At 39.4% G+C, this 72,089-nt stretch overlaps 2 protein-coding genes across 3 annotated transcripts; one reads left to right on the top strand and one right to left on the bottom strand.

Annotated features, from left to right (window-relative positions):
• The first annotated feature begins 12,908 nt into the window (after positions 1-12,908).
• Positions 12,909-38,525, top strand: Ppt1 (palmitoyl-protein thioesterase 1). The gene is made up of 9 exons (XM_077803752.1): positions 12,909-13,032; positions 17,670-17,779; positions 17,966-18,093; positions 18,452-18,522; positions 20,966-21,068; positions 32,838-32,928; positions 33,896-33,994; positions 35,593-35,664; positions 37,157-38,525. Exons 1-9 carry the CDS (start codon positions 12,909-12,911, stop codon positions 37,277-37,279), a joined length of 921 nt encoding a protein of 306 aa, XP_077659878.1. The 3' UTR covers positions 37,280-38,525.
• A 95-nt stretch (positions 38,526-38,620) lies between these two features.
• On the bottom strand, positions 38,621-66,194 carry Cap1 (cyclase associated actin cytoskeleton regulatory protein 1). Of its 2 annotated transcripts, none has more exons than XM_026393389.2 (13): positions 66,093-66,194; positions 51,560-51,684; positions 50,857-50,957; positions 48,989-49,066; positions 47,293-47,436; positions 47,108-47,193; positions 44,895-45,000; positions 43,215-43,392; positions 41,229-41,410; positions 40,941-41,064; positions 40,708-40,790; positions 40,239-40,382; positions 38,621-39,783 (listed from the first exon to the last, which is right to left on the bottom strand). In XM_026393389.2, the coding sequence occupies exons 2-13, from the start codon at positions 51,669-51,671 to the stop codon at positions 39,700-39,702; spliced, it is 1,422 nt and encodes a 473-aa protein (XP_026249174.1). In that variant the 5' UTR covers positions 51,672-51,684; positions 66,093-66,194; the 3' UTR covers positions 38,621-39,699. The 2 variants fall into 2 exon arrangements, with proteins under 2 accessions (XP_026249174.1, XP_026249172.1); XM_026393387.2 differs by having other exon boundaries at positions 66,074-66,182.
• Positions 66,195-72,089: the final 5,895 nt, after the last annotated feature.

Genomic DNA, 72,089 nt, shown 5'->3' with positions numbered 1-72,089 from the left:
CAAAGGGAAAAAAGCTAGATCTTAAGATCTTGATGCACAGAACACTCCTTTTTGAGTTTCAAAGTTTTAATGATGTAGGAATATACTTCCATGACTAAGGGTCTAATCATACTGTTTATTATATCATATATATATATATATATATATATATATATATATATATATATAATTATAATATGGCAAATATTGGTTTTGAGTTTTTAATTTTAATCTATATGCAAGTCACAGAAATATAAATATTACAAATTTTTACAATTATTAAAATGAAAAGGAAAGGTACAATGAAGGAAAAATTTTTAATTTTTTTATCTTTCACTGTGGGGAGACACAAAGTTGGTAAATCAATAAATAACTATACTGATTAAAGAAATACAGAGAACTAAATAGCAGGACTTGTTAGACTTAATCAGAAATAATGGAGAAAAAAGAGGCATTATCTTCTCTTTCATGAGCTTAAATTCTAAGCAGTGTGTGTGTGTATGCACTTTGTAACACTTTTTTAAAGTTTTTTTTTATTTTTTAGTTTTTTTAGGTGGACACCATATCTTTATTTTATTTTTATGTGGCGCCAAGGATCAAACCCAGTGCCTCACGCATGCCAGGCGAGCACGCTACCACTTGAGCCACATCCCAAGCCCGCACACTATAACATTTTTCAGCTTTAGAAGTTGTCTTAATGGAACATAAAAATGTTTATTTTCCATTTGGCAAGAAAATAGATAAAAGCATTTTCTTAAAAGTCTTTAGTATTGAGGTATGTCTAATATAACTTTTGAAATTTTTTGGTGCTGGAGATTGAACATAGGACCTCACATATGCTAAGCATGTATTCTACTATTGAGCCACATTCCAGCCCAAGCCCAGCTTTTAATGTCACTTTTTCATCCCTCAATAGTAAAAATGAAAAAAACTTGGTATTGCTTTTATCCATTGCTGCCACAGGTAATGGTATCACAGCTTTTTTTTTTTTTTTAATTGTTGTATTCTGCTACTTTTCCTATCCCCTACTATCCCCCCTCCCCTCCCCTCCCATCTTCTCTCTCTACCCCATCTATTGTAATTCATTTCTCTCCTTGTTAATTTTCCCATTCCCCTCACAACCTCTTATATGTAATATTGTATAGCAATGAGGGTCTCCCTTCATTTCCATGCAATTTCCCTTTTCTCTCCCTTTCCCTCCCATCTCATGTCTCTGTTTAATGTTAATCTTTTCTTCCTGCTCTTCCTCCCTGCTCTGTTCATAGTTGCTCTCATTATATCAAAGAAGACATTTGGTATTTGTTTTTTAGGGATTGACTAGCTTCACTAAGCATAATCTGCTCTAGTGCCATCCATTTCCCTGCAAATTCTATGATTTTGTCATTTTTTATTGCTGCATAGTACTCCATTGTGTATAGATGCCACATTTTTTTTTTATCCATTCATCTATTGAAGGGCATCTGGGTTGGTTCCACAGTCTAGCTATTGTGAATTGTGCTGCTATGAACATCGATGTGGCAGCATCCCTGTAGCATGCTCTTTTAAGGTCTTCAGGGAATAGTCCGAGAAGGGCAATAGCAGGGTCAAATGGTGGTTCCATTCCCAGCTTTCCCAGGAATCTCCATACTGCTTTCCAAATTGGCCGCACCAGTTTGCAGTCCCACCAGCAATGTACAAGAGTACTCTTTTCTCCACATCCTCGCCAGCACTTGTTGTTGTTTGACTTCATAGTGGCTGCCAATCTTACTGGAGTGAGATGGTATCTTAGGGTGGTTTTGATTTGCATTTCTCTGACTGCTAGAGATGGTGAGCATTTTTTCATGTACTTGTTGATTGATTGTATATCCTCCTCTGAGAAGTGTCTGTTCAGGTCCTTGGCCCATTTGTTGATTGGGTTATTTGCTATCTTATTGTTTAATTTTTTGAGTTCTTTGTATACTCTGGATATTAGGGCTCTATCTGAAGTGTGAGGAGTAAAAATTTGTTCCCAGGATGTAGGCTCCCTATTTACCTCTCTTATTGTTTCTCTTGCTGAGAAAAAACTTTTTAGTTTAAGTAAGTCCCATTTGTTGATTCTTGTTATTAACTCTTGTGCTATGGGTGTCCTATTAAGGAATTTGGAGCCCGACCCCACAATATGTAAATCATAGCCAACTTTTTCTTCTATCAGGCAAAGAGTCTCTGATTTGATATCAGGCTCCTTGATCCATTTTGAGTTAACTTTTGTGCATGGCGAGAGAAAGGGATTCAGTTTCATTTTGTTGCATATGGATTTCCAGTTTTCCCAACACCATTTGTTGAAGATGCTATCCTTCCTCCATTGCATGCTTTTAGCCCCTTTATCAAATATAAGATAGTTGTAACTTTGTGGATTAGTCTCTGTGTCCTCTATTCTATACCATTGGTCCACCCGCCTGTTTTGGTACCAGTACCATGCTGTTTTTGTTACTATTGCTCTGTAATATAGTTTGAAATCTGGTATCGCTATACCGTCTGATTCACACTTCCTGCTTAGAATTGCTTTTGCTATTCTGGGTCTTTTATTTTTCCATATGAATTTCATGATTGCTTTATCTATTTCTTCAAGAAATGCCTTTGGGATTTTGATTGGCATTGCATTAAACCTATAGAGAACTTTTGGTAATATCGCCATTTTGATAATGTTAGTTCGGCCTATCCATGAACAGGGTATATTTTTCCATCTTCTAAGGTCTTCTTCTACTTCTCTCTTTAGGGTTCTGTAGTTTTCATTGTATAAATCTTTCACCTCTTTTGTTAGGTTGATTCCCAAGTATTTTATTTTTTTTGAGGATATTGTGAATGGAGTGTTTTTCCTCATTTCCGTTTCAGAAGTTTTGTCGCTGATATACAGAAATGCCTTTGATTTGTGCGTGTTGATTTTATATCCTGCCACTTTGCTGAATTCATTTATTAGTTCTAGTAGTTTCTTTGTAGATCCTTTTGGGTCTTCTAGGTATAGAATCATGTCATCTGCAAATAGTGATAATTTAAGTTCTTCTTTTCCTATTGTTATGCCTCGGTAAAGACAGAGGGTGAGGGGAAAGATAATCATGGAGAAACAAACTAAATTTTTTAAAAAAAGGATAAATAATCAAACATGGATGGAAGTACAAACCATATATCAATAGTAACTCTGAATGTTAATGGCTTAAACTCTCCAATAAAGCGACATAGGCTGGTATCATGGATTAAAAAAACAAATCCAACAATATGCTGCCTCCAGGAGACACATCTGATTGGAAAAGACATACACAGGCTGAAGGTGAAAGGATGGGAAAAAATATACCACGCACACGGTCCTCGTAAGCAAGCAGGGGTGGCCATCCTCATATCGAATAAAATCGACTTCAAGACTAAGTTAATCGGGGCTGGGGATGTGGCTCAAGCGGTAGCGCGCTCGCCTGGCATGTGTGCGGCCCGGGTTCGATCCTCAGCACCACATACCAACAAAGATGTTGTGTCCGCCGAGAACTAAAAAATAAATATTAAAAAATTCTCTCTCTCTCTCTCTCTCCTCTCTCACTCTCTCTTTTAAAAAAAAAAAAAAAAAAAAAAAGACTAAGTTAATCAAAAGGGATAAAGAAGGACACTATATACTGTTAAAAGGAACCATTCACCAACAAGACATAACAATTATCAATATTTATGCACCAAATAATGGCGCTGCGATATTCATAAAACAAATTCTCCTAAAGTTCAGGAATCAAATAGACGAAAACACAATAATTATGGGTGACTTCAACACACCTCTCTCACCATTGGACAGATCCTCCAAACAAAAGTTGAATAAAGAAACTATAGAACTCAATACCACAATCAATAACCTAGACTTAACTGACATATATAGAATATATCAACCATCATCAAATGGATATACTTTTTTCTCAGCAGCACATGGATCCTTCTCAAAAATAGACCATATATTATGCCATAGGGCAACCCTCAGTAAATATAAAGGGGTGGAGATAATACCATGCATTTTATCTGATCATAATGGAATGAAACTGGAAATCAATGATAAAAGAAAGAAGGAAAAATCCTGCATCACATGGAAAATGAACAATATGTTACTGAATGATCAATGGGTTACAGAAGACATAAAGGAGGAAATCAAAAAATTCTTAGAGATAAATGAAAATACAGACACAACATATCGGAATCTATGGGACACAATGAAAGCAGTTTTAAGAGGAAAATTCATCGCCTGGTGGTCATTCCTCAAAAAAAGAAAAAACCAACAAATAAATGAGCTCACACTTCATCTCAAAGCCCTAGAAAAGGAAGAGCAAAACAACAGCAAATGTAGCAGAAGGCAAGAAATAATTAAAATCAGAGCGGAAATCAATGAAATTGAAACAAAAGAAACTACTGAAAAAATTAACAAAACTAAAAGTTGGTTCTTCGAAAAAATAAATAAGATCGACAGACCTTTAGCCATGCTAACGAAGAGAAGAAGAGAGAAAACTCAAATTACTAACATACGGGATGAAAAAGGCAATATCACAACAGATGCTACAGAAATACAGAAGACAATTAGAAATTATTTTGAAAACCTATATTCCAATAAAATAGAAGATAGTGAAGACATCGATAAATTTCTTAAGTCATATGATTTGCCCAGACTGAGTCAGGAGGATACACACAATTTGAACAGACCAATATCAATGGATGAAATTGAAGAAGCCATCAAAAGACTACCAACCAAGAAAAGCCCAGGACCAGATGGGTATACAGCGGAGTTTTACAAAACCTTTAAAGAAGAATTAATACCAATACTTTTCAAGTTATTTCAGGAAATAGAAAAAGAGGGAGCTCTTCCAAATTCATTCTATGAGGCCAACATCACCCTGATTCCGAAACCAGACAAAGACACCTCAAAGAAAGAAAACTACAGACCAATATCTCTAATGAACCTAGATGCAAAAATCCTCAATAAAATTCTGGCAAATCGAATACAAAAACACATCAAAAAAATTGTGCACCATGATCAAGTAGGATTCATTCCTGGGATGCAAGGATGGTTCAATATACGTAAATCAATAAATATTATTCACCACATCAATAGACTTAAAGATAAGAACCATATGATTGTCTCGATAGACGCAGAGAAAGCATTCGACAAAGTACAGCACCCCTTTATGTTCAAAACATTAGAAAAACTAGGGATAACAGGAACTTACCTTGACATTGTAAAAGCTATCTATGCTAAGCCTCAGGCTAGCATCATTCTGAATGGACAAAAGTTAAAGGCATTCCCTCTAAAATCTGGAACAAGACAGGGATGCCCTCTATCACCACTTCTATTCAATATAGTTCTCGAAACACTGGCCAGAGCAATCACAGCTTTTTTTTTCACGACTCAAATGATTAAATAGATTGTTTCTCAATCCAAGAGTATTTATTGTATTAAGTCAGTTGGTGAAATTTCATCTCATTTTATCGAAAGGCCTACAATAAGTTTGTTTTTAAGTATGTTTTTAATAGCAAGCAACTTTATTAAAATTTTCTAATCTATACAGTGTTTTCATTTCTTGCATGCAAAAATAGAAATCTGAAAAAAAAAGAAATCTAAAACTTCTGAGCACTCATATACTTCTTTATGTTCCCATTGTTCCCTGCAGTGTAGAGTCTATTCAAGGAATATCTGATATGTACCTTATTAACTTTCAGTACTCTTTGAAGTTACGTTGAAATTCAGGCTTTGCAAGTTCTTACTTCCCATACTATTTTAGTAAGCTTCGGAGGCTGCTTATTAAAAAAAAAAAAAAATCAGGAATTGACTCAAATTCAGAAAACTTTGTTTGTCTCCCATAAAATAGTTCCTCCTGAAACCAAATCCAGAGGAAGTAAGAATTCTCTACTTCTCTATTGCATACTTTAACTCCCTGATTAAAAAAAAATGTCGGGGGGCTGGGGATGTGGCTCAAGCGGTAGCGTGCTCGCTTGGCATGCGTGCGGCCCGGGTTCGATCCTCAGCACCACATACCAACAAAGATGTTGTGTCCGCCGAGAACTAAAAAAATAAATATTAAAAAAAAAAAAAAAAAAAAATGTCGGGAGGCTCTGGGGAAGTCACTGCAAGAGATGGGCTACAGGTTGAGCTATGCTGCATTTGTTTAAGCAGAATAAAGATGTCCAGCCTGTTCCAGATGGTAGAAATGATTTGGGCAAAGAAGCAGAAGCAGGGATTTCGGGGAATACCCTTATAGATTAGCTCTGTCAAATGTGGGAGTGAAGGGAGGTAGAAGTGGGAAGACAGTTTGTTTATTTATTTATTTTTCTTTTTGTACTGGGAATCACTGAGCCACATCCCAACCCCAGCCCCCACCCCCTTTAAAAAAATTTTTTTTGAGAGAGTCTCATAAAATTGCTTAGGGCCTCATTAAGTTGCTGAGGTTGGCCTTAAACTTGCCATCCTCCTACCTCAGCTTCCCAAATCAATGTAATTATAGGCGTGTGCCATGTAGCTGGCTTGTCCTATTAATTGGCTGAATTTAACTTTGAAGTATTTTTTTCAAGAAGAGTGCTTTTTCTAGGGGCTCTTTTATATTTGTGGAATTCTGCCTAGCATCCTTATTTACAAATGACATCTTGACTTTTTTGTTTGTTTGTTTGTTTTTTGGTACTGGGGATTGAACCCAGAGGTACTAAACCACTGAGTCATGTCCCCAGTCCTTTTTTTTTTTTTTTTTTTTTTTAGTTATACATGGAAACAATATCTTTATTTGTCTATTTATTTTCATGTGGTGCTAGGGATTGAACCCAGGTCTCACACATGAGTGGAGAGCACTCTACCACTGAGCCACAACCCCAGCCCCCACCTCCCTTTTATTTTTTATTTTAAGACAGGGTCTTGCTAAGTTGCTGAGCCTGGCTTTGAACTTGTGGTCTCTCTGCCTATTCCTCCCAAGCCACAGGGATTATAGGTGTGCACCATTGTGCCCAATTTCACAATTTTAACATACTCAGAGCACACTTTTGTTCTTTCAGGATCCTGTGGCCCACGCTCCATTGTCTTCTGTCTCTGGAAACTGCTACTGAGAAGTTTGAAAACAGTGCATTCTGTCCCCTCACCCCCACTTTGGATGCCTGTAATTCAATAAATTAATAAAAACGTGTTTCAGGGTTGAATATTCTGTATCAAAATGTCTTCTGTTTTGACCTTTAAAGTTACAGAGTAATTCTTCAAGTTAGAGAAAACTTCTGTTTTTACATTTTGGATCACTTCTTCTGTTCCATTGAACTGGGATACCAATAGCATGTCTTCCATATCTATTAGTTTCTCTTCAATTGTTTTTAATATTTTTTGTGTTTTACTATCTGCTTTTATTGAGATTATTTCAAGCCTTTCCCCACCATCAGTAATTACATTACCAGTCATGTCTACTCTGTTTCTTGTTGGGTTTAGTGTCTTTATTAGAATATTCAATGAAGGAGATGTTTGCTTTCTCAGATATATACATTCCCTACCCACTTACTTCAGTTGATTTATTATTTCTCTCTTTTTATGGGTCTTGCACATGCTAGGCAAGCATGCTACTAATGAGCCATGTCTCTAATCCTATTATTTATTTTTTGAGTTCTGATTCTGTTGTTCTCGTTGTCTTATTAGGTTGTTCTAGAACTTAAAGCACTTGAAGTGATTTTTTTTTCTATGTACCTGCCTTTTGAATTGCTCTCAACTTTATCTGAAACTGGTGTATCTTTCCTATTGAACTGTAGTTGGAGGTTGTTATTTTATGCTATCATAGTTTTTCTATGATTTATAAGCTTGTCCAAAGGACGGGAGGGGTCAGAGCTCAAGAGAGATAGTGGATAGTTTTTTTAAAGAATTCTGAAGTTCTGCGAGTACTTCTGAGGTTTTGCTGTGTCTGCTCCAGAATTCATTCTACCGGTGGTTGGTGTATCCCATTCCTATGGGGAGTACAGCTCCAATTCTTGAACCTCCTCCAATTCAGTATGATTTCCTGGTGCTTTCAGTGCCACCTTCAAGAGTTAATCTATGTCATGGTGTCCACTCACTTTTTTCTCCCCAGTAGATATTTTTACTTCTCCAAAGAGATGAAATAAGAAAACTGCTTAGTTTTCTTCTTTGTTGTAATGTAGTACATATGTGTATGCTAATTTTCAGGATATAGTGAACCCAACTGCTCCAGATTTGATGGAATGGGAGAAGGACTGGAAGCCTTGACATGCACCAGTCCAGAATCTTCTATTCCCTTCCTTGACTGCCACTTGTTGACATTTAAGACATGGAGCTGTTACCCTTTGTTTTTTGTGGATAAAAGTTGAACTTTTTTTTTTTTTTTTAAAGAATTTATTTATTTATTTTAGTTCTCGGCGGACACAACATCTTTGTTGGTATGTGGTGCTGAGGATCGAACCCGGGCCGCACGCATGCCAAGCGAGCGCGCTACCACTTGAGCCACATCCCCAGCCCAAAAGTTGAACTTTTTAAACTTTCTTAGATATTGGTGGAGAGAGTCTGTAAGACAGCTTTATTCCATTTTCTTTCTTTACTCTCAGTGAAATAGAGCATAATGTATTAATACAGATAAATCCCTCAAAATAATGTTGAACAAAAACATTTCAGAGCAATTATAGTAATATCCCATTAATATGAGACTGAAAAAATACATAAAATACCACACATTTTTACAGACACACACATGCATGCATTTGTAATGATTGTATGGAAACTTTTATCAGAATAATAAACACTAAATTTAGGAGATAACTGTGGGGAAGTAGGGAGGCGAAGGTATACAACGGGCTGCACCTGTATCCGAAATGATAATTTCCTAAGAAAAACAAATTTTTTTGTTGTTGTTGTTTACAAAAAGTAATTTGAAAAAGAAGGAAAAAAAGGGAAAAAAAGACAAAAAGTACCCTTAGACAAATATGAATCAAAAGTTAGTATTAAAAATTAATATTGGGGTTGGGATTGTGGCTCAGGGGTAGAGCTCTTGCCTAGCATGTGTGAGGCACTGGGTTCAATCCTCAGCACCACATACAAATAAATAAATAAAATAAAGGTATTGTGGAAAAAACACAAAAGTGTTCAACAATTAAAAAAATAATAATGTCAAATAAATACCCCAAAGTATATTAAGTAATAAGTTTAGGGAAAATGACAAACAAATAACTCCTTAGTAAGATGTAAGGCTTCATAATGCACAAGCACCTTAAAAATAAGTCCCCAAACTTATGGGGGGGAAACAATCTGATACAAGTACAAGAAAAATCCATTATTATAATAAATATTAACATCACTACCTGAAACTCAAAAATGAAATGGACAAATAACTATGTAGAAGAGATTTCTTATTGATGCCTACAGCATAATAAACAAATAGCTGATCTAAGGGACATGAAAACCTGAACCTCTCACATACACAGACTTTTCAAACACACATGGAACATGTATGAAAACTGACCAAATACTCAGCTACAAAATGAGTCTCAATTTACTCCATTTCTTAACCTAGAAGTTCAGTGGGTTTTCCCCATTCAGCTGCCTTGGCTTCTGTCTTTGGGGGGATGTGGGTGTTGCCAGTACCAGGGAGGAGAGTGCAAGCTTCTCCCAGGTGCCCAAACAAGATCAGGCTCCACCCTCACACGGGTGCAGCATGTTTACATGCACTACTTTCTAATATGCATATATCTTTATTTTTTTGTGATTATAAAAGTTACATATCCTTTGTAACTAGCCAAGCACTTGTGAGGCACTGGGTTTGATCCTCAGCACCACATAAAAATAAATTAAATAAAGGTATTATGTCCATCTACAATTAAAAAAATATTAAAAAAGAATAACTTTTGGGCTGGGGATGTGGCTCAAGTGGTAGCGCGCTCGCCTAGCATGTGTGAGGGACTGGGTTCAATTCTCAGCACCACATAAAAACAAAATAAAGATACTGTGTCCACCTAAAACTAAAAAATAAATATTAAAAAAAAAAAAGAATAGGGGCTGGGGATGTGGCTCAAGGGGTAACGTGCTCGTCTGGCATTCATGGGGCGCTGGGTTCGATCCTCAGTACCACATAAAAATAAAATAAAGATGTTGTGTCCACAGAAAACTGAAAATTTTTTAAAAAAAGAATAACTTTAAAGTCTCCAGATATACATCTACTTCATACATCTATTTTCATTTTTCTTGTCAATGCCCACTAGAAATATATGAATATATAGATGTATTTTTTAATATTTTATTTTAGTTGTAGATGGACACAATATCTTCATTTTATTTATTTTTTATATGGTGCTGAGGATCTAACCAAATGCCTCACACATGCAAGGCAAGCGCTCAACCACTGAGCCACAACCCTAGCCCTAGATGTCTTTTTTTTTTTTTAAGAACAGTTTTGTTGAGGCATGTTTTACAAGTCATAAATACACTTATTTTATCTGTATACTCCAATGATTGTGCAACCATCTCTGTATATAGGTACATAGATACATAGTTACTTTCTTAATCCCTATTTAACCTACTGCCAATTCCAAAATTTCTTATTCTTTTTTGTGAGAAAGGAGAGAGAGAGAGAGAGAGAGAGAGAGAGAGAGAGAGAGAGAGAGAGAGAGAGAATTTTTAATATTTATTTTTTAGTTCTCGGCAGACACAACATCTTTGTTGGTATGTGGTGCTGAGGATCGAACCCGGGCCGCACGCATGCCTGGCAAGCACACTACCGCTTGAGCCACATCCCCAGCCCCCAAATTTCTTATTGATGCCTACAGCATAATAAACATGACTACAAAACTTCTTTTGGCAACTTTGATAGTTCTATTCCTGTTGCCTGAGTGCCTATCAAATACCAATTGATATTCCACTTATATATCAGTGATATTTTCTACTGTAATTTAGATTTGTGGAAACATTTGAAATATGAATATAAAGAGATTTCTCTGCAAAAACTAAATTGGAGCCAGGTGCAGTGGTGCATGCCTGTCATCCCAGTGGCTTGGGAGGCTGAGGCAGGAGGATCTTGAGTTCAAAGACAGCCTCAGCAACTTAGAAAGGCCCTAAGCAACTAATGAAACCTTGTCTCTAAATAAAAATACAAAAGGGCTGAGGATGTGACTCAGTGATTAAGTGCGGCTGGGTTAAGTCCCTAGTACCAAAAGAAAAAAGAAAACCCAGCAAAACAAAACAAAAACACTAAATTGGATGCTTTGGAAAGGCTTGCTAAAGGCAAATTGCTAAAAAATTGTTAAATTAGGTCTGGGTGAGAAATCTGTAAGTGGAAATACTAGGATCATCCAGAATAATTTTGCATTTGAATTGTTTTACAAGTGTCTTTCAAATATCACTTCAGTTTAATAAAACCTTTAAAGAAACCACAGATGATTCATTAAACGTAAGAAACAGAATCATTTCAAGAAATGCTTCAGAGGTACCATAATCATAGAAAGGACCTAACTCAACCTAAAAAGATTGGTGAAAGACTTTACATTTATAGGCCTTAAATTTAAAAGAAAATACTTACAATATATAATTAATTTACTTTTCTTCAGATAAACAAAACTGCATATTGAATAATTCTATATGATTCTGCATTTTAATGGAATTTTCCACCTTCACCTACTAGTTGTAATTGTACCAGAAGGAAGGACTTCATGTCTAACAAATTTTTTCTTTTATAATATATTGAGAAAATTTTCATGTCACCATATCTACCTCATTTGTGAAAAGCCAGCTTCATAGTATTCCATTGTATGTGGACACCCTTCTTTACCTAACAGATTCCTTATTAAAACCATAAAACCATTTGCCTTTTGTTTTGTTTGTTTTGTTACTGGGGCTTGAATCCAGGGGCACTTTACCACTGAGCTACATCCCCAGCCCTTTTTGCTGTTTTTTTTTTTTAAACATTTTTTTAAAGAAATAGTTGGACACAATACCTTTATTTTATTCATTTATTTTTATGTGGTGCTGAGGATCGAACCCAGTGCCTCACGCGTAAGAGGTAAGCTACACCCCCATGCCTTGCTTTTTCATTTTTAGAACAATGGTCTCACTAAAATTGCTTTAAAACAAATTTTGATGTTTTTCTGGGGTGATGGTGGTGGTGGGTGGGTGAGTAAGAGCAGGGAACTGAGATGGTGAAATGGACTAAGAAAGAGGATCCAGCAATAGAACATAAAATGGATTGAAGAGGGGAGGATGGAAAAGGGATCATGGTTGATGAGGGCCTCTTGCAACAATTCAGCTCTGAGAATAGACTTGGAAGTGGCAGTAAATTTCACTCTTCAGCAGCCCACAGATGCTCTCGCTAGACTGGTAGCCCTGGCATTTCTAGAAAATACGTCTACTCTCTGTCCTCTAGGGAGCTAGGGCTCATGTCAGTCTTTTCCCAAATGTCCTCTTTGCCTATTGAAATCCTAGCTTTCCTTCATGATCCAGAATAAACACCACCCCTGTCATGATTAGTCCTGGCTGGAAATGATGTCTCCCCTTCCATTTCAAACACAAGGCTGAGTCCTTTCTTCCTCTCTTCCTTCCACAGAGCATTTCCTTCCAATGGCAGCATGGTGCAGTGGCCAAGAGCAACGACTTTGGACCCCACCAATTTGCTGCTCTCTCTGTGGTCTTGGCAACTCACCCAATTTTCCAGGGCCTCAGTGTTCTTACCTGTAAAATGGGAAGAAATGTATAGCGTTAAGAGGATTTAACCAGGGAAAGGATGTAAAGCATGGTGCCTGGTATGCAGCAAGCGCTGAATAAACGTTAGCAATAGTTTTGGTTTGTGGTGGTGGCCGCTGGACCCTGATGGGGGCGTGGTCGCCGGGAACTGTCCCCCTGGCGCGCACCTCGCGGCAGAACCAGAACCAGCGCACCCGCCGCCGGCCCCGCCCCGGCCCGAGCGCGGTTCTTGGCTCCGTGCGCCCGCGATCATGTGACAGCCAAGATGGCGGCGCCCGGCTTCTTGTGGCTTCTGGCTGTCGCCCTGCTGCCCTGGTCCTGCGCTGCCCGGGCGCTGGGGCATCTCGAGCCGCCGGCGCCGCTGCCGCTGGTGATCTGGCATGGGATGGGTGAGTGAGCGAGGAGGGTCCAAGCCTTCGGCGGCTCTCCGGGTTCACGTCTGCAAAATGAGGGTGTGGAGGGCGAGGACAGTGATTCTCTAGCACCCGTCCGTTTTAGGATTTGGGGCGCTGCTCTGCACCGGGAGAAGGGAAATGGGCTGTGCGGGAGTGAGCGCTCATAGCTGTGTACTGCGACGGGGTCTTAGACTGTCTCTGTGTCATCCTTGCAGCAGTTGCACAGCGTGCAGCGTCTTGAACTTGCTCAGGCTTGCTGGTCTTGCCTACCTGAGCGGGGCATCCATCCTTTTTATTCGTTCACACATTGAATCGAAATTCGTTAGGCTCTACATTATTTTTTTTTTAAGAGAGAGTGAGAGAGGAGAGAGAGAGAGAGAGAGAGAGAGAGAGAGAGAGAGAGAGAGAGAGAGAGAGAGAATTTTTAATATTTATTTTTTAGTTCTCGGTGGACTCAACATCTTTGTTGGTATGTGGTGCTGAGGATCGAACCCGGGCCGCACGCATGCCAGGCGAGCGCGCTATCGCCTGAGCCACATCCCCAGCCCCATCTACATTATACATGCAGCATATTAGCGAGCATCTGCTGCGCACAGAGGATATGGCATTGAATGAAAAAGTCTAATCTTTGCCTTTTTGAAACTTACTTTGCAGTGGGAGAGACAGCTTGTAAAGGAATAAATAAGTAAAACATTAATATGTCAAATGATAACAGGTACAATGGAGAAAACCAAAGTGGGGAGGATAGAGACCGAAGGTGATATCCTGTACATTTATAAAGCAAAGTCAGGAAAGGATTCACTGACCAGAAGTGGGTAAGAAAAGATGTCATTTAGATGTCTGGTAGAAGGAATAGCAGCAAATGCAAAGGCCCTGAGACACAATTATGTCCTGTATATGCAAGGAGCAATATTCGGATGAGTGTGGCTGGAACTGAGTGAGCAAGGGGACTCTGGCTAGAGTGAGACAGGAACCTTTTCTACATATGGGTGACATGATCTGACTTGCATTTTAACTGAAGTTGCTGAATTGAGAGTAGACTCGGGGTCATGCAGGGAAACAAGTTAGGAAGCTATTATTGCAATAACATAAGAGATGATGGTGGATTGGATCTGTCTATTAACAGTGGAGGTGTTGGAAGTGGTCAAAGTACAGGTCTGTTTTGAAGGTGGAAACTTGGGATTTAGATGTGACACAAGAGAGAAAGATAAGAGTCAAGAGATGACCACAGGTTTTGGCCAGAACTAGAAGGTTGTACTGGGGATTGAACCAAGGGGCATTAATCACTGAGCCATATTCCCTAGCCCTTTTTATTTTTATTTTGAGACAGGGTCTCACTAAGTTGCTTAGAGCCTTGCTAAGTTTGCTGAGGCTGGCTTTGAACTTGTGATCTTCCTACCTTAGCCTACTGAGCTGATGGGATTACAGGTGTGTGCCACCACACCCAGCTGAAGTTGTCATTTCACCAAGATGGGGGAACCTGTAGGGTGAGCAAACTTGGGATGAGGAACAATCAAGTATCTGATTTTGAGCTGGGTGTGGTGGTGCACGCCTTTACACGCCCCCCTCCCCCAAATATAATCTGGTTTTGGACTTATCTAAATGTGAGATCTTTGTTATACAACTGGGAGATGTCATAGAAACATAAGAGCATCTAGTGGAGGTGAGAGATACAGGCTGGAGATTTCAGTTGGGAGCCTTCAGCATCTGACTAGCATTTATTTATTTATTTATTTATTTAAATTTTTTTTTTTGTAGTTGTAAATGGACAGAATACCTTAATTTTTTTTGAGAATTTTTAATATTTATTTTTTAGTTCTCGGCGGACACAACATCGTTGTTTGTATGTGGTGCTGAGGATCGAACCCGGGCCACACACATGCCAGGCGAGCACGCTACCGCTTGAGCCACATCCCCAGCCCCCTGACTAGCATTTAAATCCTTGAGACTGTGTGAGATCACCTAGGGAGTGAGTGTAGACAGAGTACTGAACCTTGAGGCACTAAAGCATTTGGAGGTGGAGGAGATGAGGAGGAACTAGCAAAGGAGACAAGGTGGAAGGAAGTCAGGACACTGCAGTGTTCCAGAAGCCAAGGGAAGAAAATGTTTCAAGAGGAAGGGAACAATCAACTGTATCACATGTTGTTGATGGATTAAGTAGGATGAGGGCTGAGAACTGGTTATTGTATTGAGCAGCGTGAAGATCATTCATGATCTTGACGAAAACAGTTTTGGGGGAAAGTGGTAATAGAGCTTTACTGGAACGGATTAAAAACACGTTCAGAAAGGAATTACAGTCAGCAAACGTGGACAGCTCTTTTAAGACTCCATTTCAAGCTAGGAGCTACTACAGTGAGGTTAAAAGAAGATACAAAATTCATGCTTCCCGCTCTCCCAGTACTTGCGGTCAGTCACAAGGGAGGCAGTTCAGTAGCCAACAATAAACAGGTCAGTGTGATGAATGTTGTTGGGAGAGAAATAGACGATTCTCCAGGCCATAGTTTTTCCTTCTTTAAACTGGTACTTAAGCTTCTTCTAAGATTGAAAATGGAATGATTAAGTGAAAAATGGGAAATGATCTCAGTCCACTTCTCTGCTGAGTTTTCTTCAGTTCTTAGTTATGGATCCTTAATGGGAACAGAAACAAGTCTGGGACTAGGATGAGTCTAGGAAGCAGCTAGAATGCAAATTTAAGGAAGCTCTTGCTTTCAATTTTTTACAAGTGAAGGGTTGGCAATTAGAAGGAACTGGAGAGTGAATATCCCCTTAAATTTTTTTTTTTTTTTAAAGAGAGAGGGAGAGAGAGAGAGAGAGAGAGAGAGAATTTTTTAATATTTATTTTTTAGTTCTCGGCGGACACAACATCTTTGTTGGTATGTGGTGCTGAGGATCGAACCCGCGCCGCACGCATGCCAGGCGAGCGCGCTACCGCTTGAGCCACATCCCCAGCCCCTCCCCTTAAATTTTGTGCTAGGTGCTTCACTTGCCTTACCCTAATCTTGGCTATGAAGAGAAATTCTTTCTTTGCCTAAAATGTCCCCTATGGTAAAGGAGGGGGAATGTATACCTCTGCTTAGTTTTCAGTTGTAAATTTAGTGTCTCAAGTATATCATGCAGACCTTTGAAGTGTGTTATTATTTGATAAACAGGTAGAAGGCAAAAAAGTATTCTTTTAATCTTTTTATTAAGATGGAATTCATATAACATAAAGTTAACCATTTAAAAGTACAGCACTCAGTGGTATTTAGTGTATTCACAGTGTCATACAAGTGCCACTTATCTCTAGTTTCAAAAATTTTCAACATGCCAGCCATTAAATAATCCTTTCATTTCCCCTCCTACCACCCCCTGGTAACCTACAGTCTACTTTCTGTATCTATGGGATTGCCTATTCTGGGTATGTCATATAAAAGGAACTATGGACGTGTTACTTTTTGTTTTGGACTTATTTCATTTAGCACAATGTATTTGAGGTTCATTCAAGTTGTAGCATATGTCAATACTTTATTCCTGTTTATGACTGAATAATATTCCATCAAATGAATATTCCAGGCTGAGCGTGGTGGTGTACCCCTGTAATCCCAGCAGTTTGGGAGGATTACAAGTTCAAAGCCAGCCTCAGCAACTAGCAAGGCCTTAAGAAATTAAGTGAGACCTGTCTCAAAAAATAAAAAAGGCTGGGGATGTGTCTCAGTGGTATAGTGCCCTGTGTTCAATCCCTGGTGCCCCCGCACCAAAAAAAAAAAAAAAAAAAAAGAATATGCCAGAGTTTGTTAATTCATTCATCCATAGATGGACATTTGGCTTGTTTCCACCTTTTGGCTATTACCAGTAATACTACTGTAAACATTTGTGTGCAAGTTTCTGTATTGATGTATGTTTTCATTTCTCTTGAGTATATAATTAGGAGTTGCAATTGCTGGGTCATTTGGTAATTGTATGTTTATTTATTTATTTATTTATTTGAGAGATTGCCAGACTTTTCCATGTGGCTTTGTTATTACATTTCCACCAGCAATATATGAGGGTTCCTATTTCTCTATGTCCTTGACAACACTTACTTTCCATTTTTTAGAAAAGTTGTTATTAAAGCAATCTAGATGAGTAAGAATTTGTACTTCATTGTTTGTTTTGATTTGAATTTCCTTAATGATCAATGATATTTGTTGCTGCCCATTATAATATCTTATTTGGAGAAATGTCAGAGTCCTTTTGTGTGTGTGTGTATGTGTGTGTGTGTGTGTGTAGTACTAGCCATTGAACCCATGACTGCTCTATCACTGAGTTACATCTCCTGCCCTTTTTATTTTTTATTTTGAAACAAGTTCTTGCTAAGTTGCTGAGGCTGGCCTTGAGCTTGCAGTCTTCCTGCCTTCGCCTCCTGAAGTTGTTGGGATTACATGTTGCCGCCTCCCCTGGCCTTTTCACATTTCAAAAATTACATTGTCTTATTGTAAAGATTTTTTTATATATTCTAGAAATCCATCTCAGATATATGTTTTGCAAATACATCCTCCCATTCTGTATGTTTTCCTTCTCATATTCTTGATAATGCCCTTTGAGACACAAAAGTTTTAAAAAATAAGTAATGTTTTGATTCATGAGTTTCCATCATTGTTTTTGTTGGCCAGGAGACAGCTGTTGTAATCCCTTAAGCATGGGTGCTATTAAAAAAATGGTTGAGAAGAAAATACCTGGAATTTACGTCTTGTCTTTAGAGATTGGAAAGACCATGATAGAGGTAAGGCCCTTTGCTACTCTGTTCCTTGAAGGCTTGCTGACTGAATGTGCTGTTAGAATGCGTCACATTGCATTTTCAGAAGCAAATTCACTCTGGACGGCTTGTGTGCCAACTTGAGGTCACCTCTTGCAGTTGCTAGTGGTTGCTTCAGTCCCATCCTTTCACTTGTCTGTGACTCCTTTTTAGGATGTGGAGAACAGCTTCTTCTTGAATGTCAATTCCCAAGTAACAACAGTATGCCAGATTCTTGCTGAAGACCCTAAATTGCAGCAAGGTTACAATGCTATGGGATTCTCTCAGGGAGGCCAATTTCTGTAAGTCCTTCTCTGATATATATTGCTACTTGCATGGAATTGATTTTTTTCTTTTATTCAGATAAATTCTTTCCTCTAATTCTTTTGGGATCCTTCCCTGTCTTAGAAAGAAAATTATTCTAAAACGTTGCCATGTAAGAACATGGGAACATAATGTACTTTCTATGAGAAAAAACAACAATAACAAAAAAGGTTTTGTGTTTGACCATGGTAGAGGAAAGTCTTATAATAGTTTTTTGGGGGCACAGTTGGGTATTAAATAGCTTAATATGTGATGCTAACTGATGATGATACATTTTCATCTGCCAGCATTGATAATCTCTCTCCACCTCCCACTTTTTTTTTTTTTAATCCCCAGGAGGGCAGTGGCTCAGAGATGCCCATCACCTCCCATGATCAATCTCATCTCAATTGGGGGACAACATCAAGGTAACTCTGACCACTTTATTTCCTTCTTTCTCTGCTCTAACCCACATGACCACTTGATGTTTAAAAATCTAGCAGCTCTGTTTATATAAGAAGTCAGCCATCTTTGTAAAATCCTGTTTCTGCAGCTTTTGACAAACTAGCCAGCACTGATGAGAAATAGGAAGAGACTCAGGATTCCAGAGCCCAGTTACACAGGTGAATCATTAGGTTGCCATTTATTGTTCTCCAATTTAACTGATGTCATGTGCAGGTGAGTTGGTTGCAGCCACATGGCAGGTGGCACTTAAGGAGTTAGGAAAATATAGTGAATTTTCCTGTTTTCTGGTGTTGGTGCTATGCTATTGAATTTGGGCTTAAGGGAAAAAAGTGTGTATAACCCTTTTTGGTCATAAATTTAACAATATAGATTAAACCCTCTGAAAAACATCAGGTTTTCTAGTTAGAATTACATATTTGGGGGGGAAGGATATGTCTTTGGAATAGGATTTTATCTCTGTTCTGATGAATGTAACTGTTCAGGAACAGGATCATTCTACGTGTATTCAGAAAAGCTGGACTGACACTATTAACTGTTACTCATGGGCATATCAGTGTATCTTAGGTTCCTTTCACAGATGAAGTAAAGTAAACAAGGCCTTGTCCATTTTCTGGGAATTTTTCAGAGACTGAAGTAAAATGGTGGGTGGGAAATACTTTTCAAAAGTATAAGAATTTTACATACACACGTTGGTTAAAAAAAAAAAAAACATTTTTTCATTCATTCAACAAGTATTTATGGAGGGGCTCTGGAGCCAAGCTACCTGTGTTAAACTCCTTGTTGTAACAGTGCTATGTGACCTTGGATGAGGTATTTAACCTCTCTTTAAAGTTTTCTCTGTGATATGGAGAAAAAAAGGATGTCTATTCCGGAGGGCCATGGGGAAGATTAATTATTGTCAACACAGTTGGCCCTCTGAATCTGTGGGCTCCACATCTGTGAATTCAAACAACTATGGACTGGAAATACTTGGGGAAAAAAATTGCATCTGTACTGCACACATACAGGTTTTTTTCCTTGTTATTCTCTAAACATTATAAAAACTATTTGCATAGTATTTACATTATTTTAGGTATTATAAGTAATCTAGAGATGATTTATAATCTATAGGGATCTAGGAACATAACTCAGTGGTAGAGGGTATGCTTAGTATGCAAAGCCCTGGGTTCATTCTCTAGCACCTCAAAAAAAATTTTTTTTAAATGAAGTATATGGGAGGATGTATATAGGTTATATGCAAATACTACACAGTTTTATACATGGAACTTGAACATCCATAGATTTTGATGACCTCAGGAGGATCCTGGAAGCAGTTCCCCATAGATACCAAGGAATGACTATATATGCTTTAGAACTTTGCTTGGTACTTAAAAAAGTTATTGGCTGGGCACAGTGGCTTGCACACCTGTAATCCCAGCAGTTTGGGAGGCTGAGGCAGGAGGATAGCAAATATAAGGCCAGCCTTAGCAACTTGGTGAGGTCCTAAGCAACTTAGCGAGACTCTTGTCTCAGAATAAAAAATAAAAATGACTGGGGATGTAGCTAAGTGGTAAAGTGCTCCTGGTTAAATTCCCAGTACCTTCCCCTCGATCCCCAAAAAAGTTATTGATGAAGATGCTGAGAATAAAAGTATAACTCGGGGAGGGAAAGAGAATAGGAACAGGCACCACCTCACAGAGTGGGTAGTCTGACATCCACAAGCTAAGACCCAGGAGATGAGAATGAGTCTAGCCATGTGGTAGAGTACAGAAGCAGCACACCCTCTAGGGAAGAGCAGGTGCAGAGGTCCTTAGTCAACAAAGAATGTGGGACTAAGCATTCATTAGCTTTTTGTCACTGTGATCAAAAAAACTGATAAGAACAATTTAGAGATGAAAAAGTTTATTTTGGTTCATAGTTTCAGTGGTCTCAGCCCATGGTTGGCTGGCTCTGAGGCAGAAACATCTTGGCAGAAAGGCATGGCAGAAGAAGATTGTTCAGCTCATGGCAGCTGGAGAGCAGAGACAACAAGAAGGGGTTCTAGGACAGAAAAAGTCCCCAAGGCCATGCCCTTGGTGACCTGATTCCTCCAGTCTTGCTCCTCCTGCTTATTGTTACCACCAAGTTGTCTATTCAGATTTTCAGTCCATCAGATATATTAATCGACTCATAAGCCAGTCTTTTCACCTCTGAACATTGCTGTATTGCCTAACACATGAGATTTGCAGGGGACATTCCAGATCCAAATCATAGTAGCACCAGGATGAAGCTGGTTATATTAGTTATCAATAACTCACTTTCTTGAGGGAGAAATTAATGAGATTAAGGTCTGGCTTTTGTCGGTTTTTCTTTATCCCAGTGCCTTGAACATATTAGATCCAGGACATGATTGTTGAAGGAATGGATGTTTGTCTTTTGCTGTTTTAGGTGTTTTTGGACTCCCTCGATGCCCAGGAGAGAGCTCTCACATCTGTGACTTTATCAGAAAAACATTGAATACTGGGGCTTACTCCAAAGCTGTTCAAGAACGGTATGAGCTGTTTTTATTATTTATTTATTTACTTTTATCTGTGCTGGGGAATTGAACCTAGAACCTTATGCATGCTAGCTGGATGGAGCTATAGCTATGAAGCTATAGCTCCAGTTCCCAAATGAGACATTTTTTTTTATAACTATCTCTACACTATCTATTCTGTTTTACTGTAAACCTAAAATTGCTCTAACAATGACATTAATTTTTAAAAAAGAAAGAAAAAGGCATTTTGCTATGGGAAAAATATAATGATAACAAATAAAACATCATCATTAACAAACAAAACAGCATCTAGATAGTACTAAGCCCAGGGAATTATTAATATTTGGAGGACAGATTGTTAATGTTGTCAGCAGGGAGAGGTTAGCCACTCTTACATCAGTATCCCCAACTATTCAAATGTGTTTGATTATTTAAAAATATACAGAATCACTTTGGGAGTGTATTTTTGTTCCGTAGTTTACAAACTGAATTATACTTCAGAACTGCTGGGAAATTCACTAAAAAGGGCTCTATCCCTAGAAATTCTGATCCAATAAGTCTGGAGAATTCTAGGTGGTAGCTGGGGTTTGGGATCAACTAATGTGGCTATATCTATCCTGTGGGTTTACCCAGTGTATCATTCTTGTCAAATAACAATTCTTCACACAACACATCCTGGAAGCCATTTTCCAAAGTAGCCTTGTGACTGACTGACAGATACAAACACCCTACAGTTGGCTTTCTTCCTTTCCGACCCAATGGCTGCACTCCAGACACAAAGCTGTCCTGGGCTGACAGTTCCACCTGATGGTGAGTGCAAGAAGCTGTATATCTCCACCTCCTCTTTTAACCCTTCCAGCAACTCAGACTGTGCCAAGCTTTACACTATACCAGGTTTAATTAGTGATATATTGGTTGTTCATGGGCTACGTATTCTCTGCTCTCATTGGATGTATATGGCCTCTTTAAATTTCACTCTTACATCTTTAGTCTTTATTCTTCTAACTCTTGATCAGATGCTTCAGAAAAACCCATTTTTTGTTTCCTTATCTAAATTATAATTACTGACAAACTGGGCAGTGGCGCACACCTGTAATCCCAGCGGCTGGGAGACTGAAACAAGAGGATTTCTAGGGCTGGGGATGTGGCTCAAGTGGTAGTGCGCTCGCCTGGTATGCGTGCGACCCGGGTTCGATCCTCAGCACCACATACCAACAAAGATGTTGTGTCCGCCGAGAACTGAAAAATAAATATTAAAAATTCTCTCTCTCTCTCTCTCTCCCTCTCTCTCCCCTCTCTCACTCTCTCTTTAAAAAAAAAAAAAAAAAAAAGAGGATTTTGAGTTCAAAGCCAGCCTCAGCATAAACGAGGCCCTAAGCAACTCAGTGAGACCCTGTCTCTAAATAAAATACAAAATAGGGCTGGGGATGTGGCTCAGTGGCTGAGTACCCCTGAGTTCAATCCCCAATACCCGTCCCCCCCACAAAAATATAACTACTGGCAACCAGAATTACATTAATAATGATCAATAACCAGTTGAAGGATGGTAAGAAGTGACATCTAAATATTGATTGAAATGGTAGAATAATGTATTATCTTCACTTTCTTCTTAAAATTCAGTAGCAGAAGGATAAAAAGGGATAAACCCATAAAGTCAAAGGAGAATAGGAAAGGAGATAAGAGATAATACAAAATGCAAATAAATATGTCTTTAAAAGAGAAAGCAGATGAATGAGTAAGAGAAAACAGAAAAACTTGGAACCTTCAGGCCTGAAGAGAGTTACACTGACAAAGAGGAGCAGATTCATCTTCTATAGCTCCACGAAGGCTCAGGAATTAGAGCTAAAAGTTAATTTGAAGGTGGAAGTAAGTGAGTAGTACTAAAGCAGAGCTTTTTGTTGAAAATCTGTGGACTCCTCAATTCCATTAAATGTACATCCAAATGACTACTCTTCCCCTACTCTTCCCCCACCCTAACAGAAGAAGCAAACTTTATTCTTTGGAGCAACTTAACTAGAGAAGCTCCAGACTTAGAGATAGCAAGCACAGGATGGAGGAGCAATGCCATACTGAAAACACATCTCCTTCCCCAGCCTGCTCCCAGAACGATAGCAGCCAGCCAAGATTACCTACCAGGCAGAGTTTGGTCAACATTGTTTAGAACTGACTTAAAGAAAAGATGTACAAATCCATGTTTGAGGATCCTCCAAGGCAGGCCCCCCACCCCCTCCCCATTTCTGTACACTGAGCCCACCTGTAGATAAGCTCTGCTCTTACACAAAAAGCTTCTGTCAGCCTTGACATGCCTTGTTAAATATGAGCATTGAATCAAAGGCCCTGGCCAGACATCTGAGAGGAAAGCTTCCAACATGAAGGATAGGCCCATACAAACAAAAATTTAAAAGGAACTCAGAAAAAATGGATGACAATTGAAGGAACAGAAGAAATCTTTTAAAAAAAAAAAAAAGGCCTATATAGTTGGCCCTGTTTCTATGGGTTCCACATCCATGGGTTTATCTACCTTCAAATGAAAATATTTGGGGAAAAAACTGTGTACTTAACATGTACAGGCTTTCTTCCTTGTCATTATTCCTCAAACAATACAGCATAACAATTATTTATATAGCATACACATTATACCAGGTATAATATAGGTTATAAGTAAAGTAGAAATGATATAAAGTGTATGGGAGTATGTACATAGATTATACTATTTTGTGTAAGAGATCTGAACATCCTCAGATGCACATGTAAACAGCCTGTGCATGTTCAGTACACATTTTTTTCCCTGAATATTTTCACTTGAGGTTAGATGAATCCATGGATGTGGAATCCATAGAATCAGGGCCAACTGGACAGGCTTTTTTTTTTTTTTTTTTTTAAGATTTCTTCTGTTCCTTCTATTGTCATCCATTTTTTCTGAGTTCCTTTTTGTATGGGTCTTAGAACCAGTCACCCACAGATACTGTTGGATAACAATAATTATTATCTTCAGAGAGATTGCATTTATGATATTAGAATGTGAATAAAATCAACAGAGTAAGATAGAATTGTTAGAAATTAAAAATATAATAACCAAAAAAAAAAGGGGGGGGTATGGGAAAAGTTGAGGAAATCTCCTAGAAATTAGAACAAAAATTCAGAGGTAGAGAAACTGGGAGAACAGATAAAATTAGAGAAGCAGTTTAGGAAGTTAGTATCTGACTAATGGGAGTCTTTTTTGTTTGTTTATTTTTTCGTTGTAAATGGACATAATACTTGTATTTATTTATTTTTATATATTGCTGAGAATTGAACGCAGTGCCTCATACATGCTAGGCAAATGCTCTACCGCTGAGCTGCAATCCCAGCCCTAAATTTGGAATTATTGAATAAATAATACTAGACAGTTTGCTAGACTGGCAACCAAGCCATCAATATATGGGTCTTTGGGGACAATACAAATCTAAAGTATAAGCAGGTGCAGTGTCGCATGCCTGAATCCCAGTGGCTCAGGAGGCTGAGGCAGGAAGATCACGAGTACAAAGCCAGCCTCAGCAAAAGCGAGATGCTAAGCAACTCAGTGAGACCCTGTCTCTAAACAGGGTGAGTATATGGCTCAGTAGTTGAGTGTCCCTGAGTTCAATCCCCAGTACCCTGCCCACCCCCCCAAAAAAATCCAAACTATAACCAAGTATATTACTGTAAAATCTCAGAACAGTAGGGGTAAAGAGTAGATCCCATTGAGGCTGCACAGGAGGAGTCAGAATCCTGATGGCAGTACATGCCTAATAGCAAAACTACTAACTAGAAGGTGGTGGCACAGATCTGTGCAATCTGAGGGAAGATAATTTCCAACCTACAATTCTGTATGCTAACCCCCAAGTAGCACTAAACATGTGAAGGAAAATAAGGATTTTTTTTTCAGACATGCAAAAACAGGGAAAAAAATCACCTTCCATGCTATCTTTCCAGGGGGTGGATAAAGAGCTTCAGTTCTACCGCCATTTAGTTATGGGGTCCCTAGGCATCTTGAGCCTCATTTCCTTCGATGTCTATAAAGTTAGTACTTTCCTAGGGGGCTATTGTGAGGATTAAACAAACTGGATATAAAACATTTAGTGCACTGCTCAGTTCATGTTAAGTGGCCAGACTTTTGTTGTTATTACTAGTGGTGCTTTGTTCAAAATACTTATTTAAATTAGCTTTTTGTTTCCTTTATAGATATTGTAGTGTTTTTGTTTTCTATTTATTTACTTATTATTTTCAGTACTGGGGATTGAATCTAGGAGTGCTCTGCCACCAAGCAACATCCCCAGCCCTTTTAATTAATTAATATTTATTTATTTATTTATTTATTTATTTATTTTTATTCCTACCTTAGTGTCCATTACCTCCAGATTATAGGCATGTACCACTGCACTCAGCTTGTTTTCTCTAACTTTGAGTTGCAGTTTATAAATTCATCAAATATTGAGTTATTGCTCTTTGCGATATTGTAGGTTCCACAGATACCATGGAAAAGAAGATATTGGGGTCCCTGCTCTCATGAAGTAACATTAGTGGGGAAAGGGGCATATGGATGCCCTAAATAACACGGATAAAGCCATGACAAAAAGCAGGATGCTGTGATGCAGAGTAATGGAGGGAGTACTTACTTTGGACAGAACTGGTCTTTGGAGAAGAGATCTGGAATCTGGAATATGAAGGATGAGATGGAAAGAGAATTTAAGAAAAGAAGGACCAGGCAGAAGAACAGCTGGCAGAGGCACTGAAGCTAGGACAAGTTTAGCTTGTTCTAGGCCAGGGTAACTACAGTTTAGTGCAAGATGGGGAAAGTTGAACAAAAAAGTAGAGTCTGCATCATGCAAGGACTTGTAGGCCACATAAGGTATTGAGACTTTATTCTGAACAGAATGGAAGCTATAGGGAGGTTTTAAGCAGAAGTTAACATGACCTGATTTATGTTTTTGGAAGATCTTCATTGCTTTGTGGATTGTAAGGGGGCTAGAGGAAAAATAGAAAAACCAGTTAGAGGCTGTGCAGCAATCTAGGTAAGAGTGTACTGGTCATGGGTCCACATGGGTGGTGACAGTGGGAGTGAGAGAAGAGGAATGATTTGAGGTGTTTTATGACATTGTAGATGAATTATACTTGTGAGCTGAAATTGAGCTGTTTCCATGGGAAGCATTATGAATTTTCAGCAGCTCATATTTAGATTAACTTTTAGGATACTTTTCTAATTTTGTGGAATTGTTTGCTTTTTTTTTTAAATGTCTTTGTATGGGCAAAATCTCATTTTATCAGATGGCCAGTATGAGAGCTAAAGAGGCAAGTAGCTAAAATTCAGTGGTGGGAAAGGGGATAGTGAGAGCTGAAGATAACAAAAAGAAACAGGATTTCTCTCTGCAGTATTGTCCAAGGTTGCCCTTTGTATTAGGGAGGATCCTGATTACCAAAAAGAAACCAAATCAAGCCAAGGTAAATTAAAAAATAAATTTATAACATTTTGGTTCCCAAGGCCTCAGAAGCCCTGAAATCAGGAAATGGGAGCCATCAGGAGCCAAAGCATCTCTTTCTAGCTATTATTCTTGGTTCTCTTTATCACTGCATCTTTTCCCTTGCCATGCAGACCACCCTGTACTAACCATATGGTGATAGGTGGCTTTGTGCAACTTTCAAGTGTATATTCTTCTGTTTAGGAGATATTTTGGTCTGAGGCTAGAATCTCTCTTTTTGCAGTACTGGGGATTAAGCCCAGGGTGCTTTACCACTTACCTACATTCCCAACCTCTTTTTCTTTTGAAGCAGGGTCTCACTAAGTTGCCCAGGCTGGCCTCAAACTTGAGATTCTCCTGCCTCAGCTTCCTACATTGCTGAGATTATATGTGTGTGTCATCACGCTCACCCAAGGCTATAATCTCTTAGCCCTAGTTCAGATTCTTAGAGAAGGGCCATGTCGGGTCCCCACCTCTGCTGTCATTAGCTGCAACCCAAGATGTGGGACCTATGAACCAACCTTTCCCTACCCTGTAACTAGTGGGTGGGGCAGGAGAAGCGCAGTTCCCAAACAAGGGAGAATTGTTTTTAGATCAAAACAAAAGATGTCTTCTATACTTTCCAGGTAATTTAACCTTAGCAAAGCTAATGTGATATCCTGATACACTCAGTAACTAGTAGGAAGCATCTTTCAAGCCCTACCCCTGTCTAGGCCTGGCAGGGGCTGTGAGGACTGGTGTGAGCAAAACAGCTGTCTCCTTCCTAGATGTGAACTCTGTCCTTTCATTTTGCAGATGTTGTCAGCCCTTCCTGGCTTCCTCTTTCCTCTAGTTTTCTCTTGTCACCCCGTCCTGCCTTCCTATCCCCATTCCTACTCCCTGCCATAGTGAATACTCCATTGTTGCCTGGCCTTCATTTTGGCCTTTCATCCTGAGCCAGCTCAGAGGAAATTAGAGCTTTTACACACCTTTTTTTATGTGTGTGTGCTGGTGATTGAATCCAGGGCCTCATATGTGCTAAGCACTGAGCTACAACCCCAGTTCAAACTTTTACATGTCATTAACTGGGTTTTTCCCAGGCCCTGGCTCCAGCCTGTGTACTGGGAGCTTGGCAGGGTTTACATCCCTCCCTGCCCTCAGTGGCTCTTTCAAAGTACTTTTCCTCAATTGTTGCATTTCTTTACATCTTTGTGCTCAACTAGTAAACTTGCCACTTCTTTTTCTGGAAATATTCTGTCTGTTAAAAAATAATAGTATTGCTGGGCATCATGGCTCATGCCAATAAATCCAGCAACTCAAGAGGCAAAGGCAGGAGGTCTCTATCAGTTATTAATTGGCTAATTTGGGGAAAGTTTTTGCTTTGCCTCAGTTTCATCATCTGTGAAACAGGACAATAATTATACCCCATGTGTTGTAGAGAAGATTAAATGAGGTAATAGATATAGTGTGCTTAGAATAGTACTTGAAAACACTCAGTGTATGTCAGCTGCTGTTATGACAGTGATTTTTTTTTAATGTTTTTTTTTTTTAAGAGAGAGAGAGAGAGGGAGAGAGAATTTTTAATATTTATTTTTTAGTTTTCGGCAGACAACATCTTTGTTTGTATGTGGTACTGAGGATCGAACCCGGGCCGCACGCGTGCCAGGCGAGGGCGCTACCTGTTGAGCCACATCCCCAGCCCCATGACAGTGATTGTTAAAATGTGCAATTTAAACTTTAGTCAATATTGACGAAATGGCTGTACAAATTTTATTTCCACCAACAGAGAATGAGAGTTCCTGTTTTTACTGCTCTTATTAATTTTTGATCCTATGTCTTAAATTTTTGCCAATCAAATGTACATGGAATGGTTACTATCCTGATCTGCAAGTCTTTGATTGTCTGTCAGGTCGAACATCTGTTCATGTTTATTGGTCACTCTGGTTTCCCTTCCTGTGAATTGCCTATTCATAGCCTTAGCCTATTTTCCTGTTGGGGTGGGGGTTGTCTTTTTTTTTCCATTGGTTTGTATCATATATACACAATTTTAAAAAAATGTTTTTTTGGATGTTGATGGACCTTTGATTTATTCACTTATTTATGGTGTTGAGAATCAAACCAGTGCCTCACATATGCTAGGCAAGTGCGGGACCACTGAGCCACAACCCTAGCCCCACCTTTTTTTTTTTTTTTTTTTTAATATTAAGACTTTTAATATGTTACACTTACCTCTTCCCACCCTGTGGCATCTTTTAATTTAGTTTATGATGCCTTTTGGTGCAGCAGGGTTTTGTGTTTTTTGGCTGTTGTGCTGCTGGGAATTGAACCCAGGGCCTCCTGCATGCAAACACAATCTCTGCCACTAACCTATACCTTCAGCCCCAGGTTTGTTTTTTAACAGTTTTATTGAGATATAAATAAAATACTTATAATTTATCCATTTAATGTATATATTGTTTTTTGGTATATTTTTAATTGTTTTAAGTCATGGTAAAATATATATAACCTAAGATTTGTCTTTTAATCTTTCTTTTGGAGGAGGCAGGGGGATAGAGTCTTACTTTGTTGCCCAGGATGGTCTTGAACTCAACAATCCTCCTGGTTCAGCCTCCTTAGTAGTTGGAATTACTGATGTGCAACCTGTGCCGGGTTCCATTTTAACCATTTTTAGTGGTATTAATTCTACTCACACTGTTGTACAGCCATAAACCAGTACAGCGGCTGTACTGGTTTTAATTTGGATGTAGTCAAATTTATTCATCTTTATGATTAATGCATAAAGCTATTTTTCTATTCCATAATTTCCTCTAATTCTCTTGAATTTTATTTCTTACTCTTATGCTTTTCGTCTACCTCCTGTGTGTTCTGTTCTTGAGTCTGTTTTGGGGTTGTTCTGTCCGATTCATTTGTCTATTGTTACCTCATTACCACACCATTTTAGTTCTATAGCAACTTTTACTTAACTCTTCAAGTCTTGGCTATTCTTGGGCTTTTATTGTTTCATCTGAATTTTAGAATTATTTTGTCAGATTCCACCAGAAATCTTAAGGGTACTGGAGCTTAGTGGTAGAGTGCTTGCCTAGTTTTGCGCAAGGCCCTGGGTTTGATTTTGAGTACTACAGAATTAAAAGACAAACAAACAAAAACCAAAACTCACCTTAGTATTTCAGTTGGATTTCCTTAGTGAGTTTTTATATCATCTCAACACACCTTCCTGTGCGTTTTGCTCTCCCTCTTTCAGGCCTTTACCTCTCAAGCTGGGCCCTTGAGCAGCATGTCTCAATGTGAACCACATCTGTACTGATAGCTCAACTCAGGATAGGGGAGAAAAAGAGCAAAAGAGAATGACAACAGATCTAATATCACTATCTTATATTGATTTTATACCTTGGGTGGATGTAGCACTAGACCTTTCCTTGTTTAATTTTTATAAACTCAGACAGGTAAAAACCTGATTCCAACCCAAGTCTGTGGGACATCTGCTGGTACTGTCTATATCCCATATACAGAAGAGAGTGGAGGGGAGTGGTGAAGAGCAGGACATCTGGAGCTAAACTGCCTGTGTCTCTGCTCTGGCCCTGTGCTTACAAGTAGTAAGCGAGGTTCCTCAATCTCTCTGAATATCATTGTCTTATTTGGAAACATGAGGATAATAATAGAATTTGCCCCATGGAATTCATAGGAGGATTAAATAGGTTAATATAGCTAAAGAGCTTAGAATAAGCCTGGTATGGGAAATGTTATACAAGTATTACTATTATCTCTAAGCCACATGGCTAGAGCATGTCTCAAGTGGCAAAGACTTTTTTTTTTTTTTGAGAATTATTTTTTAATATTTATTTTTCAGTTTTTGGCAGACACAGCATGGTTGTTTGTATGTGGTGCTGAGGATCGAACCCGGGCGGCACGCATGCCAGGCGAGCGCACTACCGCTTGAGCCACATCCCCAGCCCAAGTGGCAAAGACTTGTCTTGCAGGCTTTAGCCTGTGTCTGATAAGTTTGGCCTGGGGAGCTGTCCTTTCCTGTTCCTTGAGCATGGTGCATTGGCAAGAGTGTGGACTTGATGGTTCAAGCTCTCATCTTTTTTCTTTTAATTAATTGTATATTTTTTAGTTGTAGATGGATATAATACCTTTATTTTATTCATCTTTATGTGGTGCTGAGGATCGAACCCAGTGCCCCACATGTGCTAGGCAAGTGCTCCATCACTGAGCTACAACCCCAGCCCCTCAAGCTCTTACCTTAACTTCATTCACTTCAGCTATGTAGCTTATTACTTGGCCTGTCTGAATGTGTTCCTTTTCCATCTGCCTTTTGCATTTGGAACCTCCACCTCCTTGGTGCCCCACCTTGTGAGCACCTGTAGCTCCTACTCATCCTCAGGCCTTCCCTTCACTCTTTGCACCAAAATTTATTTTATTATTTTTGGTACCAGGGATTGAGCCCAGGGGTGCTTAACCACTGAGCACATTCCCTAGCCCCTTTTTAATTTTTTAAATTTCTTGCTAAGTTGCTGATGCTGGTTTTGAACTTGGGATCCTCCTGCCTCAGCTTCCTGACCTGCTGAGATTATAGTGCCACTGCGCCTGGCTACTCCAGGATTCTCACAAAACAAAATGTCCTTGCCCCTTCGTGGCTCGTTTCCTTTTCATGCAAAAAGGTGACCTATGGCTACCATCCTTACTCTTTTTTTCATCCTCAACCATCAGGCCTCGCTCACTGGAATTCTGGGTCACCAGAAACCTTGCCTGGCAAGATCCAAAGACCTTTGTGTTCATTCCCTTATGGTGTCTGTGTAAGCCAAGAGTGGTCGCCTTTCTGAGAGGTGTGTCGTCCACCCACTTATTTTGTATTTGTGTGTGTGTGTGCGTGCACACTACTGAGGATTGAACTCAGGAACTTGGTCATGCTCACAAAATTGCCCAGGCTGGCCTCAAACCTGCAGTCCTCCTAGTTTTCCCACCCACTCTTGAAGCTGCCTCTCCCCCTTGTTCTTCTAACTATGCTGGCCTCCCCTCTCCTCCCACCGCTATTTATTTATTTATTTATTTTGGCACCAGGGATTGACCAGCACTCAACCACTGAACCACATCCCCAACCCTATTTTGTATTTTATTAGATACAGGGTCTCACTGAGTTGCTTAGCACCTCACTTTTGCTGAGGCTGGCTTTGAACTCATGATCCTCCTGTCTCAGCCTCCCTGGTGTGTGCCACCTTACCTTGCTTTTTTTTTTTTGGTACCAGGGATTGAACTTGGGCACTCAACCACTAAGCCACATCCCCAGTTCTTTTTTTTTCTATTTTATTTAGAGACAGGGTCTCACTGAGTTGCTTAGTGCCTCGTTAAGTTGCTGAGGCTGGCTTTGAACTCACAATCCTCTTGCCTCAGCCTCCTTAGCTGCTGGGTTTTATATATATTTATACATTTTTTATTTTTATGTGGTACTAAGGATTGAACACAGTGTCTCACACATGCTAGGCAAGTGCTCTACCACTGAGCTTCAATCCCAGTCCTCCTCACACCTCTTAATCCTAACCCTCTTTCAGTGGCAGCTTCTTTCAGAGTTCAGTCCATTTCACTCAGCAAATCCTTACCACCAAGCATCTCTTGTATGCCACAGAGCTTAAGGCCCTGTAGCTCCTGTAGGGGACAGACAGGACCACTTCTACATGTAAGAAACAGCAATACTAAAACAAAATGACAAGACCAGTACTAATAGTATTTTATAAATGTTCAGAGTTCATTGAATTTTTAAAGATCAGTGAAATCAAACATTTAAAGGATACAAATAAATTTATAAACAGATTATAGAATGTCATTCTAACTACTACTACTGATAGCCTCACTGGGATGTGTTAGCACTCCATTCTAGTTTGAGGAGGGCAAGATGAAGAGATGGAGATGACTGGATGGAGAAGGGGCAGAAAGTGATGTTTGAGGTGAGTCTTGCAGGATGAGTAGGATGCAAAGGACAGTAAGGGACGTGGGACTGTGGCACAGGATAGCATGTGCCAACATGACTGGAAGGCTTAAGTGTGATAAAGCTTAATGCCATAGAGGAATCAAATATTGATGAACCATTTCCCTAAATCCTTTGGATTTTCTGTACCATGCTGAATATCCCATCTTTGTCTCGGCAAGATGTATTGTCGATGAACTGTTCTGTAGGTAGAGGTCTTGTCTTCTGTACTGGAGGATAAGGCCTGAGAAGTGGGGACTCTGGTCTTTTATCCTTTTGAAGCCTCTTGGTGGCTTTTATACTGGCATATGCCTGAGGCATGTTGACAGGCAGCTTAGTTACCTTTATTCCTTTTTCTCCCTCTAGCCTGGTACAAGCAGAATATTGGCATGATCCCATAAAGGAGGATGTGTACCGCAACCACAGCATCTTCTTGGCAGATATAAATCAGGAGCGGGTAAGGACCCAGCTGGGCTCCCAGTTTGGCATTTTTTGGGGCATCAGATGCAAATGAGCAGTAACAATTTACCCAAATTGTCCTGGGCAGAACCCAGGAATCAGAAGTTCTGTTTTCGGGGAGACAGTGCTTATGCAATGAAGTTCCTTTCAGGGAGACTAGAATTCATGAGGCCTTCCTCCCCAATGGCCTTTCCCTTTTGGTCAGTAGATTGCTGACTGAGCTATATGGAAATTCATACCTACTGTCTTCATGAGGGAATCTTCCTAGTGGGACCTTTTAGGGCAGATTTTCTCAGAAAAGAGATTAACCTAGTAGAAACACTGCAGAGGGCACTGAGTGTGCCCCAGACATGAGCATGGCTTTGGAGGTTCTGGTAACTTGTTGGTTGTATTTTTATTAGGCTCATTTGAGGGTTTTCGTTGTTTTTTTTTTTATTTTATTATTTATTTATTTTAAAATTTATTTTTTAAGTGTAGATGGACACAACACAATGCCTTTATTCTTATGTGGTGCTGAGGATTAAACCTGGGTCCCACCCATACTAGGCGAGTACTCTACCGCTGAGCCACAATCCCAACCCGTTCATTGTTTTTTTAAACAGAAAATTTGAAGGGGAAAATAAATAGAAAACAACCCAGAATAACAAGAACAACCCAGAATTTTCTGTTTATTTTTCCTTGGCATTCTCTGGCTAGAAGCCTTTCACCTATGGGACTGATGTCTATAGAGTGTGGATAGATTCATCATAGTACCTGTTTGCCATGGTTGGTGGCATGTCAATTAGATGAGATGGTTAAAAAAAGGCTACTCAGGGCATAATCTAGGCAGAAAGCTGGAAAAGCAGCCATGCTCATGGGAATGAAACTGTTGCCCAGGGTCAGGAAGACAAAGCACTGAGAGGCTTTAATCCCTCTGTTGGAAAGTGATGGTAATGATTCTGAGGTGCTGCTGGCCTTTCTTCCAGAGTGTCAACGAGTCCTACAAAAAAAATCTCATGGCCCTGAAGACATTTGTGATGGTGAAATTCCTCAATGATTCCATTGTGGACCCTGTAGACTCTGAGGTGAGGTACTACTTAGGCCAGAGCATGCCAGGGGACTGAGTGGCACTAAAACACAGCTGCCTACTGGGCAAAAACCTTTAGTCCTCCCCACGTACATTAGTTGTTATTTTGTTCTGTTTTTGTTTTTTGTGCTCAGGATTGAACCTCAGGCTACCACTGAGCTACATCCCCAGCTCCACTTACTTCCTACAGAGCAGTGGTTCTGAGTTCCATAAATGAATACTGAATTGGTTGTAATCCTGAATTCCACCCCAGAATTTTATGTAAGAGTATGTGATTGCATTCTCTGGAGAAGGGTCTATAATTTTAGTCAGATTGTTTCAGAGATCTATGACCCCCAAAAGGTTCAGGAATTTATAAATTCCTAAATGTAGCCTTGATTTGGCTTTGACCTATCTTTCCAGCTTCATCTCCCTTCACATCATTTACTTTTTTGATCAAGCCATATTGTAGTATTTGAAATGCCCCAAACTTGGCATGAGCTTTTCCCCCTCTTGCATGCCTTTGCTCATGCTTTTTCATTTCTAGAATGTTCTTTCCTGTCTTATCTTAACTCCTATTTGTCTGTCAAGGCCAAATGCAAATGTTACTTCCTCTAGGAAGGTGTCCTTATCCCCAACAGAATTTGCTTCCTCTTTTATATCATCACCAGCCCCTAGTAAAGCCCTCCTCACATTGCCTCAGACCACCAGTGGGTAGCAAACAGGCCTATAGGACGAAATCCAGCCTGCCAGTTTTGAATGACCTGTGAGCTAAGAACTTTATTGATTTAAATTGTTCGGAAAAAAACTAAAAAGAATATTTTATGTGAAAATGACATGAAAGTAAAATTTCCGAATCCATAAATGGAGTTTCATTGGAATACAGCTGTTATCTGTATATTATCTGTGGCTGCTTTTGTGTTAAAATGGCAGCACTGAGTAGTTCCAAACATACAGCTCTTAACATTTTATATCTAGCCTTTATAAAAAGAAAAGTTTGCCAGCCCTCTGCTAAACAATGAATTGTCTCTGTTCCTTGCTAGACTGGGAGCTTATTAGAAAAAGAGATCATATATTCACCTTTGAATGGCTAGAGTTCAGCACAGGGATTTTTCTTTTTCTTAAATTTTATTTGTTTTTTTTAGTTGTAGTTGGACACAATATCTTTTTTTTCCCCTTCAGAACAGTTTCTTAGTTATTGATGGACCTCTATTCAATTTATTCATTTATATGAGGTGTTGAGAACCGAACCCAGCGCCTCACACATGCCAGACAAGCACACCACCACTGAGCCCCAGCCCCCAAGTGATCACTGTGCTAAGTGATCACTCTACTGCTGAGCCCAGCCCTCAGCACAGGGATTTTCAAGATTGGTATACAATAAGAAAAGGAAGCAGAAATTCTGAGGAGATGGAAAGCTCTTTGGGAAGATTAACGCATCCCTCAGGATTAACCTTTAAAACAAAGTGACTCAAGATATCCCCTTATCCATTTTTCCTTCTTGCTAGCTACATATATAGCTTTGTGATATTTGTTGATATGGTAGCCAGTTTCAAATGAATTTGGCAGTGTGTGCTGAGTATCTGACTTTTTTTTTTTCCTCGTTCCCTCCTGCAGTGGTTTGGATTTTATAGAAGTGGCCAAGCCAAGGAAACCATTCCCTTACAAGAGACAACTCTATACATACAGGTAACTGGGAGAGAAAGATCATCTTTCATCTCTGGTTCCTGAAGCTCCTGGGTTCTCTGGTGCTAGAGCCTTCCCCTGCTCTGCCTAAGGAACCATCTGACTCCTGTCTGATGTGGACAAGCCTTGGTAGGATGATTGCACTAGCTTCTTAGGCACTGGCTTATCAAAATTCATTGGGTCATAAGGTAAGACCTGTCTCATGGTTTTCAAGCAAAAACAAGAACAACATTGGTAAGGCTTTCTTCTTGAAGAAAAGATTTGGAACTGGCTTCCTTTGTAAGGTGGGTTTTGCTACAAATCCAAGAAGCCTCCACAGAAATGAAAACAGAACAAAGCTACTTTCAAAAAAAAAAAAAAATCACAGACATAAAAATCCTGTTTTTAAATTAAACATTGGGGGACTAAGGATATAGATCAGAGCACATGTTTATGTAGCATGTACAAGGCTATGATTTTGGTCTCCAGCACCAAAATATCAATAAAGATGGCATTGATGAAGAGAGCTCTTTCTGCAGGTCAAGCAGGTATAGAGTTAATTTTGTTCAGTAATAGGTCTGTTTCTTAAGAAGAACCTACAATATTTCACATCATTATGGGCCTGATGCGCAGAATCTCTCACAAATGCACAATCACCATATCATAGAATTCTTACACTTTTCAAAGGCCACCTTATCCTCTTGGCTTTTCTCTTGCTTTTTGTGTTCCAGCTGGGTAAGGTAGAAGAAAGGGCAGCTAGGATCTGATGAAGATTTTTGGAAATTTCTCCCTGAGAAATTCAGTCTGATGGTAGCCATAGCAGAAACGCCATTTTGGCCCTGCCATAACTACTTATCTTCTCTGCCAGAGGCAATTATGTGTGATTGTTATTAAGAACTGGGTATGTTTAGCAACCTGCTTATAATCCCAGCAACTCCAAAAGCTGAGGCAGGAGGATCACAAGTTCAAAACTAGCCTCAGCAACTGAGCAAGGCCCTTTGCTACTTAGCAAGACACTGTCTCAAAAAATAAAATGGGCTGGAGATGTGGCTCAGTGACTTAAATGCCCCTGGGTTCAATCACCAATACCCCGTCTAAAAAAGAAAAAGGAATTTGGTATGTTGGGGCTGGAGATGTAGCTCAGTAGAATGTGTGAGACTCTGGGTTAGAAATCCAGCACCACAGGAGTGGTGTTGGTGGGGTACAGAATATAGCTAAATAAAACAATTTCAAATTGCACATACATTTAATACTTAGTGAAAACTGAAGGAGGTGTCCTTTTTGACATTTTCAAACAGTATACACCTGGGATATAGCTCAGTTGGTAGAGTGCTTGCCTAGCATGCACAAGGCCCTGAGTTCAATCCCCAGCAACCACCACCCCCGCCGAAAAGAAACCAGTATAATAGTACACCTCTAAGGTACTAAGGGAAAAAATGCATTTTGAGAATATATAGCAAGTGAACATTGTCACTTTACTGTACTTAAACCTTTCATTATGCCTTTCTTTCTGCAGGACCGCCTGGGGCTAAAGGAAATGGACAAAGCTGGACAGCTGGTGTTTCTGGCTACAGAAGGGGACCATCTTCAACTGTCTCAAGAATGGTTTTATGCCCACATAATACCCTTCCTTAAATGAAGCCCCTGCAGTTCACAATACAGCTCAGGGAGTCCCTAGCTCTCCCAAACTACATGGAAGAGTTCTTCATGCCCAACCCTGAGCTCAGATCCAGCTTGCAACTAATCCTTCTCTCGTTATCATCTAACATCCCTTACTTGGAATGATCTAAGATCAGAATCTTATCCTTTGCTGCCTCCTATCACCATATGGTGTTGAATTCAAGTTTAATCAGCTAATAACCATGGAGATTGTTTTACAACCTTATGATGTGGTCAGTCTTAGGAAAGGGAGTCTGCTGCAGATCAATGCCAAAATTGTGCTGGACACAGGTGACTGAACAAACTAAAGCAGTAGAGATTCTGAAGGCAACATCTAGCCACATTCAAGCAAGTAGAAGGCTGTTAACCAGGCCTGAGGTGTTCATATAAATACTTTGTGTTGCTGGTGAAGATTTAACTAGTGCTTGGGAAAATATTGCTTGATAAGGCTGCTTTCCTCTTTTGAATATGTTGCCTTCTGTGGTATTTAGCAATTACTAGATAGGTTCCACTGGCCTTCCATCTTGCCTCTATAAAACCACTGTCTCGTAAGGTAATAATGAATTAATTGCTTTGTCATTAAAAAGAGGGAAATGGCACCCAATTGGGTTGCTTAAAAGAGGAAATGTATACCTTGCATAACTTAAAAGACAGTGGCAGGGTAGGGTATGACCAGGAAGAAAACAGGATTGGAAATAAAAACAAGGCAGCTGGTTCTTTCCATTCCATCTTTCTTAAATGGCTTGGATGTAACTACTCTATTACTGGCTTTAGCAGAGCATGGGAGGAACAATATAGAGAGATCAGGTTTTCTAACTTCCACCCCACAAGTCATATTTACCAGCGTATCCCAAACTGAGCTGTTCTTTGAGAGAAGGACAAAACTTGAAGAATTCCTTCTCTGAGATGAACCCACATCAGACTAAGGACTGAGAATTCCTAATAAATAGTAAAGGAAAATAACCATTAATCTACCATTTTCTACCTTATTTGAGCATGGAAGTCTTAGCCCCCACTCTATGAAGACCAATCAACATTTTCTGGACAACTTCTGTAGAATGCCAAGCTGCAGAAATGATTAAGATGTTTTCATGAAAGAACCTTGTTTGTGCTGCGGTTTACCTTTTTTATGTTTTCTTTTTCCTCTCTTAAGCCTTATTCTTCAACTGAAAGATAAGGATTAAAGACAAGAAGTGGGATGTGAAAATTTTATGAGGTTGTCTAAAATAAAGAGTAATTTCTTATCCTTAGTGTTACTTTTCTTTTCAATATTTTTATATCTCTGTTTATCAAATATCATAGGTAAATAAGCAAGTTTGGTATTAACTTTATTCTATTTTCTGTATAACTTTAAGTACATAAAGGTTTATTTCCACAGGCCTTAGGAAATGGGTAGAAGTCACAGGACAATCTCTCCTCCCACCAAAAAAAAAAAAAAAAAAAAAAAGTTGCATATTTTGGTAAGTGTGTCCTAGAAGGGAAAACTGATATTAGCAATGCTGTGTAAGATTCTTACATAAATTGAGACCTAAAACCAACCTGCAGTGGAGGTTTTAGTCCTCTGCTCAGGGATCTGGACAGGAGCCCTAAGCTGTTGAGCATGACACGCAAAAGGAGGCAGCAAAGGTGGATGACAGGCACCTAGCAGGGGAGGAGGAGGAGGGCCCCATTCCTTGGAATGGCATGATGTTTTTCTTTTAAAGTTATCTCTGTAGGAAGGTGGTGAGCAGGGATCCCAGAGAAAGAAAGGGTACAAGACCCATAGCACTGCTACTGCAGCCAGGACTGGAGAACCTATTGTCTCATGATTGAGGCAGACCCAGGATGGAATGCAGAATAAAGGAATGCTTAAAGGAAACAAAGTTTGCTTGGAATGCTAGATGGCCAAGCCTCAGCTGTTGGTCCAATGCAACCCTTGCCTCACTTGTCAACAGTGAAAAATTAGTTTGGTTAGGAAAACTATCAGGAATCATACTAGCTTCTGCTACCTCCATGCTCACTGTTAGGGAAAAAAAAAAATTAACTAGTGTGCACATTCTGATCTGTTAACTCCTGGGACTGTTTTATTCCTCCCAAAGGACTGTGTGTTGGAAGAATAACCTCCAAAAGCTGAAAGCTAAATTGCACCAGTCCAGGTCTGCAGTTCCTTAAGAATGGACTGGTGGTGTGGCTACACCGATATGGAGAAGCTGCACCTTCCTGCAGAGGATCAACTGACCTGCTATCCCACCCCAAATCTTAGCCTGAGGTATATTCAGTGAAGGCAGGTAGCTGGGCTTCTCAGAGCAGAGAAGCAGTTTAAGAGCAGAAAGGTAGAGGAAATCTAGAAAAGAACCGTCTTGATAACAGATTTATCCCATGGTGTGAAGGGAGAGGGCAAAGAACCCACTGGCACTTTGCTTATCCAGCAATTTCTGTCACTGTGGTGACCAACTTCTGCCCATTCCATAGGGTCTTGAACTGCTCAGGGACTGGGAACTCATTCTGCAAATAATGAAGAGATAATAGGTTGAAATCTAGGCTAAAGAACAAGCTGGAGCTAAATCTCACACTTTTTCCATTTCTTGCTTCCACTTAACCCAGACAGCAGGGTAGGATGGAGTGACACAAACTGAAGCCACCCAGCCATGCTGTGTTATACTGTTCAGTGATCTGTAATCTTCAGACACACTATGTGAAACAAGAAGATGAATGCTTTAATAGTGCTAGCTTCATAGGGTGCTGGGACTCTTTTTCCTACCCTGAGTTCAAGAAAATAAAGGCAAAAACCACCTTCCTTTGGAGCTCTACTACATGGGACTACCTTGTTTCTGTGCACTTCTATTCTGGTTTGCATTGGTGTCCAATGTCCTTTAAATAGCTTTTTTTTGAGTGCAAGATGTCTTATTAAGTCCCTTCTGCTTTTATCATTATACTACTAAAGAAATCAAGAAACTTACAAAGTCACCGCCTTCTGTAGGAATGAGGACATTCATCTCAGAAGATTTGGCACTGACTATCTCACAATCCAAAGAATTCTTGCTCAGGTAAACATGGCAGCCATCTGTTTTGTTAATGGAAATGGTTGGCACTTTACCCATTACCTGCAGAGAAAAACAAGAGAACTGAGTCCCAGAAGGCAGGGAAAGACAATAGTAAGGTGTAGGGAAAGTTTTCATTGTTTCGTGTGATTTAGCAACTACATGAAAAGCTCTCAGGTGCACAACAGATACTAGATACTGGGGGTGGATTGGGATGGATGCTGGAAAGAGCTCCCTTGAAGCGCCAACCCTCTTCTGCTACATCCAAAGCAGCTCAGCTTACAGACTTTGTAGAATCAGATTCCTACCAAGGCAATATCTATGAGTCCACTGTCTCTTTCAATTAATACCTCAGAGACCAAAAGAAGGAGCCAAGATATCAGGTTACCTGAACTTTGACATCCCTACTATTGATTATCTCCACAATGCCCACCACGTCATCAAATACCAGACCGAGTTTCTTACAGTTATCTAGGAGAAGAAAGGAAGCAGGTCAACAGTGTAACTTTAAAAGAAAGTTAACACATTTTTTTAGAATCTTTAGGATGAGGGTAGGCAAAAAGGTTCTAGCCCACTCAGGCTATACCACAGAACGTGCCCAGGACAACTACAAAGACTCACCTACTGTAATAGAGTTAATTTTGCCCTTGATTTGCAATGTCGTGTTGACACACTTGTATATGTAAGCCACCTGTTTCAGTTCTGTGTCATCAATCACCAGGTTGGAAACATTCTCCTGATTTTCCTGTTAAAGAGATACTCCAGAATTCTTATCATAAAGCACACACCAACAACAATAAGAGGTTATCCCAAACTTTTGTTCTTCCATTATAAGTCAGAACCCTGCATTTATTTGGCTGAATTCTGTCCTCATTCCTCCTTCCCCTACTCCAGGTATTTTTAACTCACCACTCTCCACTTCTTGCCCTCCAGTTCAAGGAGAGGTGGCTCCTTTGTGGCTGGTTTGGAGGATGGAATGGTTTGGGGTTTAGGTGCAGAAAATGGTTTGGGACCACTTCGTACTGGGCCACTCTGAGCCTTCAGGGCAGGGTTCTTGTGAGTCTTCATATCATCAGATACATGTTTCAGGGCTGTAAGAACAACAGCTACCTTGTTCCCATTCTTCCTACAAGAGCTTTGGGCTGAGCCAATTATCAATTTTTGCCATTGGAAGTTAAAACTGATTATTAGTAGAAAATTTAAAGCAAAAACTGGAGACTTTGGGATGTTTTCTTGTAAGCAGTTTTGGAGAAGTACTTTTATAATTTCTCTTCTCTCCCTAGGTTAAATTACATGGCTTCATTAAAAAAAAAAAAAAAAAAAAAAATGCACAGGGCTGAGGTTGTGACTCAAAGTTAGAGCACCTAGCATGCATGAGGCACTGGATTTGATCCTCAGCACCACATAAAAATAAAGATATTATGTCCACCTATAACTAAAAAATAAATATTTTTTTAAAAATGTGTGTATGTATATAGTTTTAAATTAGCAATACAGGGCAGGAAACATGATAGTAAAGAAAATTTGGTAAAAGGAAAAAAACCCAAAAAACAAAACCCTCACCTCTAACTAACCTTCTTCCCCCAATACCAATGCCAATCATTGTGGAAAATATCCAGTATTTTTTTCTAGTCATATTGTTTTTATTTGGCCCAAACTGTATACACTATTAACAAAATTGGTTCAACCAATTAATGCTTAATAAAACCTCTGTTAACCTATGGTTCTAAAATATATCTATGTAGATATATATACTTTTTTAGTTGTAAATGGACACAATACCTTTAACTTATTTTTATGCTGTGTTGAGGATCGAACCCAGTGCCTCACACATGCCAGGCAAGCACTCTACCACTGAGCCACAACCGCAGGCCTTATATATTTATATAGCTAGATATATTAATATCTATCTCTATCTCTCTCTCTCTCTCTCTCTCTCTCTCTCTATATATATATATATATATATATATATATATATATATAAATTTTTTTTTTTTAAGAAAAAGATTCCATAATCTCCTTTAGTAGACTGACCCACACCTTACTCCTAAACATGGCCCAATCTATACTGACCCTAGAACCAATACTGGATGATGTTTTTAATTCTACCACAGTCAATGGTTATAGTTTATTTTCTGGGAGAGGGGAGCCATTTTGTGGAGGGGCTTGTAGTTGGTGGGGAGGACAATCAGATCCAACTTCTTCTGCTGGGCTGGGTCTACTGAGCCTCATAGTGGCTGAAAGTGGTTATAGTTTACATATTTTTCCCCTTTAAACATTACAAGTCTTTAGGTAGAAGAAAATATAACGGTTACATAATACCCCATGAATAGGATATAGCATAGTTAACTAGCCTTTTCCCTCACTGTTGGATATTTTTATTGTCACACCATTTTTAGTTACTATTATAATACAAAACTTTTTAAAAATATTTGAGTCAATTCCCAGAAAAGGGCTGTACAATTAAGACTTCCATCAGCTGTGTATAAGGCTTTCATATTTTATAACATTAGGTCTAGTCCTATGCAAACTTCCCATGTGGCTAACAAGCATCCTCTGAGAAAGTTAGCTCCTGACATAGTGAAATCCCAGAGGGATCATGTGGCACTATGGAGAAAGTTCTGGTGAAAACTGCCAGTACTGTATGGTTGGCACAAGAAGCTATTCTACATATGCTGTTTAATATTTAGTCACTTTCTCATGGGGCAGAGGGCTTCCCCCAACTAATATCACCTAATTTCAATTTCTACCTAAGCCATGTTTGCTGTCCCTGTGGGCAACTTGAAGGAAAGTGACACCCAAAAAAAGTCCTTCCACATGCAGACTAGCTATAGTGTCTGGTTGGTGAGGTCTAGTCCAATTTGCTGTACCAACTGTTCTTGCCAAAGTACTCACCATGTGTGATCCTCTCCCCCTGATTAATCTGTGCAAACAGTGCTGAGCGGGAGGCAGAGTCATCAGAGCCTGAACTGGTAGGGACTGGGGGTGGAGGTGGGCCTGGTGGGGGAGGAGGAGGACCAGATCCAACAGAGGGTCCAGATGGCAATCCACTCAGTTCTTTTGCCACAGGCCCCTGGAATAGAAGTATAAGTTAATAGTCATCCTCTCTCTTCCACTCTGTACCATTCCCAGTAGGGACTCAAATGTGTCCAGTGTATCTGGGCTCTTTTCTATAGCCCTAAGGCAACAATTAACACCCCTACCCCCACCACATTTGGCTTTATTCCTTCTCAACCTTTCCCAAGGATCCCACTCTCAGCTCTTATTTCTCAACCTTCACATTTTACCTTTGACCTCACCTGACTCCCAACAAAACCCATATTTCTAAAAGTCTACTTGACATCTTCCTTAGTATGGTACCAGTACCTCAGATTCAACACATTTAAGACTGATTTAATCATCCCTTGCCTGCTCCCTTATCTGTACATCATTCCCTGGTCCCTATTTCAGTGAAAAGACATCCAAGCTTGACTATTTGATCTTCTTTGGGGCTTCCAACTCCCTTGACCTCATTAAATTAATCTTGAAGCTATCTTCTGCAAATGCTTTTCTAATAGCCCCTGGCATCATGACCACTTCCATGGTCTGAGAATGAGCCCATACCCCTCACTCCTATTAAAGTAATACAGGTTTTTCACAAGCTTATCTGATTCTATCCATAATTACTGATTTTCACATTATATCCCATTATATACTGATTTTTCACAAACACCACGGCTGGTTTTTCACTGTGAAGAAGTTATGGTTTCTTCTGTGATTTCTTTTGCAAATTTTTCTTTCTTTCTCAATCTTGCTTTTCTCTACTGTAAGGGCATCAAATATTCTTTTAGCTAGTGGCCTCTTCTAGATCTTTCTGCAGCTCATCTAAAGTCAGAGCCATAGACAGGCTGGGTCATGCGCAAGGGTTCATGCTGAACCTGTACACTGGAGACAGGAAACCCCATGCCAAGTGCAACCACCACAAGAATCCTAGTATCTATAGGTGCCTTGAGGGCTGGGATAGTGTGACTCATTCATCTGCCTCCTCCTCTCTAGCACCAATTGCTCTCCGTGACCTGTTTATTAAAACTGAACAGCGGGGTAGAGCATTTGCCTAGCATGTGTGAGGCACTGGGTTTGATTCTCAACACTGCATAGAAACAAACAAAATAAAAAGGTGTTGTGCCTGTCTATGACTAAAACACACACACACACACAAAAAAAAACAAAAACAAAAACAAAAAAACCCCCACACAACCCAGAGCTCAATTTCTTCTTTCTGACACTTGTTTTTCTTGGTACTAGGGATTGCTGAACCCAGGGGCCTCTTACCACTGAGCTACTTCCCATAGTCACTGACTCACCCCCTCAACAAACTTTTTTAATGTGGCAAGATAGGGTTGAACTGCTGAGGCTGACCTCCAACTTATGATCCTAAGCCTCCTGAATTCCTAGGATTAAAGACTGACTGAAACTTGCTTTCTTTACTTTTCCCCTTTCCTTTCTACTCTCCACCAAAGAAAAACTAGGATTCCTTCTCAGGCTTTCTGGTTCTACGGTCCTGGAGAAATAGAGAAGGATGGAAGACTCACTGACCGTTTTGCTCCAGGCCAGTCCAGTGGTATGGAACTCCTTGATATAAGCCTGTAGCTCTGTCCATATACTCAAGTATGCTTTGACCCAGTCCACATGTTTCTTATCCCTAAAAGAATTAAAAAGAACTTGTGATAGGCAGTTAGTGATTCCAAAACCTCTCCTGCTTATAAGTCATATCTTCGCCTGTGGTGTTTCTTAGGCTCTGGTCAATGGTAGCTTTTCATCAATACTGGGATTTTTAAAATATTTATTTTTGTGGTGTACTCCAGAGTAAACCCAAGGGCACTCTACCACTGAGCTACATCCCCAGAGTTTCTTTTATTCTGAGATAGGGTCTCACTAACTTGCCAAAGCTAGTTTTGAACTTGTGATCCTCCTGCCTCAGCCTCCCAAGTAGCAGGAATTACAGGTGTGTGCCACTGTGCCCAGCCACTAAGCTTTTTTACTTTTATTTTTATTTTTTAAAGAAAAAAGAAGAGGGGCTGGGGTTGTGGCTCAATAGTAGAGCATTCACCTAGCACGTGCGAGGCCCTCGATTCAATCCTCACCACCACATAAAAATAAATAAAATAAAGGTATTGTGTCCAACTACAACTAAAAAATAATTTTTTTAAAAAAGAGAAAAAATCCTAGCCAATTATCCTAATTAGACCAAACTCAGTAGGACAGGGACACTGGATTCCATCTCCTTCCCTCTCTTATAGCAGCAATATTTCTCAAAACTTTCTTTTTTTTTTTTTTAAGATAGAGTGAGAGAGGAGAGAGAGAGAGAGAGAAAGAGAGAGAGAGAGAGAGAGAGAGAGAGAGAGAGAGAGAGAGAGAGAGAGAGAATTTTTCAATATTTATTTTTTAGTTTTTGGCGGACACAACATCTCTGTTGGTATGTGGTGCTGAGGATTGAACCCGGGCCGCACGCACGCCAGGCGAGCGCACTACCGCTTGAGCCACATCCCCAGCCCTCTCAAAACTTTCTTAAAAGCAAAATTGTTTTTTCAAAGTAGGTCTTAGCCAGAACCTAACATGTAAAACACAAAAGCAAGTATTTTGTGCATGAAGCCATGGTAGAACCAAGATTTCTGAGGCATCACTATGGAACTCAAAGACTCGAAGAAACTCACGTGTCTCATGAGACAGTGTCTTGTGTTAATATGTTCCATCCCCTCATAAACAAACAAACAAATGAACAAACTTTCCTTTAGGAGAAAATAATCAGCGCTGAATTATAAAAATAGAACTGCACTGTTTCAGGTCCTCTCTATTCCTACCTATGAGCTATAAGTCTTTAAGGTAACTTAGCCCAAGACCTACTTTCCTCAACTGCAAAATAATGAGGTAAATACAAATCACTGTGATGTTCACTCCAGGTTGCTAGAGAGATCAAAGATGTGCCTGGTTTTCTGCAACACGTTTCATACAAATGAAGGCTTATTTCTTGCACAGAACAGTTATTCAACAAATGTTGGTTGACCAGTGATGGTCAGAGGTGTTTAGAAAGCTATGTAACTAAGTAATTGCTGCTTACAGTCACCCCAGTTCAAAATTAGCAATCGAGAAGCCAGTGAGGACAGGTCTGCCTGTGTGTTAAGACATAAAATAACCTTCCTAGCTTCATGCCTGCATTGGCAAGGCAGCCTTACTCTCTCATTTTATGTGACTGCATTAATAGTCATGGTATTTTCTAGCTAAGTCCTACTAAACCCCTTGCCATGGCACCAGTGAGAAATCTGTGATAGAGGAACAAAATCTTGTATAAATAGGCAAATCAAAGGACATTAGTCCACATTACCTACAGCAAAACTTCCTAACCTGGAAGGGTAAGAATCAGAAAACTAAAAGGGTCTCTACCAACTACGGAGGAAAAAAAAAGAGATGTGAAAGCAGAAACACTTCCTGCTTGCAAATGTACTTTCAATGAACCAGTATTTAGCAAGCTTTTTAGAAAGTAGCCCTGGAGCTGGGACTGTGGCTCAGTGGTAGAATTCTTGCCTAATATGCGTGAGGCACTGGGTTCGATACTCAGCACCACATAAAAATGAAATAAAGATATTGTGTGCCACCTACAACAAAAAAATAAAAATATTAAAAAAAAAAAGTAGTCCTGAAAATAGAGAACTGATACAGAAGCCATGCATAGCTTTAATTAACCAAAGTGCTATTCCAGGAAGTAACCAGCTTGATTTATCCTCTACCCCTTGAGGAAAAGCTAGACTTACACATCTTTATATTCCTTAAGGACTCGGTTTGTATAAAACATGGCAGCATCATTCATTTCTTTCACATAAGGACCAGGTTTGGGAGCCTAGAGAGAAAGAAGCAGACAGTTACTTAGCTCTTCCAATCTTATCTTCTTCCCTCTTTGAGTGTATCCCTTTCATCTCCTGAAACTAATGCTGCTCACCATAGCCACCCAACCCAAGGCTTGGATGCTTTCACTGACAGCAGACAGGTGATTGAACAACTTGCTGCCTCTGTTCTTCTCCCGAAAAGTTATCACTTCTTGGATCTGCTCTGAGATGGGTGCCAACAGGTCAGAGAGCTTATTCTAGGAAAAGAGACAGGAAAAGGTTTAGATTAGAATCTTTCCTCAAAAGCTGTATATGTTGGTCAACTCTGATCCTGAAAACAAGAATTCTTTATGGAATACAATGAGCACATAAATAAATATTCATCCTATCCTGATTTACATGACTAAAATATTCCTCATCATCTCACCTTTGCATAAAGTTCCAACTCCTCAGGATGGGTTGTGTGGTTCTTCATGCTTAGTACCCATACTCCAGTTATACTAGAAAACCCCCATCATTTCAGTTACTTGTCTCTTTTCTGTCCTACTAACAGGATATATTAGTTTATGTCTGCATCTTGTGATGATGTTTTCTTTTTCCATCTATCCAAATATTTCTCCAACCCCAGCCACACCAGCCTCCTATAACATTTACAGTTAGCAAAGCTAATTTTGGCACTTCACCATACACCAGTACAATGGACCATGTGAGCATGTTTTTCTTTCTCATTAATTCTTCAAAGGCCAGGGGTTTTGTCTTAGTTCTCCTTTGTCATCATTATAGCCCTCAATGCATTGTTAACCATATAGCAGCTGTTGAATAGAGATGTAATAAATCAAATGTAATTAGGGGACTTGACATTTGAGCAGACAGCTCAGCAAAACAGATGGATCTTAAGTTTCAGTGTTTATCCTTCCTTCAAAGCTTCGTTTCCAAATACCTCAAATCTTAGGTCTTTATATGAATACTGTCTAACCAGGAGTCTGCAAACATTTTCTCTGAAAAAACCAGACAATAAACACTGGTTCCAAAAAACCCTTCATTTACAAAAAAAATAGGTGGTGGACTAGATTTGACCTGCAGGCTGTGGTTTGCCAGCCCCTTCTACAGCAAAGAAAATGTAACAGTGTCTCAGCTGCTTGACTTATGATCAAGTGTGGGTTTAGAGAATATATTTAGATAAATAGCCATTCAGGGCAGATTAAAGACTAAACTCTAATATATTCAAATTATCTTACATTATTTTTACACTATGTAATGACCCATGCCAAGGTCAAGGCTTTTAATAATACAACAGTAGCAGGAAGACTGCTGGATTACCCTCCTATGCCTAGAATACTAAAAATCTTCCATTCTGAGAAACATCTCAGCTTTTTCTAATTCAATTTTTCATATCCTGCAGCATAAAATTTTGAGTTGGGGTAAAATTAAAGGGAAATTTTCCCCAATCAGTGAGTAATAAGGGGAGAAGCAGTACTTCAGATGTTTTCAGATTCCATAGAAGCTTTACTAAATCCTACCCATGATGAAGGAGAACTATCTCTACAATAATAAGCTGTATATTCAGAGAAGTGGCTAAGTCCCATGGGTAAATAAATCCTAAGCAAAATGACAGGGAGGAAAAAAGCCAGTAGAGACCAATAAATACTCAATGGCACATTCCCATGATGGCACTTTTAAGTCTGATTCTAACCCTGGGACATTGTGTGAGTGTCTGGTAGGTCTTACCATGCTGTGATAACTTAGCAGAAATCTCTCAATTTGACCTAAACATAAAACCGAAACTAAACCAGCTAGTCATCAACTTACACCAGCTGGCTGCTGACACTGAGAAGCTGTAACCAGGAGAGCTCGCTCCAACTTCAAACCAGTGTGGACCATCTCTGCCTGCAGGAGAGAAGCAAAATCAGCTCTATCGATGACACATTACAACTGGAAAGATCCTGATAAGAATAACCTGAAACCTCTACTTCCATGAGGTCTGGTAGCACCCAGGACCTTCATATTGTTTTCCTCATGTATTCCAGATTCGAGAGACTGATATCAGAATCACATTTACTACTGTTCCTGCTAAAACAAATCAGGGATATGTAGCCAGATTTAGGAATGAAGATAATCAGGGCTAGCTTTAGATGAAGACAAGTCAGCCACTTCACATATGTTGTTTCTGACATGCACTGAAAAATCCCTCCTCACATCACCAAAATTAATAAAAACAAAAATCATTTTCCTCAAAAACTGGAGGTAGGAGTAAAGGGAAAGGCCCAAATGTATGCCTAAAATTTTTAAGGTATTTACTCCTTCAGGTTAAGTTATTGCTCAAATGCTAGATCATGCATACAATTAATGAAATCAACTCAGTGAGACATAACCAGTTTTTTTTTTAAGTTATAGACAGACATAATATCTTTCTTTAAATTTATTTTTATGTGGTGCTAAGGGTCAAACCCAGTACCTCACACATGCTAGGCAAGCACTCTACCACTGAGCTACAACCCCAGCCCATAACCAGCATTTTATTAAAAGTGAAAACGAATAAAGTAAGAGAGCAGCAAACTAAATTGAAATTATTTCCAAAACAGTGAAAAAATTAAAAAGTGCAATATAACTATTATAAGCACTACTTTGTCAAAACTTTGTAAATACGTGTGTGTGTGTGTGTGTGTGTGTGTGTGTGTGTGTATGCCTTTATTTTATTTATTTATATGCAGTGCTGAGAATTGAACCCAGTACCTCACATATGCTGGGCAAGTACTCTACCGTGAGCTTACAACCCCAGCCCAAAAACTTTTTATCTCAGTTACAAATATGTTATTTCTTACTAAGGGGTCAAAGTCAAAAGAATTTAAGAAACTTAAGGTTACTAAGCACTATTAAAATATAAAAGTACTACTAAAAGAAGATAATCTATTTTTTTCTGAATTTGCATTTTTCAAAGATAAAAAGTGATGCACATTTTAAAATTCTTTCAAATGTTACAGAACTATATAAAGAAAAAAGGCAAGCTCCCACACACCTGTGTAAGTCCAAGTTCCAGTCCTATTCCCTAGAGCTAAGACCACTGTCAACAGCTGGTATATGAGTGGCTCAGGGTTTAAGTGAGGAAGAGTCTAAAAATGGGTCATTCAGTGCATTAGTAGGAAAGTTCTGGGTTCCAAAGAGAGGCAGGATGTATATGAAGAGTGGAGTATGTGATGGTAGTGGTGATAATGTAGGAAACAGAAAGGAGGTGGGTAAATAGGCAACCATCATTACTTATTTCATATTCTTGCAATGGGCCAAGTGTGAAAATAACCCACATTAGCATAACTAATACCTAGCAAACACAGTTTTGTGAAGGCTAAGTCATGATAATGACTCCTTGGAATAAGCCATCCTAGGCCTGGTTACATAACATGTTGGGATCAGGCTGGTAGCATATTCTTCCATCACAAAAATGAACAGAGTCCGATTTTATACAACAAGCAAGCTTTCTATATAAAGAAACCCACACAGAATATGTAATAAAGGCAGCATACCTAGAAAAATGAAGAATCATTTCTGTGCCTGGAATGAACTCCTTGGTGCAGGTACAGAAAAAGGAGTCAGGAGCCTCTCAAAAGGGTTCTTAAACCAAGGATAAGTGGGATGTTAAGAAAACCACCAGCCTTTAAAAGGAAAGGGCACAACATCCTTACATGTTTCTGTACGTCTCCTCCAATCTCTTTACTGATCTTCAAGTACTCTGCCACAGGACTGGCAAGCAGTGAGTCAAATGCTTGCACGTATGGAACTGCTCCTGGTAAAGACAAACACACCAGGAAGAATCATTCATAATCCAAAGGATGTGCACTTTAAAGCGCACTTCCCTGTGAAAATGGGGGAGAAGGGACAAGGTAGTATAGTACACAGAATACTGGAAAGGGAGTCAGGAAACCCAGGTTCCAGTTCTAATATCACCACTAACTGGTTGTATGATCTCTCTTCTCTCTGAGCTTAATTTTCTATATCTATAAAATGAAAATAAACAAAATGATCCTTCAAGATTCCTTTTAGCTCTAACATTCTATTTTCAATTAGTGCTTGTGCAAAATGGTTGATCTGACAATCATTTGGAGAAGAAATTTTAATATCACTTGTCATTTGACTTAAACTGGAGTCATCTGCTAAAAAAGAACTGGAAATATCACACAAGCAGGAAGTTCTTGTGTTAAAATAACTTAACCACAGGCCTCCCTGCACAAGTCACTTCCTCCCTATCTTTTCACAGCAGTAAGAATTAGAAACAAACTACCTAGAATAAGTGTTTTGGGAGGTCAGCTCCAAAGAAAATTCACTATGACAGAAAAATTAAGGTCAAGACACTACTCAAGGCATTCTGTTGGGCTACAGACTTCTTACCTTTTGAAGGACTGTCTCCATATCCTAGATGCATGTCAGTGGTATGGGATACTGCCTCCAGGCGGCCCACTGCCCTCTCCAATCTTTCTACCAGATTTTGCATGTCAGCCATAATGTACCACTTGCTGAAACAAATGTCATTTGTTACTTTAATATTACATAGCACCCACAGGAGGTGACGATAATATTAAGATGGAAAAGTTGTCTAGCAAATTTGCAAAATTATATAAACTTCATTAAACAAGAGAACTACTTAGAAAAAGGTATTTACTAAAGCAAATCATACTCGTTCACATACTTATTGACTATTATAACACTAACAAGCATTTGCATAGATATTTATAATTTACAAATATGGTCATTATCTCAGTTACTTAAGACTCCCAACAATATTGAGGAATGGAAGGATGATTACTACACTCCTAAAAATAGAAAACTAAATTTTAGTGACATTAAAGGACTTGCAAAATAAAGGACTTGTCTATAGTCACACAGCTAGTAATTGGAGACGTCAGTAGTCAACTCAAGTCTGGCTCGAGTTCAGTGTAGTTCCCCTATAACTCTCAAACCCACATAACATCCTACTACCTGCATGCAAAATGTCCCAAACCAAGATGAATGGAATATTTGCCCTACCCTCAATTACTTGTGATCTATATGGGGAAAATTTAACATATACACTAACAACTATAAAGCAAATAGAAAAAAAAAATGCTTAACGCGATGAACTGAAAATAAAGTGCCACGGGGTTTCAGGGAAGGAAGAGGGTTTCAGTTGGAAAGATCAGATAAGGATATCATGGAGAAACTGTCATTTGAGCCAGGTTTCAAACGAGGATGGGAAGGATCTGGATATGATAAAGAAGACTGAACACATTCAAAAAAGCTTGTTATATATTTTTCACAAGTACTAACTTACCTGAACTGCCTCATTTGATGTCTAAAATCCTAAAGTAAGCGAACTCCAAAATACAAAGAACTTTATCTAACTTGTTCCTTATTATACTCTACCATCTAGATCACCACCTGACAGGTAGTAGGTGTTCAAGCAGTTAGCTGGGCATGGTGGCATATGCCTGTAATCTCAACCACTGGGGAAACTAAGGCAAGAGGATTACAAATTCAAGGTCAGCCTGGGTAATTTAGTAAAACCGTGTCTCAAAATAAAATAAAAAGGGCTGGGGATGTAGCTCAGTGGTAGAATGACTCTAAGATGTGTGAGGTCTTGGATTCAGTCCAGTACCATAAAAAATAATAAAAATTAAAAAGTTAATGAATCTAACATATAGTGTTCCAAAATGCTAAGACAAGGGTTCTTAAAGTTGTCCACACTATATACCTAAGTGTAAATAAAATGTCACCAATATACATTTACATAAAGAACTAGAATCCTTGAGTGATCTTATAAAAATCAGTCAGTAAAATTTCAATTAAAGGGGCTAGAGTTGTAGCTCAGTGGTAGAGTGCTTGCTCCTCATATATGAGACCCTGGGATCGAGCCTCAGCACCACATAAAAAAACAAATACACAAAAACAAAGATATTTTTAAAAATTTTCAATTAAAGCCTTGACTTTGGAAGATCCTTCATTAATTAATTTAGGTAATTAAACTTGAAAGACTTTAACTCCTTTGGAAGATGCCTAAAATGACCACAGCAATTATGATTCACCCCAAAATGATGACATGCCAGAATATCTCAACACACTGTCCTCACTATGAAAAAGATCAGCAGCTCACAAGACAATATAATCCCTGTCCATTCTTTTCTGTGTATAGGCCCTGGTCTCTCTGTGTCTAGTCACTTGCCAGAGAATCCTGTCTGAAAGACTCCCAAAGGCTAGTACATGCCTGTAATACCAACTACTTGGGAGGCTAAGGAAAGTGCATCTCCAACTTCAAGGCCAAGCTGAGCAACTTAGACCATATCTCAAAATAAAAAATGAAAAGGGCTCAGTGATACAGAGTCCCTGTTCAATCCCCAATACCACAATAAAGAGAGAAAGGATACCAAAGGAAAAAAAATGACAAAGAGAACCAAATCAGTCTCCATTCCCTGGCCTGGAGAAAAAGCAGAAACTTCCAGATCTATACTCTATTCACAGATAGAAAAACTAGAAGCAGCCAATATACTCTCCCTTATATTACACTATTGACCAATATCCAAAGTGGGTATTGGCCAAGGACAAACTGAGACATACTCCATACTTTATAAACCTAGAGGAGCTGGGTGTGGTGACAGGAAACTTCCAGATCTATACTCTATTCACAGATAGAAAAACTAGAAGCAGCCAATATACTCTCCCTTATATTACACTATTGACCAATATCCAAAGTGGGTATTGGCCAAGGACAAACTGAGACATACTCCATACTTTATAAACCTAGAGGAGCTGGGTGTGGTGACAGATGCCTGTAATCCCAACAGCTCAGAAGCCTGAGGCAGGAGGATCACAAGTTCCAAGCCAGCCTCAGCAATTACCAAGGCCTTAAGAAACTTAGTGAGATCCTGCCTCATAATAAATAAATAAATAAATAAATAAATAAATAAATAAATAAATAAGTGCTGGGGAATAGATATTACCCAGTTATGTTATAAAACATATTCTTCATATACAATGGACACTACAAGTTGAGACTAGTGTTAACATGAAGACAGGAGTACAAGATGTGTAGGTTTGTACAAGCTGCCAGGGTTTCACAACGACCAATCTCAAAAGCTTAATAATATAATTTTAATATAATAATAATTTTGGTTCCCTTTTTTTATATTTAACTTGTACATACAGGCTATATTTCTGCTGAGTTAAGAAGCATGAAAAAGAGACAATACAGCTAGCTACCACTTATAGCTAATCTCATTCTACCATTAATCAAACACAGAGGAAAAGTACTTGTTTTTTTGTTTTTGGTGGGGGAAGGGTGAGATTTGATATGTTATGGGAAAGAATGTCCTGAATTAAAGGGACCAAAACACACACCTTTTCTCACTCTCTAAAAACATTCACACTCTTTAGGTGGTCTGTGCACTCCTTGTAGTCTTCAGCTACTATTGTTGAAATCTAACTAAGACACCTAGCTTATTTGCCAATGGTACCACCGCAACCACCTATAGATACAGATGCCTGGAGCAGCATATCCATTTTGGGCCATTCTTCTGCGATTCCGAATCTTGTATCCAGCACATCTTTACACAGATGTTCCAAAGGCAACTCAAACTGAAATATCCAAAACAAAATTGCTCTCCTACCCCTGACTCTCACACACAGTCTCTACAATCCAACATTATCAGCAATTACTTGAATAACCAAGATGGTAACTGGGGAAGTAAGAGAGAAACAAGTGTACAAGAATTGTCCTTTTTTTGTTGTGGGGGTGGGGGTGGGGTGTTACTGGGAAGTGAACCCAGGAGTGTTTTATCACTGTGCTATATCCCAGACTTTTTTTTTTTTTTTTTGAGACCCTTTCCCCCTAAATTGCTAAAGGGTCTCACCAAGTTGCCCAGGCTGGCCTCGAACCTGTAATCCTCCTGCATTAGCATAACAAATTGCTGGGATTACAGGCAAACACCACTATGTATGGACAAAAGCAGTCTTTAGAGAAGGCAGATAGGAAAAAAAGAAGTAGTAGTCAGATAGATTGGGGTTTGAATTTAACTCACCTCGCTCTGAACTGTTAATTGAACTTCCTGAACTGTTAATTGAACTTCCTGAGCTTCAGTTTCCTTATTTACATAATGGGGACAACAATCCACAAAATACAGAGAGTTACAGAGAGAATAGTCCTCGAAAATAGTAAAAATTCCATAAATGTTAACTAAATTGTCTTCTTCCTTATTCCCCACAGCTAATCAGTCATCAAAATCCATAGGCTTGGGGGCCAGGGTTGTGGCTTGATGGTAGAGTGCTTGCCTAGCATGCATGAGGGGCTAGGTTCAATCCCCGCCACCAATAAAAATAGAAAAAAACAAATAAAATACAGGTATTGTGTCCATCTACAAAAAAAAAAAAAAAAAGATCTATTTTGCATATCTATCTGATAGAGGTACCTTGCTCCATTCTAATTAAAAAAAAAAAGTTGTCATCAAGACTTTGCACAGATTATTGCAGTAACTTCCTAGCTAGTCTCCCCTAATTCTAATAATATACCTTTTCTTCATCCATTCTCCATATTATAGCCAGAATGACCCATCTCACATGCAAATGTAAATAAAGATATTCTTTAATGTCATTCAAAACTCCCCACAGATTTCAGGGTGAAGTTCAAACAAGGGTTTCCAAAATCTAGTCCTGTTTTATCTCCTTTTACTCCATAGTTTTTTCTCGTTACACCTTTCTTCAGCACAAACACAGCAATTCAGGACCTACTTGCATTTTCTAAAGTCGTGCTCTCTCTCTCTTCTGAGTTTTTATGCTATCCTATCTTGCTTTCCCTCTGCAATTTACCCTTTCTCTGGAACTTTTGTTGTCCTTTAAGTCTAAGGTATGGTATCACCTCCCTACAAAACACTTCCAGCATGTGCTTCTATGACATTGTGCACTTTTCTCTAACAGAGAACATTTAAAATAATTTAACAGTAAGCAATTAGCTTCCCCAGGGTAGGGACCAGATTTTGCCTTTGTAATTCCAGAACTATAAATGTAGTAGGCATTAAAAATATAACAGATCAATAGGAGTTTTTGGTAGATGTAGAGATGAATGAATTAAGGCCCATATCCACTCTCCCCTCAATACAAGTCTGGCTATCTCTTCTTCCTGTCAAGTCTGTGAAGTGTTTCCCCTTACACTCCCTCTTCTTATTTTGTAATTCTTTTTGTCTACCTGCCCTTTGGGGTGGGGAGCAGTCCTATAGATAGAACCTGGGCCTTATACAGGCTAAGAAAGCAATCTACCACTGAGCCAAACTCCCAACCCCACCTACCTGCTTTTGCAGAACCCTATAAACACTTCCATCTTTCAAATAAATGATGTTTTCTAAGGCACAAATCACACTGATATAGAGGTCTTCAAACTAAGTACCATAAGAAAAATAACGCTATTTATTAGAATATTAATTAGAAACTGATCCCACAGAGTTGTGCTCTACATCATCAATCTGTGGTTTCTTGAGACTTAAAAAATTTTGTCAGGTGTGTTATATAGATATTATTCCCCATTTTTAGAATGAAGAAACTGACATTTACAGAAATTTAAAAGCTTACTAGAGGGGCTGAGGTTGTGGCTTGGTGGTAGAGCATTTGCCTAGCATATGTGAGGCACTGGATTCGATCCTTAGCACCACATTAAAAAAAAAAAAAAAAAAAAAGGAACTATTGTCCATCTACAACTAAAAATATTATTAAAAAAAAAAAAAGTTTACCAGAGAGCAAATAACCAATAAACAGAGAACCTGGGCCTTGTGTACAAATATTTGGAAGGGTCTGAGGCTCTGTCATTCTATAATGGCTTTTAAAGGACTTATGTGATTCATCAGAGCATCCATCCCCTACTGTTTCTTGAGAACATCACTGTGGGTTCAAGACCTCTTTATAGTGTCATTAGTTACATTATTAGCAACTTTAAATTTCTCTGCTTTCAATTTTCTCCATGGAGGCCAATATTTTTTTCAATCACTTTCAGGATAGATGACATATTTGGAAAGAAGATATTTAAAATAAGACTTCTCCCAAAGGATAATTGTCAGAACAGAAAACCAGTTCTGCCTAACTTTGTTGCTTGCCATTTATTTCTAAATGGTAATAGCCAAGAACTATAAGTAAACATACACAAGTTAAAGTAAAACTAGAATTTAGGAAATGAAGATCTGAATCTCAACCAGCCACATATTAATTGTGAAACTTGGGGACAGTCGTTTCATAGATTATAATCCTCATCTAGCACAGAGTTTTGTGGGGGAAAAAAAAAAATTCAAAGAACTTGCTTTCCTAGCTGAGAATAATCACCTTGGAAGTCTTAAAATGAAACTCAAATGTAAAATGTAAAAATTCCAGAAAGATAGGAACTTATCCATTCTCCTGCCAGTTCCACCCTATCTCCCAGCACCTAGAACAACCAAGTACGTACAAGATGCTCATAAAATCAAAGTGTGTTGTGATTACTGCAGAAGAAACAGTCCCTACAGTTCAGATGCTTTCATTTTTGAGAAGGCCAACAACATGGAATGCCAATAAGATGCTGAATGCTATATTTTTAAAAATTCTGTTAGAGATTATCTAACTTCAGATAGATAAGGGAAAGTAAAATATCAGAATACTGAAGATTTTTCTTTGCAGAATGTTGTTGCTATGGTTCTGAATTACATGGTATAAATGAATATATGCTCTCAGCGTTCTGAAGAAATGAATGAAGACTGGAGGCGGTTAAGTTTTAGAAGGGAAGTGGGGTGTCTTAATAAAAAGGCAAGAGGAAAAAAGGGAAAAATTCTGCTGCTAACATTTGCCTAGCATGTGTTAATAAGCCCTGGGTTCAATCTCCAATACAAAAAGAAACAAAAAAATAAAGACATTTCAGTGAAAATCAAAGTAAAAAGACTAAGCAAACCAGATACAGAAAATAAGAGAAGCATGCACAGAAAGATTAGTCTGTCAAGATCATGGAGTATCATGGGAAATAAGAATAAATATGCAAGCTGGGTCAAATTGTGGAAAACACTAAAACACAGGTAGTATTTAGATCTAATGTTGTGATAAATATGACATTATCTTTTAAGTGAAGGGCTATTGATAAAAACTAAGTATTTACAAGTACACTGAGTTGGCACTGTGGTACCTGCCAGTAATCTCCATGACTTGGGAGACGGAGGCAGGAAGATTTCATGTTTCAGCCCAGCTAGACAACTAAGCAAAATCTATCTCAAAAGAAAAAAGAAAAAAAAGGACTGGGTAGATATAGCTCAGTGGTAAAGTACCCTTGGGTTTAATACCAAGGACTTAAAACAAATCAACCAGCAAATAAGCACTATTTGATATACAAAATGGAATTTGGAGAGAAGAGAAAATGTTAGGGCCTGGAAGTTCAGGCTAAAAGCTATTATTCATCTAGCTATAAAATAAGAAGGCTACTAGAAAACATTTGGTTCTAACCAGATACTGAAACTAAATGAAAAGAATTAACCCATGAATAATTACCTTTAGGCAAATAAGGAACCAGCACCTGAATTAAATGTGTGTGGACTATAAAAGTAGAGTAAAATAATTTCCCTGCCTTCAGGGGAGTCTAGCAGAAGAGAAAAGGCTTCCTTCAATTGAATTACCATTTCTCAGGAATAGCAGCATTTCTAGAAATCATAAAAGCACCATTGATGGTAGAACAGTCCTTTCAAAATTCTAAGCAATTAGTTTGGCAACCTCTGATCAAACACCTTCAGTGATGGAGAACCTGAAACTTCTGAGACAGCCCATTCTATTAAGCAACTCAAAAGTATCAAAAAATTCTTCCTTATATGGATGCAAATCTGCCTCCCTGCAACTTCCACCCACTGATCTTGGTCGGCCCTTGGAGGTCACACAAAACAAGGGTGAATTAAACAGAAAACAAGTCTTAAACTGTGTGGTGCTGACTGAAAACACAGTGGCATTCAGAGAAGGGAGGTAAAGATGACCCCAGAGTTGTACATATGGGGGGCCTTAAGAGAATGATGACATTATGGACAGAAACTCGTTCTAGCATTTTCTATTAAAGAAAAGAAGATGGGGTCAGTTTGGGATATGCTGAGTTTGAAGTGAAAAGGAAGTTTCTAAGTGAACATGTGCAGTATTTAGAAATAAAGCCTGGAAAAGGATCAAGCCTGGAGATTATGTTTGCAAATCATTGACAAAGAAATGTCATGAGATCATGAGAATGAATAGCACACAGAATAAAAAGAAACTGAGCTTGATTCTCCAGCAATTTCTTTGGTGCTTTGAAACCAAGACAAAACAGAAATGGCCAGAGATTCTTATCAAAGTTGCTTCTCTTTCATCATTCTAACAATTCAATATAATTCCTTCTGGCTATTCCAGAAGTGGAACCAGGCTTCTCCTGTAGTTCTGTCACATCTCAACAGGTGATTAAGCCAGTAGTAAGAATTTCTATCTTGGTAGGTAACTACTATGTTAAAATATTTCCTATTTTGCCCCTTAGATGTTCTTCTAAGTTATCACTCAAATAAAATTAAAAAGCAACCATACAAGTCAGCCTATATACATACTATGGTAGCCCAACTGATCTGCTTCAAAATTGGTAATCCTGTTCCTGAGACTTTATGCTAAGAAAATAAATCCTACCTGAGACTTTATCTTTTTTTTTCCCCCTTAGGGCTGAGGACTGAACCCAGGGCCTTGTGCGTGCTAGGCAAGCACTCTGCCACTGAGCTAAATCCCCAACCCCCTGAGACTTTATCTTAAGTAAACCCTAATGAGGAAAAGTGATGGGCAGGAAGATGTTCACTGCAATGTTAGACATCTAACTGTAGTTATATGTATCTTAGACTTCTAATTATGAGGAAATAGTTAAATGCACAGTGGAAAAAAAAAATGTGACGAGACCATAAAATTTACAGTATTTGTCACATTAGGGTGATGGGGTCTTCAAAAATTCCCCCCTTTGTTTTCCAAATTTTAACAGAGAAACGTAACTTTTATATAACAAAAAAAAAATTTCTATGTGGATATCTCTTCTAAGCTACCACTAAACTATATATTAGTTAGTTCTACTCCTAACAATATAGAAATTCTTACCACTAGGCTCCAATATATCACAAAGTAAAACCTAAACATGCTAATAGGAGATACTTTCTGGCTGGTTTAACCCAGAAACCAAAGGACACCACTTTGCTCCAGTAAAGATGTCATCTAAATCTAACCCAAATCACGAGCCACTGTTCTTCCCTAAGCATTTGGTTTCGCTGATGAAACCAATGACATTTAGAGCCTGAGTTACTGCCACCTGAGGTTTAGATTAAAAGAAAAAGAAAGGCCTTTCTTCTAGGGAGGGAAGGAATCCAACCCAGTATCAGTGTTTTGTCTCCTGTTCCCTCCTTACACGCAGTCCTCTATCTGAAACTTCAGGAGTAAGCAAAATGAGTAACAGTGTACAAGCTTAAGTCAGACTTAGAAACTAGCTGTTTCTATGGTTTAGGGCAAACCTACCTTCATGTGGTCATTGGCTCCATTCTCCCTTAAATCAAAGAATATTTTAAGACTAACTGCATTGAGTACTCATCAGGCCCTTTCATCTTGTACATATTTTCCATTGTAGAACAACTGCATTGGCTGATTTCATCCTGAATTATTTTACTAAAACAGCATTTCATAGGGCTGGGATTGTGGCTCAGGAGTAAAGCCCAGCACGTGCGATGCCCTGGGTTCGATACTCAGTGCCATATAAAAATAAATAAATAAAGGTATTGTGTCCAACAACTTCTAAAAAAAATAAATAAATGTTAAAAAACAAAAACAAAAACCCACAGCATTTTCTACTCCCACATGTAAATATACAGTTAAGGATATTTATCCTCAGCCATGATTCAACAACAACTAAATATATGAAAAGACCTGTAATTGTTAAGTCAATAATGAACAATACACGAGTTTTTTAATGATCTATGAAGGAAACAACAACAAAAGCAAACAAATCCCTACCCCCAAACCAAAACCTCAAACAAAAATAGCAAGTCCATTCCTTGTATTACCAGACTTGTGCGCCAAACTTTTCCATTTCAACTATTTTCCGGCCAAATGGAAAAGTCTGGCACAAATGTGTGGTAATACAAGGCAAAGGAAGCTGCAAATGTAGCTGAAGAATATTTTTAGAGCAGTAGTTGTTTTTATTAGGTTTACATGATAGTATATCAAGAAGAAATAGTTTCACTGTGAAGGCTATAACTGCATTAACAATACTACAATAATTTCATCGACCAAAAGAGGTGAACACCAATTCTATAAATCATAGGCAACTTAAATAAACATAATCCCTGCCCAATGAAACTAAGCAGGTTAAACAAAGGCAATATGAACATGAACAAAACGGAAATTTATATATCCACAATACAGAGGAAAGGGAAATCTGATGACTTGCACTGACAACACAAAGCTTACTGCTAGTGCAAATCAGTGGCATTTCTCTATTAAGACAAGATCACACCCAAAATGGGGGGAAGGGGCCAAGTTCTTTGAGGACCACCCAGGAATTCCTTGAAGGCCCAATAATTTCTGGATGCCTCAATGAAAACAAATAACTGATTCATTCTAGAGTACTGAGTGTTTAATCTGTACATTGTGCTAAGTACAGCCATGGAGCCTGTCCTCAGAGAATTTAGCTGGGGAGATAAGACATTGCACAATTATTGCCAGGTCAGTAGTAAACTACTTGCTAATGCAGTAGTTCTCAAATAGGGGTAATTCTGTCCTCCAGGAGGTATTTGGCAAGGTCTGAAGACATTTTTGGTTGCTGCAACTGAGGAAGTGCTACAAGCATTCAATGGGCAGAGGTGAGGGCTGCTGCTAAACATCCTACAATGCACACGACAACACCACAACAAAGAGTTATCCTGCCCAATATATCAACTATGCCTAGACTGAGAAACCCTGTTCTGATATAAAGGAACTGCCAATGAGAAGAGAAGTGCAAACAACTCAAATAAAAAGCCAATCTAAATTAGAAAGTCAATCTGAAATCCCAGCTACACAGGAAGCTGAGACAGCAGGATCTCAAGTTTGAGGCCAACCTGGGCAATAAAGCAAGAACCTGTTTTAAAATTAAAAAAACCAAAAGGTCTGGTTTATAGCTCAGTAGTAGAGCTAGTAGAGCTGTTTGTGCCACCCAATAAAAATTCAGATAAGGATCTGGGTAGAATTGAGGACATAGTGCAGTGGTAAAGCTCTTCCCTGACATACATAAGAAGCTAGGTTTGATGCCCAGTAACACACACACACACACACACACACACACACACACAAAAAAAAAAAAAAAAAAAAAAAAAACTGATTGTGGAGAACTTTTAAGTAAGATAAAGGAGTTTAAACATGACTTTTTGAGAACACAAAGCTAGCGAAAATAATATTTAAATTATTCTAAAGAACTGATAAGAGATTAATTATAGTAGAGAAATTAAAAGATTAGGTATGAAAGCCAGGTCAGTAGTAAACAAAGAAAATGATGATGACATTTCAAAAGAATAATCACTAGGACTGGGTAAGACACAGGTTAAGGACACTTAAATTTCAAACCAGAGGGTTCAACTTGCAATAACACTTTACATTTGGTTGTTCTAAACAAAATGAATCTCAGAAAACCAAAAGGAGGAAGTCACTTTTTATTGATTTTTTTTTTTTAATTTTGTTTTTAGAGTTGAAGTCTTGTTAGTCTTGCCCAGGCTGGTCTCAAACTTGTAGGCTCAAGTGATCCTCCTGCCTCAGCCTTCAGAGTAGCTGGGACCTCAGGCATGTGCCCCCATTCCTGATTCAGGAAGTCACTTTTTAAGGGCTTAGATTCTAGTTAAAAACATAATTATAACTAAATAAATAAATAACCAAGAAAAGGGTAAGAAGAAAAGATCAACCCTCAGGCTGGAAACAAAACATTTTACAAACTTAATAGCTAACCTCCTCTAAACAAAAATATACTTACAATACCCCACTTCCGATTTGCCTGGCAGGCTGTACTTCATAAGGTACGTTCATTGCTATCATTTTATTTCAACCCCTCTGAGATGTCAATTACGCCCATATGATGAAGGTGGGAAATGCCTAAAGAAATTTCTTTTATGTTGGACTATGGCTGTCCAATTACAGAATAATCCAAGCAAATTAGCTGTCAATTACAGAATAAATCCAAACAAGGAGCTAGGTGAGGTGATACACACCTGTAATCTCAGTGGCTCGGGAGGCTGAGGCAGGAGGATGAAGAGTTCAAAGCCAGCCTCAGCAATTTAATGAGGCCCTAAACAACTTAGTGAGACCCTGTCTCTAAATAGATAATCTAAAAACAGGCTGGGGATGTGGCTTAGTGGTTAAGTACCCCGGGTTCAATCCCCAGTACAAAAAAAAAAAAAAAAAAGAGAGAGAGAGAGAGGAAAAAAAAGAAATCCAAACAAGGCATCAAAACCCTCACAACCTGGCAGATGAACCCCACCCCACTTCCCCAGTTTCTGCCAAACTCCAGGCTCCGTTATTACTGAATAAAATAGGCTCTTTCCTGCTTCACACCTTTGCTCTTGCTGTTTGCTCTAGCTGGGACACCTTATTGGACATCTTTGCCTAGATATGCCACAAACACCTCCAACAGAGCAAGTCCAAAATTCATTTTTTATGTGCCACTTCCCTAATTTACCACTCTCCCAATGTACCTCTTATATCCCCTATTTGAATTCTACTCAGCTTTTTAGGCCAGAAAAACCAGGCAATTGTCCAGACTATTCCTACTTCTTCATTACCATAATCAGCCTCCAATCCCTGGTTTTCATTTTCTTAACATTTCTCAAATATGATCCCTCTTGTCCATTTCCACTTCCCCTCTTAGTTCAGGCCATGACTACAGCAACAGCTTCCAAACACTTCTACTTCTCCAGTGTCTGGTTCCTTTCCACTCAAGAGAGTGTATTTTCTAAAACAAATCTGATCACATCTTTTTCCCACATAAAGCCCATCAAAGCAGGGGCTGGGGTTGTGGTTCAGTGGTAGAGCACTTGTCTAGCATGTGCAAGGCACTGGGTTTGATTCTCTGCACCACATATAAATAAATAAATAAAGGTCCATGAACAACTAATAAAAATATTTTTTTAAAAATCATCAAAGCATTCCCATAACTTCTGGTGCAAAATCCAAATTCCTCAGCATGAAGTCCTCCATAGTTGACTCCATCACATATTACTTCCTCCACTTCTCCAAGCATTTATGGAATTCCAGTCAGTCTTTCACAAGTCCAGGTCTCCATGTCCTTGCACATGCAGTTCTCTTTACCTGGAAATACCTTTCCCAGATCACTATATGGTTAAAATAAAAAAAATCTTATTTATTCTCCCATTCCTACCTGGAAGCCTGGAAATCTGGTTTAGGTATTTCTCCTCTATGTTCTCATAGCCTTGTATTCATTACAGTACATAAAGTAAGCTATCTTTGATTTACTTGCCTGTTTCCTCCTGTTCTGTAAACTTCATGAGAACAAGTATATTCTTAGCCACAAGGGCTAAATGCCTCATTTAATATGTACTTCACACATTTAAAAGTCCAATAATAGATTGGTAAATAATGAAAGTGTTGAGCTACCCCTAGATTTTCATTTAGAGATCCTTACAAAGAGCTCAAATTTACATAGTTCTGAAAATAACCTCTGTATAAAATGTCCTCATCTCCTCTTCATTATTCTATTCATCGTTCAAATTTTTCCCCCTTGTTACATAATTCCATAGCACCCTGTTATTCCTAACACTCAACACATTTATACTTATTTCTGAAAGGTTTCTGCAAACACTGCTAGTCCATGAGGGCAGGGACTAGCTTGTTTTGTTTCAAAGCATCATTCACTGAATCCGGGAGAAGGCTGGTACAGAATAAACATAATGTTATGCACTGAGTTTAATCCTGGGAGGTGAGCAGAGACCACTTAAAAATAGGCAAAATGAGACATAAAGAAGTTAAATAAAGCCAACCGTAGTATCTACTCCGGAGACTGAGGCAGGCGGATCAAAAATTCCAGGCCACCCTGGGCTACTTGGCGGAGATCCTGTCTCAAAATGAAAAATAGAAAAGGTTGGAGATTTAACTCAGTGAGCGAGGGAGCGAGGGCAGTTAAATAAGGCATCTGTAACTACAGATTCTCAGTAATGGGGCCACACCAACACCTGATTTTAGTTCCGAAAGCACGCAACCCCGCCAATAAAGTTAGCTTGGCTTTTCGGAGTTAAGAGCAGCAATCTCGGAGTAAAGAGATGCTATCTGAATGCAAAGGCAGGACTTGCCTCTTTTAAAAACTTCCCACGTATCTCAAACAGCTAAATGTATTTAAAAAAAAAAAAAAAAAAGTTCCACGCATCAGGTGGCCTTTAACCAACAGCTGCCCGGACCGGAAGACTACTCCAAGTTAAGAGGCATATCAAGGTAATGAACGTCGGAAGGATCTGGTACTGGTTATCTATGAAAACAAAGTAATAATTCCGATTCTCTTCCTCACTCTATACATGATCGTAGACCAACTGCTTCCCGTTTTCGGGGATCAATTTACCCATCCGTGAGATGGGAGCGAGTCGGGGGAAAGGGAAGACTCTAAGGTCTCGGAGGTTCCTTTCAGTTAGGGCACGTTAGGAATGAGGTCTCCGCTGAGGTTGACATACAGCGCTGTGAAATCGAATGGAGGGGCCTCTCCAGGACCGCCCGGCTCAGCCGGTCACCCCGGCCCCACCTCAAGAGACCGCACCCAGGAGTCCGAGTCAGCCTGAGGGCCTCACCCCAGCCCCTTCAGCAGGGATCGGCCACTAACAATACCAGGAACCGGTGGGCCCCGGAAAGAACCCCAGTCCCTACCCAGCCGCGTACCCTCACCTTAAGAGTTCTGCCTCACCTCGGGACTCCGCTCAGCCGCTCTCCACTTCCGGCAAGAACCGCCCAGCAATCTTCGCGCGCCCCACTTCCGGGCCCTCACTGGGCGCGGCACTCCCACCGGAAATGAACCTCAGATTGAACCGCTAGGCTGGACCCGCACTGGGGAGGAAGTCGGCTGCCCGGCTCGTGACTCCGCCCCTATTCACCACGCTTGGGAAAGCGAATCAGGGCTAGCGCAGAGGGCACTTGGTAAAGAGCCCCGCCCAGAGGCGGGAGCGAGCCGGGGAGGGCGTGTTCGTAGGTCCGGCCATGCTCCTCTGTCCACCGCTCCTATCAGGAGTCGCCCCGGACCAATGAAGGGCCGAAATCACAGGCTGAAGCCCCTCCTCCAGAAGAGAGAACAGATGAGTGGCCGATTCTCCTGTCAGTTTGGTGTCAATAGCAAAGTCCGGACCGTTTCACGGCGTTACGGAAGGGGCCTCGGAAGGACTAGAGAAACGGAGTCAGAGTATCCGAGCCCGGGAGGCCATCAACTCTCTATGGGGGGGTCGAGGCCAACTTCACCTCTACTTCGGTTTCCGGGTTTGTGATTCGCAGAGGCAGCTGGACTGCCCAGTGTTCTAAGAGGACTTGGGGAGGCTGGGCGATAGAAAGGCTATTAGCTAGCACGCTCTGTACCCAGCCCGTGGGTCTGGGCGTTCCCGTCCTCGCCCGACTTTCTCGCCCCGGGCTGGGAAGGTGGAGAAAAACTCTCCATTCTCACCCCACTTCCTGTTTGCTGGGTGCACTCTGTGACCATAGATGGTCAGGTCTGGGTCTGTGCGGAAGCCGCCGCCGCCTAGCAGCCGCAGTCCTTCCTCCCGGCGCGCAGGGTGTGGTCCCTGAGAATAAGATGAGCTGAATTAAGAAATTCTGCCTCATTACGCAAAAATCCGGTTTCTGAGGCATCCTTGCTCCAGGCAGGTATACCCAGTCCTCTGCTAATAAGTCCGAGGGCGATTTAGCGTTGCAGCCTATGGGAAAGACTTCGCTTTCTTGCTCCTTGGACCGATGATTGCATATTTGTTCCTTCTGGGCTCACACTTTCCCAACCGGTCGTTATCCTCCCACATGATTTATTTCTAGAAAAAAAATTGGTAAGTGCTACAGTTCCCACCCCTTCAACCGAATGCCTGTGACAGCTCCGTGTTCAAGTGGAATGCAGGTATTATATGCCAGAGTCATTCAACAAATATAGTTCTTATAATAATAGTTACCATTTTCTGTGCAGTGACTACACTCCAGGTCTGTGCTGAATGCTTCAAACGCGATTTCGTTTAATTTTAAAAGCATCTCTGTTCTATGCCCTCAGGTTTTCAAATAAGGAAGCTGAATAATTTGCCAAGCAAGGTCATAAAGTAACTGTTGGAACTTTGAAGGGAACACATCTGACTCTAACCCCCTTGAGTTTAACCCATATGAAAGACCATACTGGAATTATTTGAGGCAGTGAAAGCCTCTGCATCTGGAGATCTCAGGTTCAACATCTCAGTCCTATCCTGAGCCCTTTACTAGGGGTCAGACTTTGCTCGATTACCCTGGATAATTCACTGGGCCTCTTCCCAATTTTATAACTTCCAGTATGTTTAAAAGAAAAATGACAACATGAGAAAGTATGGTACAAAAATTGTAGTATATTTTAAATTTTACATTTAACCAAAAACACTGTCTCACAGTACACACTAACTATATTTGGACAACATTGTCATGTCATATTTAGGCTGGGCATAGTCTTTTTTTTTCTTTTTATTTGTTCTTTTTAGATACACATGACAGTAGGATGTATTTTGGCATATTATACATACATAAAGTATAACTTATTCTAATTAGGATCCTATTCTTGTGGTTGTACATGATGCAGTTATCCTGGTCGTGTATTCAAATACAAAGATAGGAAAGTTATGTCCCATTAATTCGACGTCCTTCCTATTTCCCTCAGAACATTCAGCCTTTGGTTTTGGGGGACTGTTTTATTTCCTTAGCATGATATTCTCCAACTCCATCCATTTACTGGCAAATGCCATAATTCCACTTTTCTTTAAAGCTGAGTAATATTGCATTGAGTATATACACCACTTTTTCTTTATCCATTCATCTATTGAAGGACACCTAGGTTTGTTCCATAGCTTGGCTATTATGAATTGAGCTACTATAAACATTGATGTGGCTGCGTCACTGTACTATGCTGATTTTAAATTCTTTGCATATAGACTGAGGAGTAGGATAGCTGGGTCAAATGGTGGTTCCATTCCAAGTTTTCTAAGTAATCTCCATACTGCTTTCCATAGTGATTGCACCAATTTGTAGTCCCATGAGAAATGTAAGAGAATACCTTTCTCCCCACATCCTCACCAACATTTATTGTTACTTGTATTCTTTATAATTGCTATTCTGGAGTGAGTTGGGCAGTCTTACAGGCCTATAATCCTAGGGACTGGGAAGGCCTCATCAGAAGATCACAAGGTGGAAGCCAGCCTCAACAATTTAGTGAGATTCTCTCAAAATATAAAAGGGCTGGGGATATAGCTCAGTGGAAGAGTGTTCCTGGGTTTAATCCCCAACAGAAGGAAAAAAGAAGAAGAAAAAAGGTTAAGTGTATGTGAAACCTAGGGCAAATAGCCCCACTAGCCCTTGTAATCTTCATTCTACATTTAACCCTTCCAAATCTCTTTCTGTGATAGGGACACAAAATGCACAGACCATACATGCATCCTAAAGGAAGAGGAGAGAGGAGGAAATGGGAAGAAGAAAAAAAGAAAGGAAGCTTCCTCATCTATAAAATGGAGATGGTAATTCATGGGGTTGTAAAGAGAAACAGAAGCAATAATCCGTGTGAAACCACTCTGTAAAATAATTGTTTGTGAAAAGTACACATAAGTCATAACTCCTACCCCTCAGGATATTCTCTTTTAAGGAGTCTAGACCCATACACTTTTAACTTTTAACTCCAGAGCAAGATAGTTTAAGAACAATATCTGGTTGGTGTAGTGGTGCGTTCCTGTAACGCTGGCTACTCTCCTGGCTGAGGCAAGAGAATCACAAGTTCAAAAATAGTCTGGATAATTTTGGAAAAACTTGTCTCAAAATTTTTGAAAAGAAATGGGGATGTAGCTCAGTGATAGAGTGTTTGCCTAGTGTGTTTGAGGCCTGGGTTTATTCCCCAGACTCCAACAACTGTCACTTTTATTCATTTATTTATTTATTTATACACTAAAATAAGTTTATTGAGTTATTTCTATGTATCATTTAACCAAGGATACTGCAGTATCCTTAGTTAGACCCTGTTGCTGCCTTCAAAAAGTATGTAGTCTATTCTGGAAACAGGTATTACCATCTGGGGTGGTCATCAAATGTGCTGACTTCTGGCTTCCAGCTTTTTCTTCCTCACTCATCTTGCCCTGTGCCTAACAAAGTGCTTCATCTATAGTGTGCTCTCATTAGTGAATGCCTTGAATTCAGAAGAGTCATTTCTTGTACTGAGATGGATACATAAAACACTGCAGACCATGAATAAACAATATGGGAGATGGGAAACTGTGTCAGGCTGAAGTGAGAGGTCCCTGTAGAAGAATGGGAGATAAGGCTTTTTTAAAAAAATGAACAAACTGTACAGGGAGGAGAAATAAAAACTTTAAAGCGAAAGCAAGGAGGAGCTTGTATTTTACAAATTATAGCTTCAGTGTATAGAATGGGCAAAATAAAAAAGAAACAGGAAGACTTATTAGATGATAGATACAATGATCTAGGAAGGATCTGAATCAAAGCTGTGGTATAGGGACACAGCAAAGGGGCCAATTCAGAAGACACCATTCTTATGAAAGGAATAATGAGGGTGATGATAGGAAGAGGACAAGTGAAAATGATTTGAATATGATCCTTCAGATTAGATCTGGCCCCAGGTGCTGTGGTTTGAATGTTTGTACCCCTCAAAAATCCATATTAAAATTTAGTCACCAATTAAGAGGCTTGTAGGAAATGATTTGGCAATGAGAACTCTGCCCTCATGGGTGGGATTAGGGTCTTATGAGAGGATTGAGGAAACTAGTAAGGCCCTTTTGCCCTTCTCCCTTCTACCATGTTATGATGCAGCATTAAAGCACCATAATGGAAGTTGAAAGCAGGTCCTCTAACCAGGCCCTGAATCTACTGGCACCTTGATTTGAATTTCTAGTCTACAGAAATATGAGAAATAAATATATGCTTTTTATAAACAATCTAGTCTTTGGTATTTTGTTAGTATCAGGAAGAGCTAAGACACCAGGTATTCGCTCTCATTTGATATTACTTTTCTTTTGTCACAGGTATTACATCCTCATTATATATGCAATTATCTTTCATATCTTTCTCCCCTGTATAAGTTTCTTCCTCCCTATAAGGCCTTGTCTACCTGAAAAAAATGGTACTCAATAAATATTTGTAGGAAAAATTGACTAAATGGAAAAGGTGAGAGGGGCCAAGGATTTCTGAGCCTTGGAATCTCAGTGATGGAAGGAGTGAGGGGAAGAGGAGTGATTCTGGATTTATGGGCAGTGAGTCTCAAACTTCAAAACCCAGTCTAGAAAGAAAAGGGGAGAAAGGAATGTAGTTAGTTAATTTACAAGCAAGAATTGCTACAAAGTTGATTGATTTTCTCACATGCCCCGCTCTTTAAATATATTACCACCTTCTTGGGTTTTGCTGGGATTTCAGCACATTCCAAACCTGCAGAATTGCTTTGTCTCTGAGGGTGCCACCCAAGTTTCCTCCTTATCTCTCAGAGTTTCAGACACAGAAGTCTGGCAGTTCATCTGGAGCATTCCCAGCCTGGCTCAGAGGACTGTGTACATCTGTGCAGCCTGGCTCAGAGCCTGTCTACATTTGGGCAGATCCTGTATCCCCCTGCCAGAAGGAGCTGATGACAGACAACAGTCTATGGGAGCCTGTCTTTCTTCTCCTCCTAAGATAGGGCCCTAGGCTCCAGTCTGAGCAGGATCCCAGGTCCAAAAACTAGGAGTTGCCAAGAGAAATACAACAATATAGTTGTAGTGGATATGAGCTTGCCTTGGAGTCACTCTGACCTGAAACAGAATCCCAACTCTGGCACTGACTGTGTGGTCTTGGAGTTATCCTCATTTAACCTCAGAGAAGGAAATTAACACCCATCTTGAATGGTTGATGTGAATTAAAAGAAAATGTATAAAACACTTGACCCACATAGACCTTCAGTGACTACTAACAATTATAATTCAGTACAGAAAATCTATTGTTTGTGACCTTGGTGAAGGAAATAAGCTCTGAAGTGTCAACACAGTAGATGATGCTACCAGAATTATTATCACTACTATCCCTGTCACCAGACAGTTTCCCCAGTCTCTGCTCATTTTTATCGCTATCTTTTTGATTCAAAGCCAGGACCTGGGCCCTTGGCTGCAAGTGAAAATAAATTAAATCAGTTAGGGATATGAATGCTTTTGCCTACAGATAACAGAAAATTTGATGGTAGTGATACTTCTTATAAAATACCCCCCCCCCCGTTATTGAGGATTGAACTCAAGAATGCTTTATCATTGAGCTATATCCCCACCCCTTTTTATTTTCTTATTTTGAAATAGGGTCTGTGTTGTCCAGGCTGGCCTTGAACTTGGTATCCTTTTGCTTTAACTTCCTGAGTCTCTGGGATTAGAGGTGTGTGCCAAAATTAGCACGACTAGCTAAAGTTTTTTTTTTTTTCTTACATAGAAGAAAAGTGGAGATAGGCAGTTTTACCAGCTCAGTAATGTCAGAGTTGCTGTGTCTGTGATTCAGGCCATCTTACCCTTAGAGTAGCTTATTGCCTTTGCAGTCCCTACTGTCACATCATGTTCAAGGAAAGAAGAAAAAGAAGGGAAGACGCAGCCTCTGAAACTGGGAAGCTAGTTTTCTAAGGAACTTACAAAATAAACCCTGCTTCTTGTCTCATAGCCAGATCTAATGGTGAACAAAAAGTTCAGCTTCCTTG

This window comes from Urocitellus parryii, chromosome 11, assembly GCF_045843805.1.
Source record: "Urocitellus parryii isolate mUroPar1 chromosome 11, mUroPar1.hap1, whole genome shotgun sequence".
Classification (NCBI taxonomy): Eukaryota; Metazoa; Chordata; class Mammalia; order Rodentia; family Sciuridae; genus Urocitellus; species Urocitellus parryii.
The sequence above is the reverse complement of the archived record's forward strand: the minus strand, read 5'-3'. Positions and strand labels throughout refer to the sequence as shown.

Excerpts from the sequence above, each read along its gene's own strand:
- Ppt1 (XM_077803752.1), top strand. The coding sequence starts at position 12,909 with ATGGCGGCGCCCGGCTTCTTGTGGCTTCTGGCTGTCGCCCTGCTGCCC. Across the intron at positions 17,780-17,965 it reads TTGGAAAGACCATGATAGAG|GATGTGGAGAACAGCTTCTT; the intron begins GTAAGGCCCTTT and ends ACTCCTTTTTAG. Across the intron at positions 35,665-37,156 it reads AGACAACTCTATACATACAG|GACCGCCTGGGGCTAAAGGA; the intron begins GTAACTGGGAGA and ends TTCTTTCTGCAG.
- Cap1 (XM_026393389.2), bottom strand. The coding sequence starts at position 51,671 with ATGGCTGACATGCAAAATCTGGTAGAAAGATTGGAGAGGGCAGTGGGC. Across the intron at positions 47,437-48,988 it reads AGTGTCAGCAGCCAGCTGGT|AATAAGCTCTCTGACCTGTT; the intron begins GTAAGTTGATGA and ends CTCTTTTCCTAG. Across the intron at positions 40,383-40,707 it reads GTAGGGATGTCAAAGTTCAG|GTAATGGGTAAAGTGCCAAC; the intron begins GTAACCTGATAT and ends TTTTCTCTGCAG.